The 71,664-nt window shown below is 48.1% G+C and overlaps 1 protein-coding gene and 1 long non-coding RNA gene across 2 annotated transcripts; one reads left to right on the plus strand and one right to left on the minus strand.

Annotated features, from left to right (window-relative positions):
- Positions 1-19,539: 19,539 nt before the first annotated feature.
- On the minus strand, positions 19,540-22,916 carry LOC100192955 (Phosphatidylinositol:ceramide inositolphosphotransferase 1). The gene is made up of 12 exons (NM_001138133.3): positions 22,460-22,916; positions 22,246-22,335; positions 21,976-22,062; positions 21,799-21,867; positions 21,280-21,360; positions 21,099-21,170; positions 20,956-21,016; positions 20,765-20,867; positions 20,561-20,656; positions 20,440-20,486; positions 20,232-20,356; positions 19,540-20,138 (listed from the first exon to the last, which is right to left on the minus strand). Exons 1-12 carry the CDS (start codon positions 22,493-22,495, stop codon positions 20,064-20,066), a joined length of 942 nt encoding a protein of 313 aa, NP_001131605.1. The 5' UTR covers positions 22,496-22,916; the 3' UTR covers positions 19,540-20,063.
- Positions 22,917-43,832: 20,916 nt separating this feature from the next.
- Positions 43,833-44,808, plus strand: LOC109943684 (uncharacterized). The gene is made up of 3 exons (XR_002749738.2): positions 43,833-44,269; positions 44,346-44,574; positions 44,693-44,808. It is a non-coding gene; the product is annotated as an uncharacterized lncRNA (long non-coding RNA).
- Positions 44,809-71,664: the final 26,856 nt, after the last annotated feature.

The following is a 71,664-nucleotide window of genomic DNA, read 5'->3' on the forward strand; positions in this document are numbered from 1 at the left end:
CTTGATGAACAGTGTATTCATGGACTATCTTGATAAGTTTGTGGTGGTATTTATTGACGATATTCTGATTTATTCTCAAAGCGAAGAAGAACATGCATATCATTTGAGGATGGTATTACAGAGATTGCGAGAGCACCAGTTGTATGCAAAGTTAAGCAAGTGTGAGTTCTGGATCAGTGAAGTCCTGTTCTTGGGTCACATAATCAACAAAGAAGGATTGGCTGTGGATCCGAAGAAAGTGGCAGACATTCTGAACTGGAAAGCGCCAACAGATGCCCGAGGAATCAAGAGCTTCATTGGAATGGACGGATATTATCGGCGATTCATTGAAGGATTTTCGAAGATTGCGAAACCAATGACAGCTTTGCTAGGCAACAAGATTGAGTTCAAGTGGACCCAGAAATGTCAAGAGGCCTTTGAAGCGCTAAAAGAGAAGTTGACTACAGCGTCTGTCTTAGTCTTGCCTGATGTGCACAAGCCCTTCTCAGTGTATTGCGATGCTTGTTACACGGGTTTGGGTGTGTGTTGATGCAAGAGGGAAGAGTTGTGGCTTACTCGTCCCGACAACTGAAGGTTCATGAGAAGAATTACCTAATCCATGACTTAGAGTTGGCAGCAATGGTTCACGCATTGAAGACATGGAGGCACTATCTGTATGGACAAAAATGTGATGTTTACACAGACCACAAGAGTCTGAAGTACATATTCACTCAGTCAGAGCTGAATATGAGGCAACGAAGATGGTTAGAGCTGATCAAAGACTATGAGTTGGAGATTCACTACCATCCAGGCAAAGCGAACGTAGTGGCTGATGCTCTGAGCAGGAAGAGTCAAGTCAATCTGATGGTTGCTCGTCCGATGTCTTATGAGTTGGCCAAAGAGTTTGACAGGTTGAGTCTCAGATTTCTGAATAATTCGCGAGGAGTCACAATTGAGTTGGAACCTACCCTGGAGCGGGAAATCAAAGAAGCGAAGAAGAATGATGAGAAGATCAGTGAGATCCGGCGACTGATTCTGGAAGGCAAAGGCAAAGATTTTCGGGAGGATGCAGAAGGTGTGATATGGTTCAAAGACCGCTTGTGTGTTCCCAATGTCCAGTCTATTCGAGAATTGATTCTCAAGGAAGCTCATGAGACAGCTTATTCGATTCACCCTGGCAGTGAGAAGATGTATCAGGATCTGAAGAAGAAATTCTGGTGGTACGGAATGAAGAGGGAAATCGTAGAGCATGTGGCGATGTGTGATAGTTGTCGGAGATCAAGGCAGAGCACCAGAGACCAGCTGGATTGTTGCAACCGTTGCAAATTCCTCAGTGGAAATGGGATGAAATCGGTATGGACTTCATAGTCGGATTGCCTCGCACTCGAGCTGGCTATGATTCCATTTGGGTAGTAGTGGACCGCTTAACCAAGTCAGCCCACTTCATACCTGTCAAGACCAACTACAGCAGTGCAGTATTGGTAGAGTTGTACATGTCTCAGATCGTTCGTCTTCATGGTGTGCCAAAGAAGATAGTGTCAGAAAGAGGAACGCAGTTCACCTCTCATTTCTGGCAGCAGTTACATGAAGCCTTGGGTACACATCTGAATTTCAGTTCAGCCTATCATCCGCAGACAGATGGCCAGACCGAAAGGACCAATCAAATCCTTGAAGACATGTTGAGAGCCTGTGCGTTGCAAGACCAGTCCGGATGGGACAAGAAGTTGCCTTATGTAGAGTTCTCCTATAACAACAGTTACCAGGCCAGCTTGAAGATGTCCCCATTTCAGGCGCTTTATGGAAGGAGTTGTAGAACTCCATTGCAATGGGATCAGCCTGGAGAAAAGCAAGTGTTCGGGCCAGACATTCTGCTTGAAGCTGAAGAGAACATTAAGATGGTCCGAGAGAATCTGAAGATAGCGCAATCAAGGCAGCGAAGCTATGCAGACACAAGAAGAAGAGATCTGAGTTTCGAGGTTGGAGATTTTGTCTATCTGAAAGTGTCGCCGATCAGGGGAGTCAGAAGATTCGGAGTCAAAGGCAAGCTAGCACCCCGCTACATTGGTCCGTATCAGATTCTCGCAAAGCGTGGAGAAGTGGCCTATCAGCTCAGCCTGCCAGAGAATTTGTCCGCAGTGCATAATGTCTTTCACGTGTCTCAGTTGAAGAAGTGTCTGCGTGTGCCAGAAGAGCAGTTGTCAGTTGAAGGTCTGGAGGTCCAGGAGGACTTGACCTACATAGAGAAACCAACGCAAATCCTTGAGACTGCAGACAGAGTCACCCGAAGGAAGACCATCAGAATGTGCAAAGTCAGATGGAATCACCACTCTGAGGAAGAAGCAACCTGGGAGCGTGAGGATGATCTGATGGCTAAGTACCCTGAGCTCTTTGCTAGTCAACCTTGAATCTCGAGGGCGAGATTCTTTTAAGGGGGATAGGTTTGTAACGCCCTGAATTTGGGGGTAGAATTTTTTCTTCTTTTCTCTCACCAAATTCGGGCGTTACTCTCTTTTCTCTTCCTGTTTCGCTCCTTCTTCCCAATTTCAAACCAGTATAGTGACAGGTGTCCGTGTCATGTATAAACCAAAACCTAAGTGTCATGGGTGTTGCATCATGCCGAAGCACGTTTCTTTGTCTGATGTCGCGTGTTCGTCTCGTTCCGTTTCGGATTTTGATTCATGATTTAATTTCGTTTGATGGCTGTGCGTGTCGTGGGTTTTGATCCGCAATGTGGCCCGACCCAGCCCAGCCCGGTCCGGTCCAGCCCGGACCGGCCCTGGCGCCCCTCCTCACCCACATGCGCCCCCTCCTCCTCTCCCTCTCTCATTTGGATTTCCCGCGCAGTAACCTCCCTCTCCTTCTTCCACCTCTCTCTCTCCCTCCACGTGGTGCCCTAGGGTTTGGAGTCGAGATCACCGGGATTTGGATCCCCGGAGGTGAGTTTTTCCCCTCCCCTTCCCTTCTCTCTCTCCCTCCCCCTCCCTTCTTCTTCCCCTGCGCCCGGCGCGGCCCCGCACCTCCCCTTCCACGGCGTGGCCCCGCCCTCCCCTGCCCGCCCCTGCGCGGCGGCACTGCCCCCTCCCCTTCCACGCGCGGCAGCGCGCCCCGTCTCGGCCCTCCCCGGCGCGGCGGCCCGTCCCCGCCCCTCCCCTCCCCTGTCCGCGCGGCGCGGCCCCGCCCCTCCCCTGCCCGGCGGCGCGGCGGCTCGCCCCTGCCCCTGCGCGGCGGCGCTCGCCCCGGCTCCGGCGCGGCCCGCCCCGCCCCTGCTCCCTCCCTCGCGGCGGCTCAGCCCCGGCGCGGCCCCCGGCGCGGTTCGGCCCCGGTGCGGCCCCCGGCGTGGCCTCGGCGTGGTCCTCTGCCCCGGCGTGGCGGCCCGGCCCCTGCGCGCGGCCCTCGACCCCCTGCGCGCGGCGTCCCAGCCCCGGCGCGACTCGTGTAGCCCCGTTTACCACATAACGTGTTCCCGCGTGCGCAAGCCCACGCACGCGGTGAATATTTTTGGTTGTAGTTAATTTCAAACTCCGTTATTTAGCGTGCTGCGTCGCGCGTTTCGTCGCGCGACGATCCTTTTTAATTTCAAGTTGTTTAATGTGTGACGTCGCGTGTCCAGCCGCGCAACGTTCCACTTTAAACTCAGCTCTGTTGACGTATGTCGTCGTGCGTTTCGTTGCGTGATGCTTAACATCTCTTTATAATTAATGCAAGTGTCTCGTTGTGCGCTCTGTTGCGCGGTGAGTCGTTTACTTCTTAATTCAATCTAAATGTCGTGTCGTACGTCTCAACGTGCGACCATTCCCTTTCATTCACCTTCAATTGTTTACAATAATTAAATGTGGAACCTAATTTTACTTTATGTTAAAACGTAGCATCCAAATTAATTCCCTTCCATTGAGCGAGTAATTTAATTTATAATCATGTGACGTGATCGTTTCTCGACTGTCTTTTTTCTCTTTGACTCTTAACCTTAATTGCGTGCCCGCGTGGAACGTCTGTTTATTTACCGTATTCTACAGTATGGTATACTATTCTTTTGTATTAAATGTGTGGATGTATGTATGTTTGCACTCGCATAGAGAACGATCCGGTTGAAGAGCCCGAAGAACTCGCAGGAGAAGCCCCTGAGCAGCAGTCGGTTGGTGGAGGCAAGTGTCCCTTGACCTATCTCTGTCCTATACATACTTTAATTCACCTCCTGCATTACACATTTATACCTAAGGATTGACTAGCTTTTGTTATCCATGTCCTTGTGTACCTATCTGGGTTGGATTATTATTGCTTAATCTTATGCTATTGCTCAACTCTAATCAATGAACATGATGAGAATTATCAATGATACGTTGTTTTCCCTTCTTTTATTATGATGTTATACTTGTGGTCTTCAAGGGGGCTCGAGTGGTTTCTCGAGTGCCTCTCCATAAGGACCTGTTCGTTGGATGACCGCCCGGGAAAACAGTGCAACCATGAGGGTGGAATGGGGTGCCCTTAGTTGAATAACTAGAGGATCTGGGGTGTAGTTTGCTTAGCCATCGTGCCGTCAATGGGGCTCGGTGTATGCGGCCCGCTCTGCCATGTTTGGTTCGCCCCTTGGGGAGGAGTGCGGTACATTTAGGAAACCTAACTGGCGGCTACAGCCCCGGGGAATCTTTGTAAAGGCTACATAGTGAGACCCTGCCTACTCACCTTGGGAGTGTTCAAGGGTCCGTACAACCCGAGGCAAAAAGGGAATCACGGCTTGTGGGTAAAGTGCACAACCTCTGCAGAGTGTTTGAAAACTGATATATCAGCCGTGCTCGCGGTTATGAGCGGCCAAGGGAGCTCCAGTGATTAGAGATACTTTGATCAGAGATGGTTGGTTTGCAGGTGGTGATGAGGATGATGGTTTTGGTTATGATTATGGTAATGGTAAGTGGTATTCTTTCCGTTTGGAAAGGGTACTTTGGGATAAGAACTTGGGTTAATGCTAAAACCTTGCTTTCTGTTGGGGACTTGTTCTTGAACGCTATGAATTAAGAACAAGGCAACATAGAAGGTTAAATGTTAACGTCCTTCGTCCATGAAGCATTATTCCCTTGAGGATAATGAACTTTTGGACGAAGGTTGACGAGAATACGATTACGAAGGTTGAGTCTTCGTAATCGAATTTCAATAAATTGTATAAGATAACATAAAATAAAGGGTATCAAAGGTAAATGAATCATAAACGAATCAACTTATATTTAATCGATGTATTGAATTATTGAATACAATTATACCTTTGCCTTGACAAAGATTGGTTCTCGAAAGATGTGATTACAATTGCCAGAATCCGTGAACAGTAAAGGAATACTGTTCACTATTTATAGACACAGGACACAGCCTGTGAAGAATTACAGTTATGCCCCTCATAAAAGTTTACAACATTGACTCAGACCTTTATAGACTAAAAGGTCATTCTATCTTTAAGTCGGTTCATAATTCCGAAGCTTTATGAAGAGCAAGCTTCGGTCATCGCACACGGGCAGCTTCAGCCGAAACTGCTTCTTCCTTCAAGACCTTCGGCGTGACGAAGCATAGTCCCAACAGTAGCCCCTTTCGCGGCGCTAGATCGTTTTTCGTAACGAGCTTGATCCGTGAAGAGAAAAAGTCTCTTAAGCTTCGGGAAGCCGAAGGTCCAAAAAACACCTTCCCTGAGCTCGTTGTCGAGAAACGATTCAATTTGCAAACGCGTAGCGGTCCCACCTTGCAGAGTTACTGTTTGGTCTCTGCGGTTCACCGCCCAGCGAGTGCAAGCGGCTGCCCGCCTGGTGTAAAAATCCTGGCGCTTCGCCTTCTTACCTGCAGTACTATATAAACAGGCGGGTAGGTGTGAAGTTACGACAGCATTCATTGCTATTTGCACTGTTTTGCTGCCAAAATTTTTAACCATAGCCGAAGCTTGACTCTTGGAATCAAACGAAGCTCCCGCTTGAAACCTGCTTCGTCAAAAGAAGAAACTTCGGAGGAAAAAGTTTTAATTCCCACAAATTCAGAATTAGATGGCCAGAGTGCGTTCTACTGCTAGGGTTGAACGTGAGGGAGGCGAAGCTGAAGGCTCGGAGACTGTTCCCATCTCCGAAGCAATGCAGCGGTCCGGACTGGTAACTTCGGAAAAGATCCCCAGTGATGATGCAGAACAGGCAGAACAAGCAATTGCCGAAGCAGAAGAAGAAGATATTGAGGAAACTGATCCCGAAGACGATTATCGGATTGCCATGCCAAGCAAGCCCAGCCACTTGGACTTCGGAAAGTCTACTGTTTCGAAGGCTGATCTCTCCAAGATGGTAAAGTCGGGTTTTTTCAGTGAAAATCAGAAGAAGTTACTTCGCTTCGGGGGGGAAGAAACTACCCCGAAGCTAGAGAAAGATGAAATAGTTATTTTTAAGAGCTTTCTAAAGGCTGGGTTGAGATTCCCCCTGAATGGAATTATTGCAGAAATATTGAATAGGTTTGGAATCTACTTTCATCAGCTGACTCCTAACGCCATCGTTAGGCTTAATGTTTATATCTGGGCCCTCCGAAGCCAAGCGGTGGAACCATTTGCGGATAGCTTTTGCCGAGTTCACGAGTTGCACTATCAGACGAAGGCTAGGAAAGATGGATTGCATGACAACTTTGGTTGCTATAATTTTGCTTATCGGAAAACCACGAAGTTTCCTGTAATCAGCTACCGAAGCAAATGGGCAGCAGGTTGGAAGTCGGAGTGGTTCTATGTCAAGGTTGATGATGACAAGGAGAAGCTCGTGCAAAGTCCACTTGAACTAATCTTCGGAGAAACCCGACCTCGTTGCAACATGACACCAGAAGGTCCAACCCAACAAGCGTTGAATGAATTCAGAATTATTGCAGAGCATATCAGTACAAGAGACCTGGTTCAGGAGTTTTTGGCCTTCAAGGTTTTTCCTAGTTTAAAAGAATGGGAAATGCCGAAGCTAAAGGAGGAGAAGAAAGAAGGCGAACTTGTGCGTTTACCTTACTATTTCAAGTTTAAGAAATACTTTAAAAAACCTTGCCAAGAGTGGCTGGATACAATTGAAGTAATGTGTAATGAAATACTCGGCAATTATTCCAAAAAAGAAGATCAGTTGATGACCGCGGCCTTCGGCACCCGTCCGAAGCGAAGACTGAATCGAGTGCTGGACGCCCTGGGTTTCGAATACCCTGACTATGAAAATCTGAACAAAGGTGCCGGGGGCCAAAAAAGGAAAAGGATAACTGAAAGCTTGAATGAAGATGAGAAAGAGCCATCAAAGAAGAAAATTCCGAAGAAGAGGAAAGCGTCTTCTCCGAAGCAAAAAATGTCCGACGAAGAAGAAACCCCCGCATCACCCTCTGCCGCTGACGTGGAGGAAATTCTGAAGGTAATGACTGAATCCTTGCCTGCGAAGCTAAGTCCATTGGGGCCTCAACTGACAAAGTTTTTTCAGAAGGAAAAGGAGCCCGAAAAAATGAAGAAAACGACTAAAGTAAAGAGACAGAGGATCATCGGTGTGACAGAGGTAATTGACAAGACACCGCCAAGAGATTTAGCTCAGAAGACACCAGCGGCTGAGGAAAGGACAGATATTGAAATCACACCTTCGGAGGTCGCGGCTGCCGAAGCTGCCTCAGTTGAAGATTTGAACCTGGAGAGCACAATCGAACACATTGACAAAATACTGCTAGACATGGCTGCAGAAGAAGCTACCACCGCCGCCGAAGAGGCCGCGGCCGCAGCGTCGGGGAAAAGGAAGGAAATTGCTGATGAAGCTTCAGAAAACGAAGCCTTCATGTTTCAAAATTTAGTTGGAGAAAAATTGTCAGAACCCGAAATAGAAGAGCTTAAAGAGTATGCCAAATCTTGCGGGTACAAACCAGGAGCACTCCTCTTCGGAGGTATTGATGATGAAAAGTTAGATTGTATTCGAGATCAAACTGGAGCCAAAGTTATCGGTACTCTGTCAAAGAGTATCGGTTTCCCGAAGCTAGAAACGGACATTAGCCGCTACCGACGACAACATATCGTTGGTAGTTTATTTTATTCCAATTTCAAGGTGAACTACTTTTCCCTTAACTTTTATTGTTTTTAATAATAAAAACATGTCTAACAAAGGTTGTTTTCGTGCAGAGTATGCTGTTGAGCAAAGCCTTGAAAATGCAGCAAGATTTTGAAGACAAGAAACACGAAGCTATAATTGAAAATTTAGAAAGCAAAATAAAGGAGCAATCAGATGCTATCGAGAAAAAGAACTTTGAGCTCCAGGCAACCGAAGGTTTATTGGCGGAAGCCGAAGCAAAAATAACAGAACTGAACACGAAGCTTCTCCGCCAATCTGAGCAGTTTGACCAAGAAAAGCAAGAACTTAATACAAAACTTGAAGCCGAAGCTCAACAAAATTCAGATTTGAAAAAACTATTGGCGGGCCTTCAAGAAAAATGTTTGGAATTTAGCAACAGATGCATTCAACGATTAAGAAAAGTTTTTCACTCAGTTGGAGCCAGCAGTGAGAAATTCACCCCCTTAGCTGAAGATTTATCGAAGACCTTCGAACATATTGAGGGTGAAATTGACGAGCTCGACGAAGTTATAGCCGGGCACGGCGACTTCTGTGCCTGGGTAGCTTCTCGGGGTACGGCTGCAGCTTTCCTAAAAGCTGGCTGCGATCACGGGAAGATTGTCAACAGGCCCAATTTTACTTTATCACCATCAATCCTAGATGACATCCCTGATCTCGCCCGAAGTATTTCCAATAGATTTGTAAAAATGATATGGACAAAAGGCGGGCGGGAAAAAGCTGGAGACGAAGCTCGGAGTCATCTTGAACCAGTAAGAAATCATACCTTGTGCTTACCTCTTCCTTCAAGCTCGATTTTGACTTACAACAACTTAATTCATGCAGGATGACGAAGCCGAAGTCGATAATTAAAAAGAATGACGCCGAAGCTAAAATCCCTCGAAGATTAAATAGGAGTAGACTGTAGACAGACTCAGGAAACTTTTGAGATAACCTTTGTAAATATAACTAAACTTAACTTTAATGAATTCTGTTCATACCTTGTATTATGCTCTTACCCTTCCATTAATGTATGCGATGTGCTTCGTTGTGAACGAAACTATCTTTTTTGAGCCGAAGGCGAAAAAACACCTTCCCTTCTTTTCGTACTCAGCGAAGCATAGAAAACAACATTTCCCTTTTTTCCGAAGCTCTCCTTTTTGTACGCGAAGAAGCTCTTCTTTTCTTTTTTTTTTCTTTTTGCCGAAGCAACCATTTATGCCATGGTGATGATTATCCTACACATGCCTGGATGAATGTTTATGAATGCAAATGCTATGATGTAATGTGATGTGCAAATGAATGTCCAAACACATATCCGAAGCCATACTCTCAGCCATTATTTCCTTAGAAACAAACATACATCAGCTCTGCATTCCCTTAGGAACGTCTTTGGAGCTTCTTCGCCTTTTACTTTCGGCGGAATCAGCGTTGACTTTTCGCTGTAAGCTCTGCATTCCCTTAGGAACGACTTTGGAGCTTCTTCGCCTTTTACTTTCGGCGGAATCAGCGTTGACTTTTCGCTGTAAGCTCTGCATTCCCTTAGGAACGACTTTGGAGCTTCTTCGCTTTTTTACTTTGGCACTCGATGGTGCGTTCTCAGCTTTTACATTTACATTCCTTAGGGGAATTTTGCTCTTATAGAACTAAAAAAGGAAATTACATATGATGGCCCCATTAAAAACCTTTCTCCCCCTTTAGAAAGGAAAAGGGTGCCATGAAAAAGAAAAAACATAAAAAGTTACATCAAGTTACACATAATATCGCCGAAGCTCATCCGCATTCCAAGATCTAGGAATGTCGTTGCCGTCCATATCCTTCAATCTGTATGAACCGGGTCTTGACGAAGATGCTACTAAAAAAGGTCCCTCCCATTTCAACTGCAACTTGCCCACTGTGTCTGGGTTGGCCACTCTCCGAAGCACCAAATGTCCTGGCTCAATATTCTTTAGCCGAACTTTTCTATCTCGCCATTTGATTGTTTCGGCTTGATATTTATTGATATTCTCCACAGCTTGAAGCCTGATCCCTTCTAAAGCATCTTTTTCCACAGAGTAAGCATCTTCAGAACCTGATTCTGCCGAAGCTACTACTCTTATTGATCCAGTTTTAGCTTCTTCCGGAGTTATTGCTTCGTCACCAAACAATAGTTTGAATGGAGTAAAGCCTGTTGACCTTGATATTGTTGTGTTGTGGCCCCATACCACTTTGATTAATTGATCTGGCCACTTTCCCCTAGGTTGATTGAAGATTAACTTCATTATTCCTGTCATTATAATGCCATTGGCTCTTTCAACGAGTCCATTTGACTCCGGATGCCTGACTGATGCAAAATGGATCTTCGTACCAATTTGATCACAGAAATCTCTGAAAGCTTCGGAATCGAACTGTGTTCCATTATCTACAGTGATGGCCTTTGGTACCCCGAAACGACAAACAATATTCTGCCAGAAAAACTTTTGGACGGTGACCGAAGTTATTGTGGCTAAAGGCTTTGCCTCAATCCATTTAGAAAAATATTCCACAGCCACTACAACGTATCTTAAGTTCCCTTGGGCCGGTGGTAATGGACCTAACAAGTCAAGACCCCATCTTTGCAATGGCCAGATGGGTTGTATGAGCTGTGTTAAGGACGAAGGTTGTTTTTGATCTCTTGCACATTTCTGACAACCTTCGCACTTTTGAACCAATTCCGCTGCATCCGAAGCTGCCTTCGGCCAATAAAACCCTTGGCGGAAAACTTTTCCAAGTAACGGCCTAGATCCAATGTGAGATCCACACAGGCCTGCATGTATTTCTTTCATCAACTCTATGCCCTCGGTTCTAGATAAACACTTGAGTAGCGGAGCACAAACTCCATGCTTGTACAACTCCCCCTCTATCATGACATATGGACGAGCTCTTGCCTCTATCCTCTTGTTATAAGTTTCGTCATCTGAAAGGAATTTACCCTGAAGGTAAGAGATAATCTCGGTTCTCCAATCTTCGCTATAAACAGGAGATATATTGAGGACTGCTCTTTCAAGAAGTTCCACCGAAGGTGCTTTTATTGTTTCGAAGAACACATCCGAAGGTAAGGGCAGCCCCTGTGCTGCTGACTTAGCTAGCAAATCAGCATGCTCATTTTGTCCTCGAGGGATATTTTTGACAGAAAATCCTTCGAAGGAAGCTTCAACTCTTCGAACCATGTCCAGATATTTTTCAAGCTTCGGATCTTTAGCCTTGCAACTCTTGTCAATATGACCCGAAACAACCTGGGAATCAGTTTTAAGAATGGCCCTTCTGATTCCCATTGCTTTTAGCTTCCGAAGACCCAAAAGCAGGGCTTCGTACTCGGTAATATTATTTGTACAACTAAAATCGAGTCTTGCCGCATAACAAGTTTTAACTTTGGATGGCGAGACCAACACAGCAGCTGCTCCTGCCCCGAAGGTTCCCCAAGACCCATCGCAGAACACTGTCCATACTTCGGCATCTTTATTTGTTTCTTCATCCTGAGCCCCTGGCGTCCAGTCAACAATGAAGTCTGCTAACGCCTGGGACTGGATCGAAGATCTATGCACATAATCAATGCAAAATTCATTGAGCTCTGCAGCCCATTTTCCAATCCGCCCAGTAGCTTCTCTATTTCTCATAATATCCTTAAACGGTTGTGAAGAAGGAACAACTATGTTGTATGCTTGAAAATAATGCCGAAGCTTCCTGGATGCCATCAAAACAGCATATAACACTTTCTCTAATTCTGTATAATTTTTCTTTGATATGCTAAGAACTTCAGATACAAAATACACTGGGACCTGCTTCTTGACTTGGCCATCAAGCTTCTCCTGGACAAGTGCTGCACTTACCGCTGAGTGCGAAGCTGCCACATATAATAACAAAGGAGCCCCTGGCGCTGGTGGAGTTAATGTTGTTAAATCTATCAGATATTGCTTCAGTTCCTCGAAGGCTTTTTGCTGGCTTGGTCCCCATTGAAAGACTTCGGCTGATTTCAGCACTTCGAAGAATGGTAAATTTCTTTCTGCTGATCTTGATATAAATCTATTAAGAGATGCCAACCTCCCTGTTAATCTTTGGGCCCCCTTTTTTGTAGTTGGTGGTTCCATTCGAAGTATAGCTTCAATTTTACTTGGATTAGCTTCAATTCCCTTTGTTGAAACCAAGCATCCAAGAAATTTCACCTTCTTTACTCCGAAGACACATTTTTCTGGATTCAACTTTAAGCCAGCTTGTCTGAAACTGGCAAAGGTCTCCTGCAAATCAGCAATATGATTTTCCTGTTTTGTGCTTTTTACAATGATGTCATCAACATAAGTTAGCACATTTCTGCCTATCTGAGACTGGAGAACCTTCGCAGTCATTCTGCTGAAACTTCCTCCAGCGTTTTTGAGCCCCTCAGGCATCCGAAGATAGCAATATGTGCCACTTGGGGTTATGAAGCTAGTCTTCGGCTCATCTTCCTTCTTCATCCAGATTTGGTGGTAGCCTGAGTAACAGTCTAGCAGACTCATGAGCTCTGAAGAAGCTGCTGCATCAACTAAAGAGTCTATCCTTGGCAATGGGAATTCGTCCTTCGGACAAGCCTTGTTGAGATCTGTAAAATCGATACACATTCGCCATTTGCCATTGGCCTTTTTTACCATAACAGTGTTAGCTAACCATTCTGGGTACTTTACTTCTCTGATAACTCCTGCACTAAGGAGTCTTTTGACTTCATTACGAGCACCTTCGGCCTTATCATCAGACATTTTCCGAAGCCTCTGCTTTCTGGGTCTGAAGGATGGGTCAACATTGAGCGAGTGTTCAATAACATCCCTATTAACTCCACAGAGATCATTAGCTGACCAAGCAAAAACATCTTTGTTGTTGAACAAAAACCTTATCAAGGTTTTCTCCTGTTCTTCAGATAATTGAGAGCCCAACAGCACCTTCTGCTCTGCTATGTCCTCACATAAGAGCATGGGCTTCGGCTGATCTGCTGAAGCTGCTTTCTCCCTTCTGAATTTGTACTGTTCACAAGCTTCAGCTCCATCTATGTTATGGATTGCTTTTGAGTCAGTCCAGTTTCCTTCGGCCCTTCTGGCAGCTTCCTGACTTCCATGAATAGCGATGGGTCCTTGATCCGAAGGTATCTTCATGCAAAGATAAGCAGGATGAAGAATTGCTTCGAAAGCATTGAGGGTGCCACGACCAATAATTGCATTGTAAGGGTATTCCATATCAACAATGTCAAATATAACTTGCTCAGTTCTAGTGTTGTTGATGAACCCGAAGGTCACTGACATGGTGATCTTGCCCAGCGCTACAATCTGTCTTCCTCCGAAGCCACAGAGAGGATGTGTAGCATCATGAATTTTATCTTCTGGCTCTTGCATTTGCCTGAAGGCCTTAGCAAATATGATATCAGCTGCACTGCCTGTATCAACCAAGACGTTGTGGACCAGAAACCCTTTGATAACGCAAGAAATAACCATAGCATCGTTATGAGGAAAATCCTTGAGCTGAAGGTCCTCCTGGGAGAAGGTGATTGGGATGTGGGACCACCTTGACTTGATAAAGGGCCCTTGCACTCCAACATGTTGTACTCTTCTCTGTGCCTCTTTCTTCTGCTTTTTATTGGCTGGTTCTGAGCACGAACCACCTGTAATCGGGAGCACCAGCTTCGGGTCCGAAGCAGCTTCAGCTTGATCGTTGAACGAAGCCATCAGCTCAAAAAAGTGGAAGTGAGTTCACCAGAGGTGGGCGCCAATGTTGGGGACTTGTTCTCGAACGCTATGAATTAAGAACAAGGCAACATAGAAGGTTAAATGTTAACGTCCTTCGTCCATGAAGCATTATTCCCTTGAGGATAATGAACTTTTGGACGAAGGTTGACGAGAATACGATTACGAAGGTTGAGTCTTCGTAATCGAATTTCAATAAATTGTATAAGATAACATAAAATAAAGGGTATCAAAGGTAAATGAATCATAAACAAATCAACTTATATTTAATCGATGTATTGAATTATTGAATACAATTATACCTTTGCCTTGACAAAGATTGGTTCTCGAAAGATGTGATTACAATTGCCAGAATCCGTGAACAGTAAAGGAATACTGTTCACTATTTATAGACACAGGACACAGCCTGTGAAGAATTACAGTTATGCCCCTCATAAAAGTTTACAACATTGACTCAGACCTTTATAGACTAAAAGGTCATTCTATCTTTAAGTCGGTTCATAATTCTGAAGCTTTATGAAGAGCAAGCTTCGGTCATCGCACACGGGCAGCTTCAGCCGAAACTGCTTCTTCCTTCAAGACCTTCGGCGTGACGAAGCATAGTCCCAACACTTTCTACTAGTAATAATAATCTGACCAACTAAAAGCAACTGCTTGACTTACCCCCCCCCCACATAAAGCTAATCCACTACAGCCAAACAGGATACTTGCTGAGTATGTTGATGTGTACTCACCCTTTCTCTACACACCAACCCCCCCCCCCCCCTCATCCCCAGGTTGTCAGCATTGCAACCACTGCTCAGGAGAAGATGAAGCCATGGAAGGAGACTTCCAGGAGTTCCAAGACTACGACGAGTTCTAGGCGTGGGTTAGCGGCAAACCCCTAGTCGGCTGCCTGTGAAGGCCGCGTTTATCTACGTTTCTTTTCTGCACTTTGATTTATTGTAAAGACTATGTGGATGTCTCAGACATATGATGTAATCGACTACTATTTCCCTTTTTAATACTATTTGAGCACTGTGTGATGATGTCCATGTTATGTAACTGTTGTGTACGTGAATTGCTGATCCTGGCATGTGCATGGTTCACATTCGGTTTGCCTTCTAAAACCGGGTGTGACAGGATAGCAGTAGTATGGGTAAATGAACCCAATAACATCAAATACTCTATTCAACCTCTTTTTGTCGCGAGCGCCGAAGGCAGCCGTCATAGCTTCGTCTTCTGCCCTCGAGTACGCTCCAAGTAGTTCATCACTTGTTGCCTCAATAGCGTCCAACCAGTCATCATTTGGCTCATCAAATTGGTTTCTGAACCGAAAAGTATACTTTAGATAAACTAGGCCACCCTGGCTGGAGCCAGCGGTGGCTTCCTTTAGCATTTCCCATTCTCTTGCAAGATGTCATACTTTATAAGCAATATGCTCTTGAACTAAGTCTCTTGTACCAATATAGGTGCATACGGTGTTGAAAGCAACTTGGCACGCTTGCACTTCATTTTCATGTGCGATGGATGGCCTTCTAATGCCGAAGTGTGACCATATAGGACGTTGGATAATTCCTTTCACATCTTCCCTCTGATTCAGGTCATTCTTCACGTAAAACCATTCCTTCATCCAAGAACCTGGCCACTTCTTCCGAAACATGGGCACAGGGTAATTCGCCTTAGACCGAGGCACGAAGCTGTAACAACCAAAATTGTTATGATATTGTTCCTTTCCGGTTGCCTTCGTCTAATACGACAACTCATGAATATTGCAGAAGCATCTTGCATCTGGCTCCAGTCCTTGGCTCCTCATGGCCCATATAAAAACTCCCACTCTAATAAGAGCTTCGGGGGTAATCTGATGAAGGTATATTTCAAACGTCTTCAAAACTTCGACCAACATCATGTGGAGCGGAAACCGAAGCCTAGCTTTCATGTAGCTCCTGAAGACTAGCACTTCATCACCTTCTGGCCGGGGAACAGTGTCTTCTTCTCCAGCCCTCACTATAGACACATCATGAAAGTATTTGCCTTTCATCGCTTCAATTTGAACTTGTCTGATTATGGATTTCCCAAAAACAACATGGCTTGGTCTCCATGGCCGATCTTCGGCATTTTCATTATCACTCTCAACATCGAAGCTTTCACTGTCGCTTGAATCACCAGATTGCCCAGCTAACATTTCGTTGGTGATCTTCTCTACATTGGTCCTTTCCATGGCTTCGTAGAAGCCAGCGAGTGTGGGGTCAGCGCTTTTCTTGTCCTTAGCCATTTCGGTGATGGTCACGGCAAAAAGTCGAAGCTCACAAACAATTGCACTCAGAGAACAGGAAAACTAAATAACAACTGCAGCATGAAAGCTAGATGGCACGAAAAATATTCGCGACACAGCCTTTTATATATACACTCAGAGCCCCACAGCTAGGTGGGTCCCACAGTTCAGAATGATTCAATATTCTAGCGAAGGGAAGGTGTTTTTTTGGACCTTCGACTAAAGGCATTCGTTCACGTCGCAATCTGAATTTGTTACATAAAAACAAATTAATACTGCGAGGGGCTATTGTTGGGGGCCTTCCTCTTCCGAAGGTCATCAAAAACATAATTAACCATTTGTTGTCATCATAAGCTATTACAGGGAGCTTCGTCTTCAGGATGCAAGTCTTTTCCTCATGATGAAGGCATACGAGATGAAGATATGATCTAAGGATGGTAAGAATAAACGTCGAAGCTATCGCCAGATTGACAGCTTCGGCTCGTAATAGAGATGAAGTATGATGATGATGATGACCGAAGGGGGAAAAGACTACTTAGTCCTTAATGACTTGTATTACGATCATAAGTGAATATTGGGGGCATAAATGTACTTTTACCCGGGTTGCATCCCGTGCCTATAAATAGATGAACAGTAGCACCGTACTGTCCACGCTGATATGTAATCTCCCTCGCATCAACACCTTCGAACAAGGTATCAATGTAATGTAAATTATGTTAATGTTCATGTTTGCATTATTAAATACATATGTGTACGAGCCGATGAATTACATTCATTATCTCTATATACTCTTATTCTCATGAATGATGAAGGCATGTCCTTTATGACCTTCGTTTGAAGATTATTATATTCAAGAGGAGATAATGCTTCGGAGGATGAAGGTCCTCGACCTTTAACAATTGTGTTGCCTTGTTCTTGATTTACAACATTTGAGAACAAGTAACCAACATTGGCGCCCACCTCTGGTGAACTCACCTCCACAAGCTTCGGCAAGCGTTCGCCTTCGTCATGCCGCCGAAGAAGACAACAGCGCAGGAGCTGCTCTGCAGCCCCTGGACACCAATCAGGAGGCTCTCACTGAGAGAAGCTAGGAGCCAGAAGAGACAGGCTACCAGTCCAACACCTCAGGAGGAGGAGTTGGACCAGGAAATCAGAGACTTGGAAGCTATACATCACCAAGTACAGAGGAAAACCAAAATGATCCAACCCACATAGGTAAACAAGGATAAGATAAACAAAGCTAGCTAATCCTTAGGTATAAATTGTGTAAATGTGGGGAGTGAATTATAAAATGTATAGGACATAGATGGGTCAAGGGACACTTGCCTTCACCAACCAGCTGTTGCTCAGGGTCTTCACCTCAACTCCTTCGGACTCCGCCAACGGACCGTTAGAGTTCAAACATACATTCCACAAACTTAATATAAAAAGAAACAATACACCACGCAATTGAATGCAACAAATAAGTAGACGTTTGGCGCAGGGCTCGCATCTACGACTATGCGAGAAAGAAAAATACAACGGTCGAGGCTACGGTCGAAAGGTGACTACGTTAAGCTGTCATGGATTAAAATACCGGTCTAAACATAACCATATTGATTTAACTAGGTGTGAAAATATATTGCATATGCATTAGACCTAGTGTTGAGATGGAGTTGGCTAGAGGGGATAGATAGTTGTTTCTAAAACTTAATCATGTTGTCTATCTAAAACAAACATAGAATTAATCTAATTGGAAATCGTTGCGGATAGTCTTAAGTAGTAGTTTTATTTCTGCAAAAATAAAAATCAAATTAACCAATATATTTTAATCCTTTCAGACAAAAATGAAATTCCAAAAATTTTAAAGATGGTTGTTCCCCGCATTGTTTTTTAAACAAACTGACCACTTCTAAAGCGTTAATAGATATTTCGAGATAAGCATATTTTTATCACCAATATAAATAAAAATGGTTACCAACTAAAATCAATTTTGTAATAGTGTATATGCATTAGTATCGACATATTAGTACTTGTACCTTGATGAAAAGATGAATCTCTACTATACTTAAAGCATCAGTTTCAACAGTCCTTCCGCAGTCTCGTGTCATCTTTTCACAAATAACTCCTCACGGCTATTTCAAATTAACCTGTTGCATGCCTATAGATGGCCAAACGGCGGCCCGGCACGGACCAGACGCCCGCGGGCCACAGCTCTAGCCCAGGCACGTCATGCCGACCTGCTGACTGTGTTGGGCCGACTTGTTAAAAACGGTGCAGGAGGTGGAGTTCGAACCTATGCCCTGATGGAAGAAGGGCGGGAGACACTAGGTGAAGCTGTTTAACTAGTAGAACATCATGCTCAGATATTTTTAATATTGAATATAATTGTATATATGTATATACGTTTTTTGTAAAATAAAAAAATATAATCGTGTCGGGTCAACACTACGGGCCGAGGCTACAGGCCAAGCACGGCACGATATTCTTGGCTCTTGCAAGTATTAGGTCGTTTCTGAGACCACATTGACGCAATGGACTCCATGGTATTTGAGGTTGCTGAATTGGATGGAGCAACAATGATTTGTCACACTAACAGTAAAATAAAAGTTTATTTGTTGGTTTTAAACGTTAGTAATTGCTACGAAGTAGCATATTTATATGGAGCGCATCTAGTTTTTATTGATGCCTGACTTTAGCAACCACTTCATATTTTGCTCTATCTTTTTTATAAGTTTGAGTTCATGTGACTTATTTTAGAAACTTGAGCTCACAAGCTCTCTTATTTGGTCTCTGTATGGTGGAATTATGTCATTCTATAATATCTCTTCGTTCAGTCAGTCGTTGTGAACTCTTTTCTAATCGCTCACTTCATTGGTCGTGTTGTACCAAGACATATTGGATGAAGTAAACAATAACATTAGTTAGCTAAATCAAAAAATATTACAAAGAGAGCGGAGACAATCAATAAAAAATATTGAGATTTTTTTATAGATAGTTTACGTGAGTATTGTTGTAAGCCGTCGCAACGCACGAGCAACCGACTAGTTATCCTATATTGGATCCACCTAAATTGCTCGAAAAAAATAGTTTACTTTCTCTGGCCAGAAAAGAATAAAGTTCTAGATGTATTTACGGTACTAAATAGGTATATATAAATATAGTATAAAATAAATCTAGGTATACTTATTTAATACTATAAATATTGATAAATTTTTATTTATAGTTGGTCAAACTCAACATAATTTTGCTTAGTCCTACTTTAAAATTACTCTTTTATGTAATAGAGTGAGTACTGTGAATAAATATAATCCGCCCAACTTAACTTCATGTTACAGTTTACAGTCGTGTAGTTATGTTCTGAGCAAAACAACTATAATTATTTCATATATATCAAAATCTTTTTTGTTTAAGCATTTTTATACACTTGCTGACGCACGTGCCTGTTCACTTGTTGCTAATTAAATTATAACCTTTTTTGGACAATTTATTTTAGAAAAGCCTAGAGGTGTTTGACTTGAATAATTAGTTGACTTGGAATAATAAAACCTTTTGCTTATAAGGACAATTTTATATTGACTATACGAATACTGTTCGCATGCAAAGAACCTCAGATGTGTACTATCTATTCACAGTTAATATAAAGAAAGAATCTGAACTCCAAGCTGGAAAATAAAGGAAAGAAACCAGAAAAAGAATGGGTTACAATGAGACAGCTGAGAAGGATATACAGTTTTGCAAAGTGCAAACAAAACTTCTGCTGCCTAGAACAGCGAGATGTAAAGCTATTTCCTTCGTAGCTATGTCATCAAGTCATCAAGGAGCTAGGCACCAAAGCGCGTGGCATCCCATATTTCTTCTTTGGGCCTTGTTCGTTTGTGTAGAATTACATCCAGAATCGTTCCCGTTGAGATTTATATAAACTAGAGAAGCAATCCCCGGAATCGTTCCAGCTGAGGTTTATATAAACTAAAGCAATCCGATTAGGAATCGTTCCGATCCATCAATCCGTAACAAACGAACAGGGCCTTAGCTGTCTGAACAGCTTTTAGCAAACAAAACCCCCTCCATCAGAGTATATCATGCTTTCACAGTTTCACTATCAACTTGGCTTTCATTATCAATTTGCTTTCCATTCATTTGTGTTCGTGGTCTCTGCACCGCAGCATAACAATGTTGCTCAGTTCAGGAAATAAGCAAAATAGCTCAACAAAATCATAGCCATCTCGCATCATGTTAATTTCATACCCGATCAGCTGAATCCATAGAGTTACCATTCAGCAATCTCGTATTTTCTTCTTTCAACTTGGTATCTTTATCCTTTGCACTCAGAGGAAGTATTGATGTGGACCCCACCGATCGATCAGGAAGTTCTACAGGACGAAATTAAGTGTTGGTGATATATGTAACTACATACCAAAACATTACTCCAATATTGGCGGACATTCTTTCCCACCTGTAAGCTTCTTATCCACAAAAAAGACCACCAAATTCACCGTATACCTACGCAAGGAAGATACATCAACAAAGGGGAAAAAACATAGCACAATCATCCAGTTAAATAAACATTTACTAACCATGCAACAACAACATCAACGCTGTAATGCTTGCGAGAAGATACAATAAGAAGACTCTGAACAATAGCCACGCACCAAGCAAGCATCTTACAAAACCTGACATGATTTTTTTTAAAAAAAAAAACAGGACTTAAACATCATTGAACATATATTTCACAAATACGCTGACACAAACAAGAAAACATATGGACAACAAATCTTTACCTCATGCTTCCATATTTCTGGTATGTAATGACAAAAACTAGGGTGAAAATCATGTGGGATGAAAATATCAAGTCACCACATCCATAAATCACTCCTCTTGGGACTGTAGTCAAATGACAGAACAAGCTCAGGATATTTGGACATAAAAAAAAGTAGCACAATATATCAACGCATAGGGAATCACCACTTACAATTAATCAGGAAGACCTCAGCTGCATTCTGGGGTGGTGGTAATCTAGCCAGATGTGAGCCCTGCGCAATACGAGATCAATAAAGTATTTCCATGTGATAATGACATTGCACATAGTAATTAACTTACAACAAAATCTTATACCTCTCGACAATGATAATTAGGTCCTGGAAGCTGTGTTGCATAGAATGTTATTATTCGAAGAAACTGAGAAACCTGAAGAAACCAAAAAAGTTATATATTCCCAGTAAGTTGTAGAGTAGAAATCAAGGTATCATCTGATCAGGAAATCACATAAAAAATCATGCAATAAAGAAACACTCACACATAAGAATGCAAGTACCCTGCGCCATATCAGAACAGTGTAGAAGCGTTTAGTCTGAAGGATGAAAGGATGAAATGTCCACTGCAAAGCAAAATTGACACTGACAATTGAGCAATGCAAAACTTGCAGTTAGGACAAAAGATTGGTCCATTGTGGGAAAAAACAACTGCAAATTGGAATCATCTTGTCACAATTGAGTTAGGTTACTTCTTTTGTAAGACGTGTTAGGTTTTATAAAAGCAGGGTTACCTCCGTAAAAAAAATGAGTTAGGCTAAACATGCAGATTAGAACAAAATAGATGCATTTCAGGAATAAGAAAATTTTGGTAGCAACAGGAGAATGCAAATGCGAGTGAAGAGTACATTGTGAATAAAGCATGACATAGTAATTCGTCAGGTATACACTGCACAGTTGTCAGTTGGTTTAAAACAAATAGCCAATTCCCAATGTGCAGTCATGGCCATCTACCCCCACCGAAGGGAAAAGAAAGACAACAACCAAACAAAAAAGATTAGTACCAACACAAAGGCGAGGAAGATGAACGTAAACAATGTCTCACTGATGTAACCCCTTTCTTTCCCAAGCTCCTACATCAAATTCAGCAAACAAAAAAAACAAATAAGATAACGTTACCAGTATTGAATTTAATAGTGTCGGATGTTGTGAATTGGTTCTCAATCAATCTGTAGACATACCGGAAGAATCATGAAGCCAAGATCTTGAAGGGTGGGCCCCGGCCGGTGCAAATAATGAACCCCATGAGCGGCCAAACCATGAATGTACTGTTTACACCATTAATAACATAAGTAAAGAAGAATTTTTACGCGGAGGAAAACTGCACATACCCAGCTGATCATCTATCAATTTAGTACTGTACACAACCAAAAAAATGTCTCTGGAAAGGCATATGAATCATCCCATGGGAGTGTGGTAGGGAAGGAATCTTGCAGTCGGGATATATTTACCTGAAAAATGACGCCAGCGAGGAGAAGCCGCCATTTTTCAGAGAGAATCTTGAGCTCGACTGATGTCTCCGAGGTAATCCTTCTCACTAGCTGCACGGCAAATAAACCCGATCCTCAAAATCCAAGTCAAGCCTTTTGAACCAGGATCGGGTGAGGCCTCGATCGAAAACATGAACGAAATCCAAGCGCCAAAACACGGACGGGACGTACGGACCTTGGAAGCACCGCGAGCGAGGTAGAAGGGCGACATGGGTGCCGGTGGCCGGCCGCCGGCAGAGGTCGTGTTATGGCACCCCGAATTGGAGCCAAGGCCAAGGAGGAGGCTTGAGGACTCCCGCGTGCAAGAGGAAGCGTTGTGTGCCTCCCCTCCTGGTCCTCCTTCCCGGCGCGCCCTTCGTCTCTTTCCTCTCCTCCTCCCCGGAAGCAGAGGAAGGGAAGGGAGGGAGAGGGAGAGAAATCGGATGTCGGGATGCGAGGATTCCTGGGCTCCTGGCCGATGTGGGGAACTATATATTGGTACTCTAATCTAACAACAACGAGGGTGCAAGAAGGGAAGAGGGTGTTGTCCGGAGAGAGGGAGAGGAAGGGGGGAAGGAGAGAACCCGCATGCGCTGCCGCCGCACGCCCTGCAAGAAATCAGGCCTCGTTTTTCTTGCTCTGTCTGAATCTATAAAGAGACGACGAGCCAGACAGGAATTCAAATGGCCTCTACAAGGTCTGTTTGAAAGGAATATGTGAGGTACACATAAAGGGCCCTTTGAAATACGGGATTTTTTCCCTGTTTTCTTTCTATGTTTTTTCTAGTGAAAATAAAATTATTTATGTAAAATTCTTGTATGATTTCTCTGAAATTCATGCATTCCAAATGAGCCAAGGCTTTGGTACACATAGTCCCCATTTTGGGTCCAACATTACTTGTTGCTCTATATATTTTGTAAAACAAACACCCACCACTATTACTCTCGACCATTATTATCCTCTTATATACATGAAAAGTATAGATGTAGGAGACCTTTGGATTCGGATGGATGAACATGATTTTAATATGTACACCATGTACATCAAAGGCTTATGTGCACTTCATATGTTCTCATATTTGAAATGGGAACGTAATTTGTACTCATATTAGACTATTCATATGAGCAATTAAAATCTAGTAGGTATGTGAGTAATTCGAGGTAATTTTTCACTTACCACCTTTCCTTCTCAGTTTTGATAGTAAACTTTTATTTACCCCCTCCAACATTAATGTTGAATTGCTCACGAATGCACCAGATTTAAAGTGCAAATATGAACACGGGGTTCGATGAGCATAAAATATGTTTACATTTGAAATAGCTCTATTAATAAAAAATAGATCTAAGATAATCGGCTTTACTGTTGAATTTGAGATTTGTCATAAAACTATTTTGTAATGGCTCTTGGCCACCGGCGAGGGAGCTCGCCGCAACGTGAGCACGCGTTCGCCGCAATGGATTGGCAACACGACGATATGTCGCGAGTTCTCTATTATTTTCTTAACCCCTTTCTTAAGTCGGTTACAAGCATATATATCACCCTTACTAGGCTGGCCCAAACTCCTCAACACACACACACACGCCACTTACAGCCCAACTGGGTCCATGACACCGAACAAATGCTCATGTTCACTGTTCAACACCACTCGACTTTAGGCTTTAGCTCCGCTAGCTTCTGAACCCGCTCTCATCTCCTCTACATCCTCTTCTATGGCACCATTAGGTGTGACATCGCCCCCCTCAGAGCTTGCTTGTCCCTAAGCAAGGGCATCCGAGTAGCTTTGATGAAGGACATGATAATCTTCCCAGGTTGTCGCATATGCTGGAATATGACTCCACCTGATCAACACCTGTGGAACTGCTTGGTTGCCCTTATTCACCAACCTACGATCCATTATCTCCAAAGGTGTGACATTGTGACTGCTCAAATCTAAGTAGCTAGGAAGATTGGAAAAGATAGGGGAGTAATCTGGAGTATACGGCTTCAGTTGTGACGCATGAAATATGGGGTGCACCTGAGAAGTGAAAGGGAAATAGGCTCACACCTTTTCCTAATTGATTTTGGTGGTTGAATTGCCCAACACAAATAATTGGACTAACTAGTTTGCTCTAGATTATAAGTTTTACAGGTGCCAAAGCTTCACAACAAACCAATAAAAAGACCAAGAAAGGGTTCAAACAAAGAGAGCAAAAGACAACCCAAAGGCAGCCCTGGTCTGGCGCACCGGACTGTCCGGTGCACCAGGGAACCCAACTCCGAACTTGCCACCTTCGGGAATTCTGGGAGCCACTCCGCTATAATTCACTGGACTGTCTGGTGTGCCAGCGGAGTAACGGCTATACAGCACCAACGGTCGTCTGCAGAGGAACAGTGAAACGCTACAGTGCGCGACTGCGCGCGCAGAAGTCAGAGCAGGCGCAGAAGGCGCACCGGACAGTGAATAGTGACAGTCCAGTGGCCCAGTTGTCAGAAGCTCCAACGGTCGGAACCCAACGGCCTGGTGACGTGGCTGGCGCACCGGACAGTGTCCGGTGGCGCACCGGACTGTCCGGTGCGCCATACGACAGAAGCCTTCACCAATGGTCAACTTGGTGGTTGGGGCTATAAATACCCCCAACCACCACACTTCAATGCATCCAAGTTTTCAGCCTTCAAACCTCATACAAGAGCTCTAGACTTCACTCCAAGACACAAACAAAGAGATCAAATCCTCTCCCAAGTCCAAAGATCATTCCAATCAAATAGTGACTAGTGAGAGAGACAATTGTGTTCATTTGAGTTCTTGCGCTTGGATTGCTTTTCTTCTTCCTTCTTTCTTGTTTCCAACTCAATTGTAATCAAGGCAAGAGACACCAATTGTGTGGTGGTCCTTGTGGGGACTTAGTGTCCCGATTGATTGAGAAGAGAAGCTCACTCGGTCTAGGTGACCGTTTGAGAGAGGGAAAGGGTTGAAAGAGACCCGGTCTTTGTGACCACCTCAACGGGGAGTAGGTTTGCAAGAACCGAACCTCGGTAAAACAAATCACCGTGTCATCCGCCTTATTTGCTTGTGATTTGTTTTCGCCCTCTCTTTCGGACTCGATTATATTTCTAACGCTAACCCCGGCTTGTAGTTGTGCTTAAACTTTATAAATTTCAGATTTGCCTATTCACCCCCCCCCTCTAGGCGACTTTCAATTGGTATCGGAGCACGGTACTTCATTAGAGCCTAACCGCTCGAAGTGATGTCGGGAGCATCCGCCATGAGGGAGATCGGGACCGGCGACAAGTCCGCAAGCTCGGGAAGAACACACTCAAGAGAGTCCGCCCACAAGCACAAGGAGGAATCCTCTTCCTCCATCAAGTCCCAACGGAAGGGTGACAAAAAGAAAAAGATGAAGAAGGTGGTCTACTGCGAGACCGACTCTTCGTCACCCTCCACCTCCGGCTCGGAATCGGCATCCGCCACTTCTAAGCGCCATGAGCGCAAGAAGTATAGTAAGATGCCCGTTCGCTACCCTCGTATTTCAAAACGCACTCCATTACTTTCTGTCCCATTAGGCAAACCACCTATGTTTGATGGTGAAGATTATTCTATGTGGAGTGATAAAATGAGGCATCACCTAACCTCACTCCACAAAAGCATATGGGATATTGTTGAGTATGGAGCGCAGGTACCAAAGGAAGGGGACAAGGATTATGATTCGGAGGAGGTCGAACAAATCCAACACTTCAACTCCCAAGCCACTACTATACTCCTTGCCTCTCTAAGTCGAGAGGAGTATAATAAGGTGCAAGGGTTGAAGAGTGCAAAGGATATTTGGGACGTGCTCAAGACCGCGCACGAAGGAGACGAGGTAACCAAGATCACCAAGAGGGAGACGGTCGAGGGGGAGCTCGGTCGATTCATGCTTCACCAAGGGGAGGAGCCACAAGCGATGTACAACCGGCTCAAGACCTTGGTGAACCAAGTGCGCAACCTCGGGAGCACCAAATGGGATGACCATGAGATGGTCAAGGTTATTCTTAGATCACTCGTTTTTCTTAACCCTACACAAGTTCAATTAATTCGTGGTGATCCAAGGTATAAACTAATGTCTCCCAAGGAAGTGATAGGAAAATTTGTGAGCTTTGAATTGATGATCAAAGGCTCCAAGAAAATCATCGAGCAAGGCGCCACCTCAACACTCGAGGTGCAATCCGTCGCATTCAAGGCGACGGAAGAAGAAAAGAAGGATTCTACACTAAGTAGGATTCCCATCGACGCCTCTAAGCTCGACAACGAGGAAATGGCGCTCATCATCAAGAGCTTCCGCCAAATCCTCAAGCAAAGGAGGGGGAAGGATTACAAACCCTGCTCCAAGAAGGTTTGCTACAAATGTGGTAAGCCTGGTCATTTTATCGCTAAATGTCCTTTGTCTAGTGATAGTGACAGGGGCGACGACAAGAAGGGAAAGAGAAGAGAAAAGAAGAGGTACTACAAGAAGAAGGGTAGTGATGCCCATGTTTGCCGGGAGTGGGACTCCGACGAGAGATCCACCGACTCCTCCTCCGACGAGGACGCCGCAAACATCGTCGTCACCAAAGGCCTTCTCTTCCCCAACGTCGGCCACAAGTGTCTCATGGCAAAGGATGGCAAGAAGAAGAAGGTAAAATCAAGATCCTCCACTAAGTATGCAACCTCTAGTGATGAGGATAATTCTAGTGATGATGAGGATAACTTGCTCACTCTTTTTGCCAATCTTAACATGCAACAAAAAGAGAAACTGAATGAATTGATTAGTGCTATTCATGAGAAGGATGAACTCTTGGATAGCCAAGAGGACTTCATTATTAAGGAAAACAAAAGGCATGTTAAGGTTAAAAATGCTTATGCTCTAGAGGTAGAAAAATGTGAAAAAATAACTAGTGAGCTAAGCACTTGCCATGACACTATTTCTAGCCTTAGAAATGAAAATGTCAAATTAATTGCTAAGGTTGAGAAATCAAATGTTTGTGATGATTCAATTGTTAATCTTAGAAATAATAATGCTAGTTTAATTGCTAAGATTGACAAATTGAATGCATCTCTCTCTAGCCTTAAAAATGAGAATGAAAAATTAATTGCTAAGGCTAAAGATTTAAATGTTTGCAATGCTTCTATTTCCAATCTTAGAGATGAAAATGATATTTTACATGCTAAGATTGTTTAATTAAATACTTGCAAACCCTCTACATCTAATGTTGAGCATGTTACTATTTGCACTAGATGTAGAGACATTAATGTTGATGCTATTCATGATCACCTAGCTTTAATTAAACAACAAAATGATCACATAGCTCAACTTAGTGCCAAAATTAATGAGCATGACTTAGAAAATGAAAAAATTAAATTTGCTACAAGCATGCTTTATAGTGGGAGACGCCCTGGGATTAAGGATGGCATTGGCTTCCAAAAGGGAGACAATGTCAAGCTTAATGCCCCTAAGAAATTGTCTAACTTTGTTAAGGGCAAGGCTCCCATGGCCCAGGATAACGAGGGTTATATTTTATACCCCGCCAGTTATCCCGAGCACAAAATTAGGAGAATTCACTCTAGGAAGTCTCACTCTGGCTCTCATCATGCTTATATGTATAAGAGTGAGGCATCTAGCTCTAGGCAATCAACCCATGCTAAATTGCCTAAGAAAAAAACTCCAATTGCATCAAATGAACCTAACATTTCATTTAAGACTTTTGATGCATCATATGTTTTAACTAACAAATCAGGCAAAATAGTTGCCAAATATGTTGGGGGCAAACACAAGGGCTCCAAGACTTGTGTTTGGGTACCCAAGGTGCTTGTTTCTAATGTGAAAGGACCCAAGACCGTTTGGGTACCTAAGAACAAGGCCTAAATTTGTTTTGTAGGTTTATGCATCCGGGGGCTCAAGTTGGATAATCGACAGCGGGTGCACAAACCACATGACTGGGGAGAAAAGGATGTTCTCCTCCTACGAGAAAAATCATGATCCCCAAAGAGCTATCACATTCGGGGATGGAAATCAAGGTTTGGTCAAAGGACTTGGTAAAATTGCTATATCTCCTGACCATTCTATTTCCAATGTTTTTCTTGTAGATTCTTTAGATTACAATTTGCTTTCAGTTTCTCAATTATGTAAAATGGGTTACAACTGTCTTTTTACGGATATAGGTGTTACTGTCTTTAGAAGAAGTGATGATTCAATAGCCTTTAAGGGAGTGTTAGAGGGTCATCTATACTTAGTTGATTTTAATAGAGCTGAACTCGACACTTGCTTAATTGCTAAGACTAACATGGGTTGGCTCTGGCACCGCCGACTAGCCCACGTTGGAATGAAGAATCTTCACAAGCTTCTAAAGGGAGAACACATTTTAGGACTAACAAATGTTCATTTTGAGAAAGACAGGATTTGTAGCGCATGTCAAGCAGGGAAGCAAGTTGGTGTTTATCATCCACACAAGAACATCATAACGACTGACAGGCCACTGGAGCTACTTCACATGGATCTATTTGGCCCGATAGCTTACATAAGCATCGGGGGGAGTAAGTACTGTCTAGTCATTGTGGATGATTATTCTCGCTTCACTTGGGTATTCTTTTTGCAGGATAAATCTCAAACCCAAGATACCTTAAAGGGATTCTTGAGATGAGCTCAAAATGAGTTCGGCTTAAGGATCAAAAAGATTAGAAGCGACAACGGAACGGAGTTCAAGAACTCACAAATTAAAGGCTTTCTTGAGGAAGAGGGCATCAAGCATGAGTTCTCTTCTCCCTACACACCACAACAAAATGGTGTAGTGGAGAGGAAGAATAGAACTCTTCTCGACATGGCAAGAACCATGCTTGATGAGTACAAGACTTCGGATTGGTTTTGGGCCGAGGCGGTCAACACCGCTTGCTACGCCATCAACCGGTTATATCTTCACCGAATCCTCAAGAAGACATCATACGAACTCCTAACCGGTAAAAAGCCCAATGTTTCATATTTTAGAGTCTTTGGTAGCAAATGTTTTATTCTTGTTAAAAGAGGTAGAAAATCTAAATTTGCTCCTAAGGCTGTAGAAGGCTTTTTACTAGGATATGATTCAAACACAAGGGCATATAGAGTCTTTAACAAGTCCACTAGACTAGTTGAAGTTTCTTGTGACATTGTGTTTGATGAGACTAACGGCTCTCAAGTAGAGCAAGTTGATCTTGATGAACTAGATGATGAAGAGGCTCCGTGCGTCGCGCTAAGGAACATGTCCATTGGGGATGTGTGTCCTAAGGAATCCGAAGAGCCTCCACAAGCACAAGATCAACCATCTTCCTCCATGCAAGCATCTCCACCAACTCAAGATGAGGATCAAGCTCAAGATGATGAAAATGAAGATCAAGAGGAGCCACCTCAAGAGGAGGACAATGATCAAGGGGGAGATGCTAATGACCAAGACAAGGAAAATGATGAGGGTCCAAGATCGCCACACCCAAGAGTCCACCAAGCAATCTAACGAGATCACCCCGTGAACACCATCCTCGGTGATATTCATAAGGGGATAACCACTCGATCTCGTGTTGCTCATTTTTTGTGAACATTACTCTTTTGTTTCCTCTATTGAGCCACACAGGGTAGAGGAAGCACTTCAAGATTCGAATTGGGTGCTGGCGATGCAAGAGGAGCTCAACAACTTCACGAGGAATGAGGTATGGCATTTAGTTCCACGTCCTAACCAAAATGTTGTAGGAACCAAGTGGATCTTCCGCAACAAACAAGATGAGCATGGTGTGGTGACAAGGAACAAAGCACGACTTGTGGCCAAAGGGTATTCACAAGTCGAAGGTTTGGATTTTGGTGAAACCTATGCACCCGTAGCTAGGCTTGAGTCAATTCGCATTTTACTTGCCTATGCTACTTACCATGGCTTCAAGCTTTATCAAATGGACGTGAAGAGTGCCTTCCTCAATGGATTAATCAAGGAGGAGGTCTATATTAAGCAACCTCCCGGCTTTGAAGATAGTGAGTACCCTAACCATGTCTATAAACTCTCTAAGGCGCTTTATGGGCTCAAGCAAGCCCCAAGAGCATGGTATGAATGCCTAAGAGATTTTCTTATCGCTAATGGCTTCAAAGTCGGAAAAGCCGATCCTACTCTATTCACTAAAACTATTGCAAATGATTTGTTTGTATGCCAAATTTATGTTGATGGTATCATATTTGGGTCTACTAACAAATCTACTTGTAAATAATTTAGTAGAATCATGATTCAAAAATTCGAGATGTCAATGATGGGGGAGTTGAAGTATTTTCTAGGCTTTTAAGTCAAGCAACTCCAAGAGGGCACCTTCATTAGCCAAACGAAGTACATTCAAGACATTCTTTCAAAGTTTGGGATGAAGGATGCCAAGCCCATCAAGACACCCATGGGAACCAATGGGCATCTCGACCTCGACACGGGAGGTAAATCCGTAGATCAAAAGGTATACCGGTCGATGATAGGATCTTTACTCTATTTATGTGCATCTCGACCGGATATTATGCTTTTAGTATGCATGTGTGCAAGATTCCAAGCCGATCCTAAGGAAGTTCACCTTAGGGCCGTGAAACGAATCTTGAGATATTTAGTTTATACTCCTAAGTTTGGCCTTTTGTACCCCAGGGGATCCACTTTTGATTTAATTGGATATTCAGATGCTGATTGGGCAGGGTGTAAGATTGATAGAAAGAGCACATCAAGGACTTGCCAGTTCTTGGGAAGATCTCTGGTGTCTTGGGCTTCCAAGAAACAAAATTCTGTAGCTCTTTCTACCGTCGAAGCCGAGTATATTGCCATAGGCCATTGTTGTGCGCAATTACTTTGGATGAGGCAAACCCTTAGGGACTATGGTTACAAATTAACCAAAGTTCCTCTCCTATGTGATAATGAGAGTGCAATCCGCATGGCGGATAATCCCGTTGAGCACAGCCGCACTAAGCACATAGTCATTCGGTATCACTTTTTGAGGGATCACCAACAACGGGGGGATATCGAGATTGCTTATATTAACACCAAAGAACAATTAGCCGATATCTTTACCAAACCACTAGATGAGAAAACTTTTACCAAACTTAGGCATTAGCTAAATATTCTTGATTCTAAGAATTTTGATTGATATTTTGCACACATAGCTCATTTATATACCTTTGATCATCTCTCTTTCATGTGCTATGACTAATGTGATTTTCAAGTGTATTACATGCTAAGTCATAGATTGAAAGGGAATTGGAGTCTTCGGCGAAGACAAGGCTTCCACTCCACTCCATCGAATTATTCATCCTTCGCCATCGCTCCACACCGTTCTCCAAGTTGGTATAATCTTCACTCCTATATTATTTACCAAAGGGGGAGAAAGTTTGAAAAAGGGCTTATATTTCACTAACAAGTATCCATTTTTGGCGATTCATGACAAAGGGGGAGAAAGTATTAGCCCAAAGCAAAAGGACCGCACCACCACCAATTTCAAAAAATTGTAGTCTTTCAGTTTGTACTAAAGATGTGTTTTTTAAAGATTTCAAAATGGTATCTTATTATTGATATAATTTCAAATTGGTATACCCTCTTCAAAATTAATATCTAAAACCCTCTTGAACACTAAGAGGAGGATTTCATTAAGGGGGAGTTTTGTTTAGTCAAAGGAAAAGCATTTGAAACAGGGGGAGGAAATTTCATATCTTGAAAACGCTTCTCAAAATCTTATTCATATACCTTTGACTATTTGCAAAAGACTTTGAAAAGAATTTCCAAAACATTGCAAAACAAAACAAGTGGTGCAAGTGTGGTCCAAAATTTTAAATAAGAAGAAAGCCATCCATGCATATCTAGTAGAAATAATTATTGGTTTCATTCCAAGCAACCTTTGCACTTACCTCATGCAAACTAGTTCAATTCTGCACTTTTATATTTGCTTTGGTTTGTGTTGGCATCAATCACCAAAAAGGGAGAGATTGAAAGGGAAATAGGCTCTCACCTTTTCCTAATTGATTTTGGTGGTTGAATTGCCCAACACAAATAATTGGACTAACTAGTTTGCTCTAGATTATAAGTTTTACAGGTGCCAAAGGTTCATAACAAACCAATAAAAAGACTAAGAAAGGGTTCAAACAAAGAGAGCAAAAGACAACCCAAAGGCAGCCTTGGTCTGGCGCACCGGACTGTCCGGTGCACCACCGGACAGTGTCCGGTGCACCAGGGAACCCAACTCCGAACTTGCCACCTTCGGGAGTTCTGGGAGCCACTCCGCTATAATTCACCGGACTGTCCGGTGTAGCACCAGACTGTCCGGTGTGCTAGCGGAGTGTTGGGGCGAAGGCGAAGACGCCACCCTTCGCTCGATGCCTTCGCCAACCTCGCTGCACCAACGGAGACAAGACGACTGGCAGACGTACCCTTCGTCCCACGCGTCGTCGGACGAAGGCCTGTGATGAGGTCGTCCCATCTCGCGGCCTCGTCCAACATGGAGGCCCACGTGTGATCCGTCCCATGTAACAGGCCCTGCGTGGCCGCTACGCATTACTGGCCTAATTTGTAAAGGTCTCCCTGTAATTACTGTCTGTAACCCTGCTTTATGGGAATATTCCGGGGATAACCTAGGCGCCTGAGGGCACATGCGTCCTTAACCCAGGACGCTGGGCACTCGGATACCTATAAATACCCCCGCACAGTGCCCTTGAGAGGCTAGATTAACAGAGCTTTTGCCATCTCGAATTGAAACCTTGTTTACGTTGCTCTCACTCCCCCATTGGATCAACTTGCTCGGGAGAGCAAGTCCCAACATGGAGTAATGGCTATACAGCGCCAATGGTCGTCTGCAGAGGAACAGTGAAACGCTAAAGTGCGCGACTGCGCGCGCAGAAGTCAGAGCAGGCATAGAAGGCGCACCGGAAAGTGAATAGTGACTGTCCGGTGCACCACCGGACTGTCTGGTGGCCCAGTTGTCTGAAGCTCCAACGGTCGGAACCCAACGGCCTGGTGATGTGGCTGGCGCACCGGACTGTCCGGTGCGCCATACGACAGAAGCCTTCACCAAAGGTCAACTTGGTGGTTGGGGCTATAAATACCCCCAACTACCACACTTCAATGCATCCAAGTATTCAGCCTTCAAACCTCATACAAGAGCTCTAGACTTCACTCCAAGACACAAACAAAGAGATCAAATCCTCTCCCAAGTCCAAAGATCATTCCAATTAAATAGTGACTAGTGAGAGAGACAATTGTGTTCATTTGAGTTCTTGCGCTTGGATTGCTTTTCTTCTTCCTTCTTTCTTGTTTCCAACTCAATTGTAATCAAGGCAAGAGACACCAATTGTGTGGTGGTCCTTGTGGGGACTTAGTGTCCCGATTGATTGAGAAGAGAAGCTCACTCGGTCTAGGTGACTGTTTGAGAGAGGGAAAGGGTTGAAAGAGACCCGGTCTTTGTGACCACCTCAATGGGGAGTAGGTTTGCAAGAACTGAACCTCGGTAAAACAAATCACCGTGTCATCCGCCTTATTTGCTTGTGATTTGTTTTCGCCCTCTCTTTCGGACTCAATTATATTTCTAACGCTAACCCCGGCTTGTAGTTGTGCTTAAACTTTATAAATTTCAGATTTGCCTATTCACCCCCCCTCTAGGTGACTTTCAAGAAGTCACTGGCAACTCCAAACGATAAGCCACTTCACCCACACGCTCCAACTTGGAATTGGCGTTCAGTTCTAAAACGGTCTGCCTTCAACTTCATCTGGTTCTGAGCTACTGCTAACTGCTCCCTCAACATCTCATTAAACTAAGCCCATTCAGCTAGAAGTTGTGCCACATTAACTTCAACATCATATGGAATATGTCATGTAGCTACAAAAGGAGGGTCATACACGTATAACACCTTAAAAGTAGAGCAAGCCAAAGAGGAGTGGTAAGAAGTATTATACCAAAATTCGGCAAGAGACAGCTAAGCTTTCCACTTTGTAGGTTGAGCGTGCACCAGACACCTCAGGTACATCTCCACACATTGGTTAACATGCTCACTTTGGTCGTCGGTTTGTGGATGGTGTGCCATATTGAGATTCAATTTAGTCCCCAAGAGTTTGAACAATTGAGTCCATAAAGTGCTGGTAAAGACCTTATCCCTGTCATTGAGTATAGATTTTAGAAGAACATGCAATCGGACCACCTGATCCAAGAGAACATGGCCCACATGTGCAACAGTGAAGGGGTGTTTCAGTGCTATAAAATGGGCATACTTTGAGAAACGATCAACCACAATGAGAATTGTATCGAAGCCTTCGAACTTGGACAACTTCTCGATGAAATCCATTGCAATGTCTTGCCATGCACCTTGGGGAACTGGAAGTGGCTACAATAACTCAGTCGGATGCACTCTTTCCCCTTTTGATCTTTGACAGGTTTGGCACTGCTTGACAAAATCCTCCACATCAGTTTTCATACCCTTCCGAAAGAACAATTTCTTCAGCCGATGATAAGTAGCGTGCACCCCCGAATGACCTCCAACTGCATTATCATGCAGTGTTGCCACCAATTTGGTTTGGAGAGCAAAATTTTGGCCCACCAAAATCATAATTATCTTTCTTGATGACCCCTTGAGACAGTGAATAGCCATGTTCATTAGGGTTGTGTATACATAACCGAACCGATAGGGATTGAGCAACGGTATCAGTCACATAAGAGTTCATGACTTCCTGAATCTAGATCGGTTGAACCTCACTGATCACTGCAATGTCATTGCATAACCCACACGAGGGAGTGCATCTGCCATTTTGTTTTCTCTACCTTGTTTATAAACCACCTTACATTACACACCCATTAACTTTGCCATAGCTTTACGTTGTAACTCTGAGTGGAGATCTTGACTGTCCAAGAAACTAAGAGCTTTATGATTTGTCCGAATTTCAAACTCACCCCCATTGAAGATAATGGAGCCAACAATCCATAGCCATGATCAGTGCAATAAAGTCTTTTTTGTATATAGACAACTTCTGATTTTGGCTCCCAATGCTTTACTCAAGTAAGCTATAGGTTGATCTTGTAGAATCAACACGGTCCCCACTCCATCGTCACATGCATCAGTTTCGATAGCAAAGAACAGGTGAAAATCTGGTAAGGTGAGTACTAGGGTAGTTACCATAGCCTGCTTCAGATGTTGAAAAGCAGCTTCAGCCTCGTCTGTCCAATGGAAAGCCCCTTTCCATAATAGCTTTGTCAGTGGCCAAGAAATAACTCCATAACCCTGCACAAAACGCCTGTAGTATCCTATCAGACCTAGGAACCCCCTGAGGTCAGTGACATTTCCTGGTCTCGGTCGATTGACCATTGCCATCGTTTTTTGTGGGTCAGTAGCAACACCTTTCCCTGAGATGATATGACCTAAGTAAGTTAGCTCCTTGTTGCCAAACACACATTTCCTCTCCTTGTGATAGAATTTGTGATCTCTTAAGGTAGTAAACACCAGCCTCAAGTGCTCCAAATGAGACTACCAGGTTGGAATATAGACCAGAATGTCGTCTATAAATACCATAACAAACTTCTGAACAAAAGGAGCTAACACCAAGTTCATCACACACTGAAAGGTGGCCAGAGCGTTGGTAAGCCCAAAGGAATGACCCTGAACTGGTAATGACCCTAGTGGGTCTTAAACTTAGTTTTGAACTCTTCTGAGGCTCCCATCCGCACTTGATGATACCCTGATGTCATATCCAGACTGGAAAAATGTGTGCCCACGAGCTCATCTAAATTCTCCTCGACCACCGGCATAGGGAATCGATTCTCGATGGTCATGTCGTTCAATTTCCTGTAATCGACACAGAACCGCCAGGTACCATCCTTCTTTTGCATTAAGAGGACCAGGGAAGCAAAAGGCTCACTCTTGGAGTGATCAAGCATGTCCTCAATAGTTCAGACACCTGCTTCTTGATCTTAGTCTTATGATGGGGAGAATATTTATAGGGTCTAGAATTGACTGGTATGGATCCTGGGAGCAAAGGGATGTGATGGTCAAACGGTCGAGATGGAGGCAATTCAGTTGGTGTAGCAAAAATGTCTCTAAACTCCCCCAATAGCCCTTGCAGTTCCCTATTGACCTCCTTTGTGTTATCTTCAGTAACTTCCTCCAACAAGGCAAAAATTCAGATATCTTTTCCTCGTAACCTGTAATACTCAAAATTGTATACAAGGAATATATATAGTGAATTCCTTATTTTATGTGCCATATTTGCATCATAAAAAGAACACACATATAATTGAGAGTGATTAATTAAAACCAATGATACCAAAATACAATAAAATGCACCATGTGGAGTTTATATGTTTGTGCATTAAATAAAATAATAAGGATGATGATAATAAAATAATAATTCTAAAGGATGGAGGTAACCCTGAATTAAAATTTGGGTTTTGAAAATAAGAGGTAGAGGAATGATATAAAATATAAACAATATAATTATATTCCAAAGTTGGTATTCCTAATTTCACAATATGATTGAGAACAAATTTGGAACAAATTTGAATTCAAAATTCGGACTCAAATTAAACTTAGAAATAGAGAAGAAAAGAAATAGAAAGGAAAAAAACAAAAACGACCCCGCTGGGCTCACTAGACGGTTTTCGGCCCACATAGCGCGCTCGCTGCGCACGCGACCGCAGCACAGGCTCCACTCCACGCCCGCGACCTGACTGCCATGTGGGACCGGTTTGTCGGACGCATCGTTACCGCGATAAGCATGGGCGCTTCTGCCGAACTCCGTCCGCAACGGCCTCCCCGCATCCGCCGCTCACGCACCGTGGACCCAGCCTCTTCTCTCCTTCCCCTTAAGAACCGTAGGCGCGGCACCCTTGCCCGAGCCGATTCCTCAGCAAATCACCCCTTATCCAACCTACTCATCGAGAGGGGCAAGTCCAGAAAGCGTACTAGGTGCGCCGCCGCAACCCAAACTCGCGGTGTGCGCTGTCGTTGCTCGATGTGTGAGGTCTGCGAGGTCCGCCTGGACAAGCGCTTGCGACGAGTGAACCTTCGAGAAGAATTCAGGCGAGGGTCGACGTCCAATTTCTCGCTGGAGTCCAAGAACCACGGCGGAGCTGCGGTGCGCCGTGGGCCTGGGTCCCTACCTCGCCCCTATAGGTAATTCGTCTTCCAGGATGTTCTCCATTCATCCCTCATCTCGTAGCACCAGTTTAATTTCAGATTAGTGCTCGGTGGTGGTGGAATTTCAGCTCGCGGGTGAGCTCCACAGTGGGGAGGGCCAGCCAACGCGACTGGGTGTTCGGATGGGGAAGAAGGGCCGCTGGCCGTTGATCTGATGGTGGGCGGCCTAGATTAGAAGGTAGCTTACCCCCTTCGTTCAATGGAACTGTGACCGTAGATCTGTGCTTCGACGGGTGAGAGTGTGCCTGGGTATTTTAAATCCGGACCGTAGACAAGGATCCAATGGCTGCGATCTAGTTTCTGTTTGATCCGCGCTTGATAGAACCGTTCGATGGTAATCTGGCGGCCCAAACTTCGCCATACCCCTTCGCCCTGTCGTTCTTGCTAAAGAGACCCTAAGAAATAAGGAAATCAACCCGCGGTACTGTGACTGAGTGGAATGAGTCTGGGACATTCTTGCGCAGGGGTCCCTGCTCTTCCCTGTATTAGTGCGCTCAGTCCAAAGGTTAAGAAAATCAGATAAATGAAATTAGAAATTGATTTTTAATGTGAAAATAAATGCTAGAAGTGTTTAATTCATAGAAAATTCATACAAAGTCCAAATTGAACCATTCCAATTTCTAAAATTTTGTAATATTAATGTCTATCACCTAGATTCTCTGTTTTAACATGAAAACAGTAAAAAAATTAATTTCTAATTTAATCCTATCTCAAGCACATTAAACCTTAGGAAATTCATAACTTGCAATCCATAACTCCAAAATTAATTATTCCTGTTCCTATGATCTTATTTTAATGTCTAGATTATTACTGTGTATTTTATTTACATGTTTGGTGCAATGTTAATTTTTGCTATACTATGTATGTATTGTGTTGATGCGAGTAGACAAGCAAGCCACTGTGGATTCTGAGGTTCAACAAGTAGAAGTAGCTGCGCAGGAGCTCATTGAAGGCAAGTTGTGCCCTTGATCACTTACTTTTTCCCAGTCATGTTCTTGTTAATTATAATGATCTGCATAGGTTAATTTTGATGGGATCCAATAGGTTACCCCAGTTTTGGTTATCTTTATACCTTGTTTACCACTGAAATATTTTTTGGTAGTACCTGCTATTGCTTTATGTGGATTTGGGTATGGAGATACACTATTCATAATTACACTTTTATTATCTTTTTATTATTACTGCTCATGTTAAGATCATTATGTTAATGGGAACATGGAGCGACCACCCGGGAAAACAGTGCTACCACAAGGGTATAATGGGACGCCCTTGGCTGATTAACTAGGAAAGCTAGTGGATGACTTCCTTACCTGAAAGGGGCAAGGGCAGTAGGGGAGTGGTCAGTGTAGGGAGGTCCTTGGGTTGATTTTGCTGCGATGGCGGTCAGGCGAGGGATTCCTGCACTGGAGCTTCCTATAAACTGTAGCGGGATTTCTGAAGCTAGTGGAACTTTGTAAAGGCCTCGTAGTGTTACCCTGCCTCGCCTCCTCGATAGAGGTGTATGGGATTGGCCATCTCTTGGCAGATGGGTAACATGACTTGTGGGTAAAGATGCGCAACCTCTGCAGAGTGTAAGACTGGTATACTAGCCGTGCTCACGGTCATGAGCAGCTCGGACCCTCAATTAATTTATGGAACTTAAATTTAATTTGACATTTGCATCGCATTTGGGATTATTTTACTATTACTTTTCTTTATTATTATTAAGGTTTGATATTTACTTACACTTAGTAATTGCTAATAAAATTCTGACCAACTTATAAAAGCAATGCTCAGCTTCAGCCTTTACTTCATTGATCAGCCTTACACTTCATGAACTCCCACCTTTGGTGAGTTCATGCCACATTATTCCCCACGACTTGTTGAGCTATGAACATATGTGAGCTCACTCTTGCTGTCTCACACCCCCCCCCCCACAGGAGAAGAACAGGTGGTTCAGGAGGAGCCGCAAGGCGAGGAGTATGATCTGATCTAGGTGGCGTTTCTCAGTTGACATTGGCGCCGACGATCCTTAGTTTGTTTTATGTTTATTCTTTTATTTTGTATTAAGTCTTCCGCTATGTAATAAATACTCTGATGTTTTATAACATTTATCTCTATACACTCTGTTATTATATATGTTGTCTTCTTTGGCGCATGTATGAGATGCACCCGGCTTTGTTCCTTAAAGCCCGGGTGTGACATAACCTCTTCTCCACTTGTAAAGTAGAAACCTCCGCTACTGCCTTCTATTGTTCAGTGTTCCCCACCAGCTGAACCTTCATCCCTCTATCCACAAAACTCATGATATTGCCTTCTTAGTCACAATTCATGGACTATGATGCCTTAACCAGTCGTACCCCAAAATGGCATCATAGGATCCCAACCTCAGCACCCTCATATCACTCTGGTATGTGTGACCATTTGCCCACCATTCCAGGGATTTCACCATGGGGTCACTAATCAGGATCTCCCCATTTGCCACCTTCACCTTAGCAGGAACACATGATTGCACCTTCAGTCCCATCCTATCCACCAACTGTTTATTAACAAAACTAGTGGAAGTTCCCGAGTCTACCAACACTAGCATCACCTGATTCTTAAGCAAAGCTTGGACTGCCATACACTCCTCATTTGTGGTACCACTAATAGCATTCAATGACAACAAATGACTCTCCTCCTCCCCTTTTTCCTCCTACTCAATCTGTGTCAACACTTGTTCTAACAGTGTCATTCCTAGGTCGTCTGTAATTAAGGCATTTAACTGCATTTGCACTTTCTTAGGGCATCGAGCTTGGTGGCCTAGTTCAAACTTATCACCACATGTGTAACACAACCCATTTTATCAACTATATTCCTTCACCAATATCTCCTTGGAGATATCAGGCATAGAGGAAGATCCCCTATTGTCAGGTTTGGACACAACATTACCAAACCGACCCTAGCTTATTGTCTTTAATGTATTATGTCTCTGTTTGTCCAAGATACCCTACTGAATTCATGCCAACAACGCAACACGCTCTACTGATGCAGGTAAATGAGACCGCACTGGTCCCTGCAACTCTTGCTTCAGCCCTTAATGAAGTGAGCCACATAGAGTGTTTCATCCAGATCATGGTTGTGTAATGATGTAGCAAACCTTGCTTCCTCAAATGCCTTCTTATACTCCTCAACAGATCCCGACTGCCTCACTTCCATCAAGGTTTGCATAGCCTGAGAGTACTCCTCGGCCCCGAACTTCAACATCACTGCCTCACAAAACTCCTCCCACGATCTGAGGTCATATTAAATCTTAAAAATCTGAAACCACTATGATGCATTCCCTCCATATTCAATGAGGCCGACACAACCCACACTGACTCTGGAACTTGGTAGAGTGTGAAATAATCAACACACTTGTCAATCAAAATCCTGGCCCCCCTTCAAATTTTGGAAATGACATCCATGGTATGGGTAAATTATACCTCCATCTCCTCTATACTACGCCCCAACCTCCTGATTACGATTCAGATTTTGTCCTCCATACCTTCGGTTGGGTTCCCGTGGCGCAGGTAGCGGCGCTCCACTGCAAATCCTTACGCCTAGCACTGACTCCTATGATTCCATATCCCTCGCCATCTACTCCAGCCTCAGTTCCGCCACCTCCTTCCTAGTTTGCTCCAACTGCTGCGCGAGCCGCACCCTTTCATCCATCGCCTTCTGCGCCACGCTCGCCGCCAATCCCACCTGCGCAAGCAGTTGTTGTTGAAATTCGTCCATCCCCATGACCTTTTCAGTTAGTCGATCCATCTTCGCCATCATCACCGATCTGCATCCTCCCTCTCATTGGTGGTCTTGGCTTCCAGAATGAACTTTGCCTGTGCCGAGGGTTTCGATACGGGCGTCGTTGCTGCGATGATGGAGCCGCCGTGGTGGGGATCAACCCACGCCGAGGAAGCCAAGCTTTGATACCAGATGTAATGGCCCTTTGCCGCCGGCGAGGGAGCTTGCCGCGATGTGAGTGCAAGTTCGCCGTAGGGACTGGCAAAACGACGATATGTGGCGAGTTTTCTCTATTGTTTTTTAACCCCTTTTTCAAGTCTATTACAAGCATATATATATATATATATATATATATATATATATATATATATATGGGCTGGCCCAAACTCATCAACACACCCACACACGCCACTTACAGCCCAACTGGGTCCACGACACCGAACCCACACTCATGTTCATTGTGTGACATCACCTGACTTTAGGCTTCAGCTCCGCGAGGTTCTAAACCCGCTCTCATCTCCTCTCATCCTCTTCTATGGCACCATCAGGCATGACATATTTAGCTTACGCAGCAACTTCGGATTCATGTAAAAGTACTTTGTTAGAACTTTTTTCTTTTAGGATATGCCTCATATGTAAATAATTGATTCATTCTCTTTCTAAAAAAAAGCCAAGATGTAGTATGGGGCACGATCAGCCGACGCGGGAGGAGCATGGCCGGTCGAGGGCAGGGTATGGTCGATCGGAGAAGGGACGTGGTTGCGAACTATAGCTACCTATGTTTGGAAAGAAAGAAGCGACGAGAAATAAAAGAATGGATCATTTTTTATTTTTTATGTAAGCAGTGACCGTGATGAGTAATTTTGGGTAGTTTTTAACAATTCCATCAAACTAATATAATGGAGTACGTCTCGAGGAGCTTTACTAAAATGATGCATATCAATTTGGTAAATCTAAATTTCATGCTGAACTACTTGGTCAACTTTTTGTAAAATAGAGGTGCTTTTTCAAAAATATTGACGAAACTATCCTAAGCAAGCTCTAGAGTATAGATTGATCATTGATTCCCTCGTCTCGTCGTGTACAAGAAATTATGCGGAGGCCAGGTTCTTCCCCAGAGCGAGAGGCAAGGGAGAGACGAGAGAAAGAAGCTTCTACAATGGAATTTTTTATATAAAAAAAACTAGAATGGAATTCGAATAGCCACTACACGACGGTTGATCTTTAGCGACCCTTATTAGGTACCAACTGTTGGTTGCTAAAGGTTAGGGACCGACGGTCAGTCGCTAAATCTTTTTGTAGCAACGGTCGGTTGGTCACTAAAAGTCTAAAAATTTAACAACTTATGGTTGGTCGCTATAGATGTCGTCGGGGACTAGCGGTGGGTCGCTAAAGAGCAAGGATCACTATCGAATCTTATAGCCTGAACGTACCTGTAGATGTTAGTGACTAAAAATTAATTAAAACAAGTAAACATTGATCGCTAAATTGCGTGGTGAATCATGGTAACAATGATGATGAGTTTAGCGAGCATCCTACAGAAAATGATGCAATATCTGAGTTGTTGTAACACTATAAAAGATATCAACTAAAAATAATGAATTTAGTTATTACGATAAATAGGGTAATAAATTTTATTCAAATGTTTATTATTTATTTGCATTCGTAATAATTTATTCAAATATTTATTATTTATTTGGTAAATTTTTTATGAACTTTTGAGTAATTTAAAAATGCATTTCGAAATAAATAAAAAAAGAAAACCATCCCTAACCCTAAAGCCCACTAGAGGCCCATCTACCTAAACCTAGCAGCCGCGCGCAGGCTTCTCTCCCAGCCGCCGCCGCCTCTATCTCTCCCTTCCCCTCTCCCCTCACCTCTCTCCTCCCTTCCCTCGCCTCGCTCCTCTCGCTCCCAGAACGCCGTCCACTGGTCTCGCCTCCCGGCGACCGCTCCACGCCTCCACTGCTCCCGGCGGCTGCTCCATTGCTCCCGGCGGCTGCTCCATTGCTCCCGGCGTCCGGCGTTCTGCTCCTGCGTCGTCCTCGTCCTCGGCGCCGCCGCCGACGCGGGCAGTGGTGCCGCCGTCCCCCGCGCACGAGGCCGGCACGTGGTTCCTGCTCCGGGCGGCCCCAAACCAGTGAGTAGGACGGACGTGTCGGCGTCCCGACTTTGTTGTTCTGTTCTGTCTGCCTGGGCAATGTGGGTAGGTAGCTCACGCTGTTGTTGCCGTGCGCTCTCGATCATCTTCGTCCGTGCAGGAGGAGGGAGCCGCCGTTGCCGCACATCCCCAAGAGCTACTTGATGGTTAGGTCAGTACCTGCCTGGCTCCCTCCCCATCCACGTACTACCATTAATTTCTCTGAAACCCTCATCTCTTCAATCTCTGAAACCCTCCTCGGCGGCGTAGTTGACAACGAAGCAATTGTGTTGAATAGTCTTATTTTCCTTCCTTGGTTGCTCTTCATTTTGTATGAATTACTAATTACAGATGGATGTGTACTGACTGCATGGTCTCTGTTTTCTCGAGGCAGTACACCCACCGTCCATGCCGTTGTGGAGCTAGTGGCCAGTCCCTCCATTATATTCATGGATGAGCCAACCACCGGCTTGGATGCTCGTGTTGCAGCTATTGTCATGATAACAGTACAAAAGACGGTTGACACTGGACGAACTGTTGTCTGCACAATTCATCAACCAAGCATTGAGATTTTTTTAATCTTTTGATGAGGTATGAACAAGTTTAGATGGTATAGCCATATAAGTGGACAAAACATAGACACAACAAGCAATTGAGAAACATGATAGTCCAATGCTGGAGTGGTGTCAAGGTAATTACACAACTAAAACAAACATGATTCTCGACAAACTTAAACAGCAGTCAAATTGGACAAATGTACAGAAGTATGAATGAAGTTGTAAAATGCAGTTGTAAGTTAAAGTAGAAGACAATCAAAGAACTACATGATAAACTGGTCTTTCTTTTATACAAGTACGTATAGGCACTACGGAATTACCATCCTAAGTTTTAAATTAAATTTGTTCCATTTCAGCTTCTGCTTATGAAAAGAGGTGGCCAGCTCATATACAGTGGTTCGGTAGGTCCACTCTCTAGCAACATGATAAAGTATTTTGAGGTAAGATTGCCTAAGATAGACGTTTATATTTGAAAGATGCATAGAGAAGAAAATACTGAAAATTACTTTGTAACAGGCCATACCAGGCGTTCCTAAAATAAACAAGGGACAAAACCCAGCAACATGGATGTTAGACATCAGTTCACACATAACAGAATATGAAATTGGAGTGGACTATGCAGAAATTTATTGCAATTCCTCCCTGTACAGGTAACCCCCCATCTGGACTATGCAGAAATTTATGGCTATCGTTCCTCATCTTCATCTTTTGGAACGTCTTCTCTGGCTTCATAATCGTGAGAGAGGTAACCCCCCCATCTGAATCGGCTGAGAAATGAATTGGATCCATTAGCGAGCTGGTGAAATCACCAAATCAAACCAAACCAATCCGTATACCTGATGAGTTGAGTAAATTTGCTGCAGATGATGCCTGTGTGGTGGCGGTGGGTGTACTGGGCGGATCCGGCGGCATGGATAGTTCATGGCAGAGCGCCCCTCGTTTGTGGAGTTCCTCGAGGCATATTTATAATAATATTATATATTTATATCATGGTGATATTTTGTATTTGTCGTTATGTATCTATATTCCATACTAATTTTTTATTTTGTAGCTTTGGTGCTTTTGTGTAAATGATCTAGTTGTGAATGATATTATAATTGTGATGCTTTTGTGAATATATAATTGTGGTGCTTTTGTGTTGGATCTATGACTGTGGTATACTGATTAACTGTGTATGTTTTTATGATTTGTGTATAAAAATCTGTGATTTGTGGTGCTTAATTAAATGTATATTATTATTAATAGCAACTGTAAAAAGGGCGACTTTCTGTTGGTTGCTAAATATATAGAATGACGACTTACGGTTGGTCGCTAAATCTATAGTATAGCAACCCACGGTTGGTCGCTAAATATAAAATATTAGCAATTGACGGTCGGTCGCTAAAAAGATGTCGGTCGCTAAAGCCTTTAGCGACGGCACTTACAACGACCATCCTTATGGGTCGCTAAAAGTTTTTAGCGACCAACCGTAGGTCGCTGAAGGCCGTTTTAGCAACCAACCGTAGGTCGCTGTAAGTGAACCGTCGTGTAGTGAGCCGTGTGCGTATAACGTGTGCTTCTAACGGAAGAACCATGGCAATTGACGTGTTGAACGCGGCCAGTGGAGTTTGACGCGGCTCTTCGGTCCAACGCGGCGGCCGGCAGATATGTGCTTGACTGCTCGGAAAAAGGATAATGTACAGTCTTTTTCAAACAGCAGCAGTCCGGAAAGGTAGGGTTAAAGATAGCAACGGGCCTGTTAACAGTTACACGACAGGTAATTACTCCATTAATCACTTGTCATTCCCCTCGTTCTCCTCTGATCCTAGAGAGGATTTGAGTTTCCAAACACTCAAAAGGACAATATCGGAGAGTAGATCTCCGGCCGGGTGGCGGAGTGCACCCGCATTAAATCCTGAGATGAGGAGGGGCTTAGGCGTTTTGCTTAATCGTTGGGATGAACTCAAGAACACATAAGAATTTAGAGTGGTTCGAGCCGCCGGAGCGTAATACCCTACTCCACTGTGGGATGTATTGCTTGTGAGCTTGTATGAGCTTGCGAGTCTAAGGTGTGTCCTAAGATTGCGTGTGTGTAACGTCGCATGCCTCCCATTTTATAGCTGAAGTGGGGCATGCACAAAGGCACTCGGCCCCGACATGTGGGCCCAGAGACATAAAGAATATAGTGCTTGGAGCCTACTAATGTCTGTTGCTGAGACAATCTTCTTGTGCCCTGACGCCCGAGATCTGTGTATCCTCGACATACAGGGGAAGTTTCTTGTAGAAGGGATGATGAGTACAGTGTGCTGCCTGGCACAGTCGTACTGTTCGCCAGCAGACCCAGCAGGCGCGCCGCCTGCCGGATGACCTTGACACTGCCTGCCAGCGGATGGGACAGGACGCATTAAATGCTGAGAGGGCACGTCACCCGTCAGCGCAGTGGCAGGCGGCGCGTCCTTTCCTCAATAAATGCAGGGGCTGCACGACTTCACGTCAGGTTCGGCCCGGTAGCTTATGTCATGGGCCACAAGCAGCGGGTCTCCGCCTGAGCGGGAAGTGGAGGGCAAGGCCCGGACACGTGTCAGCACCGGACCCCTGCTCATACCAGGGTCCTCCTCGTTCCGAGACCCTGCTGAGGTTCGGACCTACCCGGGGGCTCCGGACTTATATGTATAGGGGTCCGGTGTCCTTCTGTGGGAGTCCGGACTTACTGGGATGTGTTGTCTTTTCTTGTCACGTGGCACCCTTTGGCCTGCCCACCCGGTGGGGTCATGTGTCGCCCCCTGCGTGGCTAGGAGACGTCGTATGGGTGCGGCGTCTTCATGCAGAAGAGGGTACCCATGATTTAGGGTACTGACAGTGGCCCCCGGGCCCGCCTCAGGGGAGGATGCGAGCCTGCAGGTGGGACTAGAGTCTGATTGGCGGTTGGACCGCTGCTCCTGCGCGCCTGTTGCTGCAATTACTGTCGGCCCGCCTATGGCCTTGCCAACTGTTGCGCCTATTCCCACGGCTGACTGGCCCGTGACCATCGTACTTAATGGCACTGTTGGGCCATGCGCGGGGCTGCCTCGAGTCGCTGCACTGGTTCTGAAAATTTTACCTTTTCAGACTCCCGTGACGGCCCCGAGAAGACATGGCATTGGCGCGAGCGGCGGTGCGGTTTCTTCGCACACGGTAACCGACGCACCGGTTGCATGACATGTGGGCCTGGGCCCCCGAGTTGGACCGCCAGTTGCAGCGGAGCTGAGGGGGCGCACAGCCGTGGGACGGTTGTACGCTTTTTGCGCGGTGGTTCACCTCTTTGACCGCTGGATACGGCGAAGATGAAGGGGCGCATAACCGTGGGGCGGTTGCATGCCCCTTGCACGGCGGTTCGCCTTCCTGACCGCTGGTTGCCCCGAAAATGAAGGGGCGCGTAACCGCAAGGCAGTTGCACGCTCCTTCTTAGGGTTAGTCTGTATGACATGCGGGGCCTAGCCCCCGTGTCATAAGGTGGGATCCTTGGTGCACGCCGGGGGAGACTTCACCAGTGACGCTTCAGGGGCGCGAGTGGGGGATCTGCCTTTTAAAAAGGGGTCGATCTCCCGGGCAATAGACATGCCTCGCTCCTCTTGCGACCATCGCGCCCTTTCGTCTTCTGGGCCTCCAGATGGGGTGCGCCGGTGTTCTCTGGAGGGATCCGCGTCAAGGCCGTCTTTTCCGACGACTTCACCGCCGGAGAGCGCGCGCTCGTGGTGGTGCTGCCGGTCTTGTTTTCTTCTTGCTGCTGTTGGAGGGGTGCAACCCCATGGGAGTTGTCATCCTTCCACCATCATTCGGCTTCAAGGATTTTCATCACGCAGCCCGACTGCAGTCCCCCGCCGGTGGTCATCCAGAAGGATGACTACCAGCCTTGTGGTGGGGAGAAGCAAGCCGGGCTGCGGCTTCCCTCCTGCCCTCAGCTTTAAGGATGTTCATCATCCATGCTGGGGAGGAGGGTGTGCCGAGTTGGTGCCCCACCTCCGCGTGGGTAGCGGCCCGCTTCTTCCCTTAGTATTCGGGGGAGAAGGGCGTTCGCTATTCATGCGGAGGAGGCAAACTTCGGGTACGCGGGGCTGGCCGACTGCGGGTGTCGCCAGCCACCGCGTGCCCGATGCCTTGGCATGGATGGCTTCGGCGCTGCCTCCGACGCTGCCTTCTGCTGCTAGGTCGGGGCGTGGCTGCCCGTTCACCGCACGGGCGACGATCGCGCCGTGTGCAGGTCCGCCACACCCACGGCTTCTCTCGCATCGCCGGTCGTACTGGTGGGTCGTACATGGCGTTGTGCGTTGCGGGAGCGGCGACCGTGTTCTTGGATGTCCTCACTCCCTTAGCAAAGACGGGAGCGAGGACCTACAAGCGCGCTGAGGCAGCCGTTGCCCACCGGTGCAGGGGTGGTTGTCGTCGCTGGTGAGACCATCAGTGCTGCCTATCGCCGAGCCTCCAACTCTTTGGCTTTAATGGCCTATTGTCGCCCCCCGTAGGAAGACAGGGGCGAGGACCTACCCGTAGTGGTGTACATGCTGAGATGATCGTCGCTGCTGGTGAGTCGTCGGTGCAGAGGTGGCCGTCGCCGTCAGTGCTGATGCGGTCGCCTCTGTTGGCGAGCCACTCGGGGCTTGTTATCCCGTGGCCCTTACTGGTGTGGAGGTAGTTCATTCCTGCAGAAATGGAGCTAGGGTCCCGCTTGTAAGGGCATGTAATGACATTTGCTTGAGAGCAAAATGTAATAACATATGTACGTAGGATTTTAGCCTGGGAAGCCAAGTTGTGTGTCCGAACAACCCCCTAGATGGTGGCTTCAAGTACTAAGACACCTGCCGCAGGGTGGTGGAGTATGCAGGCTCACGGTATGGGACCAGACTGAGCGGCTACATGGTTTCCAGACCCTCCCAGGAGACAAGTGCTCGTTCTTCAGAGCCGGACCTCCAGGTTGTTGGACGCACGGGACTTTAGTTTTAAGTACTAGGACACCCGCCACGGAGTGGTGGAGTGTGCAGGATTTTGGGTACGGAACCAGACTAACCAGCCACACAGGCTTCGGACCACCCTATGGAATGGGCATCCGTTCTTTAGAACCGGCCCCCAGGCCTTTCCCTGTTTTTGTAAAGAAATAAATATTGTCTTTTAAGCAGCATTTAACACTTATCTGTGTAACACCTGTTCCTGCTGTGTGCGATGTTGTTGACTCCTCCCTAGTACCTGGCCCCCCGCCTGGGATGCAGGCTTGATGTGTTGAGGTTGGATACCAGCGTTTCTGAAAAGGTTGTCAACAATCCTCGGGAGGCAAACTCGCTGGGATCTGGATCTGTATACAACTTTTAGCTAGGAAGCATTAGTAGTTGTCGGCGTTTCGAGACCGGGGGGGTCCCTAAGCCGATGAGTGAATGTCGCCGCGTGCCCCAGCCCAGATGGGTCGACGCGAGGCCGAGCGCGAAGGGGGGAAGTGAGGTGGCCGGAGACAGGCGTGAGAGAGGTGGAAATCCCGCGGCCTTCGTGTTCGTCCCGCGCCCAGGTCGGGTGCGCTTGCAGTAGGGGGTTACAAGCGTCCACGCGGGAGAGGGAGCGAGCGGCTTCAAGCGAGCGCCCGTCTCGTCCTCGTCCCCGCGCGGCCAACCCTCTCTAAGAGGGCCCTGGTCCTTCCTTTTATAGGCGTAAGGAGAGGATCCAGGTGTACAATGGGGGGTATAGCAGAGTGCTACGTGTCTAGCGAAGGAGACCTAGCGCCCTAAGTACATGCCGTCGTTGCAGCCGGAGAGATTTTGGCACCCAGCTGGTGTGATGTCGTGGCCATCGGAGGAGTGCTGGAGCCTGGCGGAGGGACAGCTGTCGGAGCTGTTGAGTCCTTGCTGACGTCCTCTTGCTTCCGTAAGGGGGCTGAGAGCAGCCGTCGTCACAGAGTATGCGGGGCGCCATCATTGCCTATCTAGCGGAGCGAGCCAGATGGGACGCCGTTCTTGTTCCCCATGGCCCGAGTCAGCTCGGGGTAGGGTGATGATGGCGCCTCCTGTTGACGTGGCTGGTCTGCGCCCTAGGTTGGGCGATGTGGAAGCTCCTCCGAAGCCGAGGTCGAGTCTGTCTTCCGTGGCCGAGGTCGAGTCCGAGCCCCTGGTTCGGGCGAGGCAGAGACCGTCGGCTGAGGCCAGGGCGGAGTCCAAGCCCTGGGGTCGGGCGAAGCGGAGTTCGTCGTCTTCTGGGGCTGAGCCTGAGTCCGAGCCCTGGGTCGGGCGGAGCGGAGTTCGTCGTCTTCCGGGACTTAGCCCGAGTCCGAGCCCTGGGTCGGGCGGAGCGGAGTTCGTCGTCTTCCGGGGCTTAGCCCGAGTCCGAGCCCTGGGTCGGGCGGAGCGGAGTTTGTCGTCTTTCGGGGCTTAGCCCAAGTCCGAGCCCTGGGTCGGGCGGAGCGGAGTTCGTCGTCTTCCGGGACTTAGCCCGAGTCCGAGCCCTGGGTCGGGCGGAGCGGAGTTCGCCGTCTTCCGGGGCTTAGCCCGAGTCTGAGCCCTGGGTCGGGCGGAGCCGAGTTCGCCGTCTTCCGGGGCTTAGCCCGAGTCCGAGCCCTGGGTCGGGCGAAGCGGAGCTTCCTATGGTTCCTGCGGCCGAGCCTGACTGCCTGTCAGCCTCACTCTGTCAAGTGGCACCGCAGTCGGTTGCGACGCAGGTGGCGCTGTCTTTCTGTCAGGCCGGTCAGTGGAGCAACGAAGTGACGGCGGTCACTTCGGCTCTGTCGGCTGGGGGGCGCGTGTCAGGATAAAGGTGTCAGGCCGCCTTTGCATTAAATCCTCCTGCGATTTGGTCGGTCGGTGCGGCGATTTGGTCAGGGTTGCTTCTTGGCGAAGACAGGGCCTCGGGCGAGCCGGAAATATGTTCGCCGCTGGAGGGGGGGCCTCGGGCGAGACGGAAATCCTCCGGGGTTGGCTGCCCTTGTCCGAGGCTAGGCTCGGGCGAGGCGTGATCGAGTCCCTCGAATGGACTGATCCCTGACTTAATCGCACCCATCAGGCCTTTGCAGCTTTATGCTGATGGGGGTTACCAGCTGAGAATTAGGAGCCTTGAGGGTACCCCTAATTATGGTCCTCGACAATAGCCCCCGAGCCTCGAAGGGAGTGTTAGCACTCGCTTGGAGGCTTTCGTCGCACTTTTTTGCAAGGGGACCAGCCTTTCTCGGTTGCGTTTTGTTCCGGTGGGTGCGCGCGAGCGCACCCGCCGGGTGTAGCCCCCGAGGCCACGGAGGAGTGGTTTCACTCCTCCAAGGTCTTAATGCCTCGCGTAATGCTTCGGCTGGTCTGGTCGTCCCTCATGCGAGCTGGCCGTAGCCCGGGTGTACGGTCGGGTCCCAAGTTCTCGGGCTGGTATGTTGACGCTGTCAACGGTTCGGCCGGAGCCGGTTTTGCGAGAGCAGCCCCCGAGCCTCTGCACAGGGCAAGAGGGCGATCAGGGACAGACTCGACTTTTTTATATACGCCCCTGCGTCGCCTTTCCGCAAGGAGGAGGGGGGAAAGCGCCATGTTGCCCTCGATGGGCGCCGAACATGGTGTCTCCGGTGAGCTGCAAGCGGGTAATCCGAGTGGACGTCCGTGCCCCGTTCGTTAGGGGTTGGCTAGGGGCCCAGAGGCGCGCCCAAAAGTACCTGCGGGTGATCTGCCGGACCCGGTCCCCTGGCGACGGGGTCCGAGGGCTCGATGCCTCCCTCTGATGGGATTCCGTTACAAGATCGCTCCCGCTGGTCTCGGAAATGTCCTAGGGTACCTCGGGAGCGCAGCCCGAGCCTTGGTTATGTATCGAACGTACCCATGGTCATCCCTCGCTCTGTGTCTGAGGTGGCTGTGAACCCTTCGGGGATGTAACACCCGGTTTTAAGAGGACAAAGCCGGGTGCATCTCATACATGCGCCAAGAAGACAACATATATAATAACAGAGTGTATAGAGATAAATGTCACAATAATCAGAGTACTTAATACATAGCGGAAGACTTACAAAAATAAAAGATAAATATAACAGGATCTAAAATCCATCCTTGGCGCCAGAAAGTCAACTGGGAGACGCCACCTAGATCGAATCGAACTCCTCGATATGCGGCTCCTCTTGAACCACCTGTTCTTCTCGTGTGGGGGGGGGTGTGAGACAGCAAGGGTGAGCTCACGCATGTTAATCGCTCAACAAGTTGTGGGGAATAATGTGGCATGAACTCACCAAAGGTGGGAGATCATGTAAAGTGTAAGGCTTATCAAAGAGAATGGTTAAAGCTGAGCATTGCTTTTAATGTTGGTCAAACTTTTATTAGCAATTACTAGATGTAAGTAAATACCAAACCATAATAAATAATAGAACAAAATTAATAACAAATCCCATGCAAATGCAAATGCAAAATTGAATTTAGGTTCCATAAATTAATCATGTGAGGGTCCGAGCCGCTCATGACCGTGAGCACGGCTAGTATACTAGTTTTACACTCTGCAGAGGTTGCACATCTTTACCCACATGCCGTGTTACCCATCTGCCAAGGGGTCATGAATCCCATACACCTCTACCAAGGAAGCGAGGCAGGGTAACACTACGAGGCCTTTACAAAGTTCCACTAGCTTCAGAAATTCCGCTACAGTTTATAGGAAGCTCCAGTGCAGGAATCCCTCGCCTGACCTCCATCGCAGCAAAGTCAACCCAAGGACCTCCCTACACTGACCACTCCCCTACTGCCCTTGCCCCTTTCGGGTAAGGAAGACCTCCACTAGCTTTCCTAGTTAATCAGCCAAGGGCGTCCCATTAAACCCTTGTGGTAGCACTTTTTTCCCGGGTGGTCACTCCATGTTCCAATTAACATAATGTTCTTATCATGAACATAAATAACATAACAAAATAATTGGAACATGGATATAATGAAATATTAATCCCAAAACCAATAAAGCAATAGCATAACTACCCAAGTGAATCAGGGGTAAACAAGGTAAATAGGATAATCAGTCTAGGGTGACCTAGTGGGTCCCATCAAAATTAAACCTATGCATTGAATAATGATAATAAAGAACATTATTAGGTAAATGAAAGTGATCAAGGGCACAACTTGCCTGGCACTTGAGATTCCAATTACCAGGATGATTCTTCAAATCCTCGTGACCGCAGTGCTAGTCGTAGCAATACAAACATACATGGTATAGACAAAATTAACATCACACCAAACATAAGTACAAACTGAATAATAATGATCTACGCGAAGCTATGAGATCGCGGGATAGAGAACTACTAAGATCGGAGTCATGGCTAAGGAGTTATGATTTTATAAAAGATCTGTGTGATTAAAACGTTAAACTATATTATAATTTGGTTAATATCAATTATATGAGAGATCATTCTATAAATAATTATCTCAATCTTAATATAAGTTATGAATTGTCCATAGATCATTTTCTAGTAGATTATAATGATAAGTAGATTAACAAGGCTAACCAACATCAGTTAAGTACAAATCTAATTATAAAATAATGAGACATGGTATAATAAATATTGTTACTGCGTAGTAAATATTTGTATGAGACTAACGCAACTTGAACGGATCAAATCGGAGTTATAGATTTTAAGTTATGAATTTCTAAGTATTTTATGTGTTTTGTACAAGATTAAATAGGATATGAATTTTATTGTGACATTCATGTCAAAACAGTGGTACTAGTTGATAAACATTAATATCACAAAATTATAGAAATTGGAATGGATCAATTTGGACTTAATATGGATTTTCTAGGAATTTTACAAATTTCTGCAATTACTTTTGTACAAAAATCATTCTCTAAATTGATTTCTTTGCTTTATTAATTGTTTGAACTGCGCGCGCAATAAACAGAATCCCGGGGGTCTCTGCGCAAAACCTTCTAGACTCAGCACACAGTTACTAGGGATGACGGGTTGAATATATGAAAACCTAGGGTCTCTTTTAGAAAGTGCACGCGGCGAACGGGTATCGTTAAACCTGAGCCATCCGATCAATACTGGACGCCTTGGATTAGATCCATATTTCATCGAACCGGTATCAGATACGGACCGTCAGATCACCATCCAAGGGTCGGGATCTATCGACACTAGCGCTCACGCTCACCCACACATCCGCAGATCTACGGCACCAATTCTCCTCCCTTCCCACTCGTCTTCCTCGGCCGGCAGAGCGGCGACTGGGCAGTATACGGCGGCGCGCCCATGGCCGGCAACCCCGCGCTAGCACCGCAAACATTAATCCGACGAGCGCTACACTTAGCAGGGGCCAAGGCGAGCATGATAGGACTAGCTTACCGACTATTTGGACCATGGGGAGCTCCGACCACGGCACGGCGCGGTTCCGCGGCCGGGTGATACTCCGGTGAAGAATTCCCGGCTACCTGCCAATCCATCCGCCCTCTCTATCGGTGACATATGTTCCTATGGGTGTAACGGAAAGGCTAGACCACTTACCCGAGATCGGGATGGGGATTGGTGAGCTTGGTTGCAATGCGGTCGATGGCCCACCGCGACGGCTTCTCGCCCTCGGTCTCCCCCGATCCCCGGCGACAATTTCCCACCGCACACAGGAACAGGTAAAGGTGGCGGCGATGGTCTAAGGTTTAGGAGAAGGAGGCACGCGGCCGCCTTAAATCCACCTGGGGTCGATTACATGGGGGAAACAAATGGCGCCCGATTCCTGCGGAGCTCGCGTCGCACGGCAGTTGAAGGTGAGTCAGCTCTGTGCGTGTGGGTCCACAACCAGAGATGGCGCACGACGCAGAGAAGGCGATAGGGCCGCATCGACGTGCGCACCCCATGGATTTTGTTGAACTGGTGAGATTCGTCGCGGCGATAAACTCGGTCAACGCGCGTTTGTTGCGCGGAGGTGGGGAAGAAGGATAGGAACGAGGTCCACCCGCAGAGCGCCTGCGTCCAGTGGCCGACCCGTGGGTCCCACGCTAGTGCCACAAATCGCGGACATCGGCGCGGAGGTGGAGCTAGGGAGCGGATGCACGAATCACGCGAAGCTTGTTACGATGAGGTTGGGGAAGAACCCGACGGGCGGGCCCTCGATGCCAGTGGAAGGAGGAATCAGTGCGCGTGGTGCAGTCAGGTTTACTGAGGACCAGACGGTGGGGCCCAAGGGCAGTGAGCGCGGAAGTGCAGGTGACGGCTGGGCCTAGTGGTGGGAGAAGGTGCGGGATGGGCCGAGAAGGTGGGAAAGCCAGCCCAAGAGCAGGTTACTCTTATCAATTTTTCTATATTTTCTATTTTATTTCCATTTCTATTCATTTTGAACCTTTCCAAATTCAATTTTTTTGTTTTGAATTTCAGATTTACAATATCCAACATAATCCTAATTAATACAAATACTACTATTTGCAATATTTTTATTTGTTTTCCTTCGCATTATTCAATTATGGGAGAAATAATGAATTTATTATCATTTCCTTTCCTTTTTACTCATTTTCTATATATTTTTTTTCATTTATATTTTGAGGTCAAATTTATGTGCTCAATAAAGTACCTCACAACAACATAGATGCATTTTTTTTATTGGTTGCTTAATTAATTTCGTATCATTAATCGATTATGAGAAGAAAAGATCCAACTCAATTTTCCAAAGAATTCAACTATTCTCAAAACACTATCATAAATATATTTGTTTATTTATTTTATTTATTTATTTATTTATTTATTTATACCTATTTTAGGCCTTACAGGGGGCCAGCCTTCGAACCCGTGATCAGTAGTGGGCGCGGAGCCCGAGTAGCCTGAGGCGGCCGTGGAACCCTTCCGAGGGGCCGGCCTTCGAACCTCTGACCAGTAGTGGGTGTAGAGCCCACGCGATCTGAGGCGGCTGTCGAACCCTTCCGAGGGGCCAGCCTTCGAACCTCTGATCAGTAGGGAGGCTCAGAGCCTGGTTCCTTCATGGGGAAGGATCCTTTTCGGGGTATCCCCCTTTCCCGGTCCCTGTTGCAAGAGAGAGAAAGAGGAAAAAAGGAAAAGGATACGAAATCGAACGACGCGGCGTACCTTTTTTGACGCGGTCATTATGGCGAAGGCGAAGCGTCGCCCGCTTCTCCTGCCTGAGGCGCCGCCTGTCCCGCCGCGGAGTTAATGCGACGGGGCGAGTGGTTCGTGAGGCGGTCGTTGCGCGTGCGCGAGCCGTTCGAGGAATGGCTGTTTTGCTTCGTGTTTTTGAATCCCGCGGCCGGTCCGGGCGGAACGGTGAACGGGTCTCACTTTGGCCTTTATATACTCGAGGGAGGGCCTGGCGGTGGTTCTTTGCTCCGCTTCCTGCCTCCCTCTTAGGTTTTCGTAACCTGAGAGATTTAGCCAGAAAAAGAAACTGCCCACCCTGTCCTTCGCGCCGCCACCCCTTCTGCTAGGTGATGGCCGACCGGGTGACCATCATCCCGCCGCGCGACCCATGGCCTTTCTCCACAGTGACGGCGGGCGATCTGGAGGATCTTGTTGCTGAGGGTTTACTTCGCCCTCTCTCCGTTGAGAGGCGGCCGGAATGGATTCCTCCCGTGAGCGGAGCCGCTCCGTCCCCACCGCCGGGGTACGTCGTGAGCTTCGTCTCCTTCCACGAGCGGGGATTTGGTGTGCCGGCGAGCTGCTTTATGCGGGCGATCCTACACCATTACGGGGTGGAGTTGCACAACCTCAGCCCCAACTCCATCTCGCAGGCCGCCATCTTCGTAGCGGTGTGCGAGGGGTACTTGGGGATCGCCCCCCATTGGGATTTGTGGACCCATCTCTTTTTCGCGGAGCTTTTCGCTTCGCCGACGGGGGAGAGAAAGGTCCGCGCGGCAGTGCGGGCCGGCGGCTGCACCCTCCTGCTGAGGCAGTCACGGGCGTCGCTGTATATTCCCGCCATCCTCGCGTCCTCGAACAAGGGGTGGCAGCGCCGGTGGTTCTACCTCCGGAATGACGGCGAGTTGCTCCCGCCGTTCTCCCAGCGAGTAGTCACCATCGCCGCTGATGCTTGGCGCCACGGGACCCCGCACGAAAGACAGAAGAACCTCGAACCCCTTCTCAAGGCCTTGGAGGCGTTGCGGAAGGGGGGACTCACCGCCGCGGGAGTGATTGCCGCCATCCATCGCCGGAGGCTGCTTCCCTTGGCGGAGCGACGGTTACCGCTTTGGGAGATGACACCGGAGGCTGACTTGGAGGGCTCGCGGATGTCCTCGGATCCTCTTCCCTTCGATGTCCTCCACGGGCGGGTGGCCGTTGCGTTGGGGAAGCCGGACCCCAGCGCCTTCTCCCAGCCTTTGATGCGCCCTGACCAAGGGTGCGTGACTCTGGTGGGTGCCCACTCCTTCTTTCCTCTTGCGTCGGATTGCCCCTGGTTTTTACGGTCGGGATTTCCATCCGTCTTCAGGAGGTAGGGTGGCACAAGCCTTCCCTGCCACGGGTCCCGCAGGATGCGGTGGACCGAGCAGCGCGGCGGGTTGCCGCGGAGGAGAAGAAGAAAAAGAAGGATGCGGAGAAGGCCCGGGCCCGCGAGCGGATGCGGGCTCGAGACGCCTTGGAAAAGCTCCGTCGTCGGCAGGAGAGGGAGGGGCTCCCGAGGGAGCCGTCGCCGGAAACGCCTGACGACGACGACGATGAAGATGACGACGAGGAAGACGACATGGCTGCTCGCCTTGGTCTCAGCCCTGGCTTAGGGTTAGGCCGGGAGCTGTCAAGCCAGCCCCCGAGTGGGCTGATGCCGTCAGTCCCCGGAGCCGGGATGCCGGGGTCCCGGCCCGAAGAGCGGGGGCAGTCTGAGAGGGTACCTGACCCCTCGGCTGGGGGAGTTGAGGCGACCCCGGAGAGCCAGGCTGAGGCGTCTGTTCCCCGAGAGCCGTCGCCCACGCCGGCAGCGCAGGAGAGCGACCCTCAGGTCGCCGTGGCAGTGCCTGAGCAGTCCGTCCCTCGGGTGTCCAAAGCGCCCAAAGCAAGGGCGGTGCCGAAGCTGCCGGCGAAGCGGACCTCAGCGGCGCCTTCGGGGGTCGAGACCCGAGAGATCTCCCCTCAGGCACGGTTGATCATGGCCCGGAGCGGGTAAGTATCTTGGAACGTCTTCGTCCTGGCTTTTCATTCGTATGTCCCAACCGTGATTTTTCTTTCCCCCTTAGCAAGCGAAGCCATGGCCTGACCGACCTGGCTCCCCGAAAGGCCCTTAAGACGGCGTCGGCTTGCGCAGCCGGTGCCGCTCCGGGCCTTGCTGTTCAGCTAACCTTCTCGCAAGGCGCTCCACAGCAGGGGGCTCAGGCGGCACCAGTCGCCGTGGAGCAAGTTCCCGAGGCCGGCTCTTCTGCCGAGGCGGCCATCGTGCTAGGGGAGGCGGCTGACGCGGATGTGGCCCCGGCCCCACCGGACGTGCCGGCGGTGCTGGCACCTGTGGATACCGAAGCCGCCGCCGTCCCGGTCGGGGAGCGACCGGTCGCTGCCGACGCTGAGACGGCCGAGGCATCGACGCTTGGTGCCTCGGAGGAGGGGGCGTGGAGACGCGATCCGTCCCGCCGGGCGGCAGCCTTGTCGCTGTGCGGCGGGGCTCCGAAGGTCGGCGCCAGTTGCTCCGATTCCGGACCCGTGAGGCCTCGGATCCCGTCTTCGTTCTCGACGATGAACGGGAGGAACAGTCCTGGGACGAGCTTCGCGAGTGTGCCGAAGCAACGGTGGGGTCGCTCCGGTCGTCGCTGGAGGTTTTCTACAGGGACGTCCCCAAAATCCTCCAGGTAGCGGTTTCAGGCATACCTTTTCTCCTTTGTGACCAGGGCGTCTTCTCGTGACGTCCCGCTTCCTTCCCTCAGGATCTGACGGATCTAAGCGCCGCCAAGTCGTCGTTCATCCGCCGCGAGGTCGACGTCTGGGGCTCGCTGCGATCCCTGAGGACCTCGCTCGCCGGGGCTACTGCGCGCCTCTCTCAGCAGGGCGCCAAGGCGGCGGACCTTCGGTTGCTCTGCACCGATCTGAGAGCTGAGGCAGCAGCGGCACGCGCGGAGGCGGCCGCGGCGCGCGCAGAAGTGCAACGACTGCAGTCGGAGTTCGACCGGATCGTCAATGAGCGGGACCAATCTCGGGGCCGGGCTGCCGAGGCCGAAAGCCAGGCTGGAGCCCTTGCAGCCGAACTAGCCGTAGCCCAGGTCGCAGCTTCGGAGCAGTGTCCGAGCCGGAGGTACGCCTTGGCCATCTTCGGTTTTCGTTTCTGCTTGTTTCCTCCGCTTGTGTTTGAGATCTTTCCTCTGGCTGTTCGCAGAGCTCGAGTCCGCCCTTGATGAGTCCGCCAAGGCGCTTGCCGAGGCGCTTGCCGGGGCGGCCGAGCAGAGGGAGGCCGACCACGCGGCCATGTCCGAGGCCGTCTCGGACTTCTGTCGGGTCCTTGGCTCCGGCGACGTCCCCTCAAGAAGCTCCCCTCAAAGTCGCCTGCAGGTCTTGGGCGATCATGTGCGCAGTAGACTTCGCGAGGCGCTACACCACGGCGTCAGGCGGGCCTTCGCCGTGCTCGCTTCCCACTACGTTGTGGACCTGGAGCGGGTCAGCGAGGGGTACTGCCTTCCTGACGAAGATGAAGCCGCCCTGGTAGAAGTCCAGAGGCTCGATGCGGCCGCCGCGGGTCCGAGCGCAGTGCTGGCGACCACCTTCGAGGCAGAGATCCTCCCACCTGCGCCGTCATCCGAAGCCGGGATGGACTTTGCCGAGGCCGGGGACGAAGCCGAAGGCGCGGGTCCTTCCCGGGGCGACGCCTAACTCCGTCGGAGCAGTTTCTGTTGGATGCACATGTGTCTTTCTGCGGCCGCTGAGGCCTGAACACTTTATTACCGTTGCATGAAGTCGTGCTCTTTTCCCTTTTATTTTGCGTGTCCGGCCCCGTCTGTCAGTAGCAGGGTGGTTTCCCCAAGTAGGGGTCACTTTTCGCGGCGGGTGACGAGTGAGGTGTCCATAACCCGGAGGCGTAGTAGTCCCTCAGCTCAGTCGGCCTTGCCACTTACGTGCACCCGCGTTCGCTCCTTGGGGTCTTGCTTCCGACATAGCCGGGGGAACGCAAAAGCCCTTTCGATTGAAAATTTTGACGCAGAGGGGTTCCCCCTTTTTAGCCCCCGAGGGAGGGTCGGGTTCTGCCGAGGCAAGGCCGACCCTTCCTTGACGACTAAAACCTCGCCTTGACTGTCGGCCAGTTCGTTTGTTCCGGGCTTCAGAACTTTGGCGATAACAAGCGGCCCTTCCCAGGGGTGCGTGTAGCCCCCGGGTGTCTTCAACAAGGGCTCGGGGTGCTGCGCGATGGCCGCGATCTTCTCCGGGTCGGCTTCGATGCCTCGCTTGGAGACGATGAACCCCAAGAGCATGCCTCGGGGCACCCCGAAGACACACTTTTCAGGATTGAGCTTGACGCCTTTCGCCTCTTTGATGAACCCTGCCGCCATTAGCTTGCGGATCTCCTCGCCTATGGCTCTGCGCTTCTCCTCGTCGAATCGGCGCAGAGGCTGCTTGACGGGTCGGGCTCCGGCTCGGATGTCCAGCGAGTGCTCGGCGGCATCCCTCGGTATGCCGGGAATGTCCGAGGGACTCCGCGCGAAGACGTCGGCGTTCGCGCGGAGAAAGTCAACGAGCACTGCTTCCTATTTGGGATCGAGCCCGAAGCCGATCCGGATCTGCTTGGAGGCGTCGCTGCTGGGGTCGAGGGGGACGGCCTTAACCGTCTCCACTGGCTCAAAGTTGTCGGCATGACGCTTCACATCTGGCACCTCCTTAGAGAGGCTCTCCAGGTCGGCGATGAGGGCCTCGGACTCGGCGAGGGCCTCGGCGTACTCCACGCACTCCACGTCGCATTCGAACGCGTGTTTGTACGTGGGGCCGACGGTGATGACCCCGTTGGGGCCCGGCATCTTGAGCTTCAGGTAGGTGTAGTTGGGGACGGCCATGAACTTCGCGTAGCATGGCCTCCCCAGTACCGCGTGGTAGGTTCCTCGGAACCCGACCACCTCAAACGTCAGGGTCTCCCATCGGAAGTTGGAGGGTGTTCCGAAGCAGACGGGAAGGTCGAGTTGTCCGAGGGGCTGGACGCGCTTCCCGGGAATGATCCCATGGAAGGGCGCAGCGCCTGCCCGGACAGAGGATAGATCGACACGCAGGAGCCCGAGGGTCTCGGCGTAGATGATGTTGAGGCTGCTGCCTCCGTCCATGAGGACCTTGGTGAGCCTGACGTCGCCGATGATGGGGTCGACAACGAGCGGGTATTTCCCCGGGCTCGGCGCATGGTCGGGGTGGTCGGCTTGGTCGAAAGTGATGGGCTTGTCGGACCAGTCTAGGTAGACTTGCGCCGCCACCTTCACCGAACAGACCTCCCGGCGCTCTTGCTTGCGGTGCCGAGCCGAGGCATCCGCCGCTTGCCCACCGTAGATCATGAAGCAGTCGCGGACCTCGGGGAACTCTCCTGCTTGGTGATCTTCCTTCTTGTCGTCATCGCGGGCCTTGCCACCCTCCGCGGGTGGCCCGGCCCTGTGGAAGTGGCGCCGAAGCATGACGCACTCCTCAAGGGTGTGCGTGACGGGCCCCTGGTGATAGGGGCACGGCTCCTTGAGCATATTGTCGAAGAGGTTGGCACCTCCGGGGGGTTTCCGAGGTTCTTGTACTCGGCGGCGGCGACAAGGTCCGCGTCGGCGGCGTCGCGTTTCGCTTGCGACTTCTTCTTGCCCTTCTTCTTGGCGCCGCGCTGAGTTGACGCCTCGGGGGCATCTTCCGATGGGCGATCCTGGCGCTGCTTGTCCTTCTGGAAGATAGCCTCGACCGCCTCCTGGCCGGAGGCGAACTTGGTGGCGATGTCCATCAGCTCGCTCGCTCTGGTGGGGGTCTTGCGACCCAGCTTGCTCACCAGGTCGCGGCAGGTGGTGCCAGCGAGGAACGCGCCGATGACATCCGAGTCGGTGATGTTGGGCAGCTCGGTGCGCTGCTTCGAGAATCGCCGGATGTAGTCCCGGAGAGACTCTCCAGGCTGTTGTCGGCAGCTTCGGAGGTCCCAGGAATTCCCGGGGCGCACGTACGTGCCCTGGAAATTGCCGACGAAAGCTTGGACTAGGTCGTCCCAGTTGGAGATTTGCCCCGGAGGCAGGTGCTCCAACCAGGCGCGGGCGGTGTCGGAGAGAAACAGGGGGAGGTTATGGATGATGAGGTTGTCATCGTCCGTTCCACCCAGTTGGCAGGCCAGACGGTAGTCCGCGAGCCACAGTTCCGGTCTCGTCTCCCCCGAGTACTTTGTGATAGTAGTCGGGGGTCGGAACCGGGTCGGGAACGGCGCCCGTCGTATGGCCCGGCTGAAGGCCTGCAGACCGGGTGGTTCGGGCGAAGGACTCCGATCCTCCCCGCTGTCGTAGCGTCCCCCACGCCTGGGGTGGTAGCCTCGGCGCACCCTCTCGTCGAGGTGGGCTCGACGGTCGCGGTGATGGTGCTCGTTGCCGAGGCGACCCGGGGCCGCAGGCGCTGTGTTGCGCGTGCGCCCGGTGTAGACCGAGGCTTCCCGCATGAATCGGGAAGTCGCGGCATGAGGTTCCGAGGGGTACCCCTGCCTTCGGGAGGCGGAGCTCTCGGCCCGTCGGACCGCGGCGCCTTCCAGGAGATTCTTGAGCTCTCCCTGGATTCGCCGCCCCTCGGTGGTTGATGGCTCCGGCATCGCGCGGAGGAGCATTGCTGCTGCAGCCAGGTTCTGGCCAACCCCACTGGATGCGGGTGGCGGCCTGACCCTGACATCGTCGGCGATGCGGTGCTGGAAGCCCTGGGGTAGATGACGTATTTCTCCGGCCGGAGGTTGAGCCGCCCATGCCTGCCCGACGTCCCGGCGGATCGGCTCAGGCATTCCTGCTCCCTCGTCGAGCCTGGCCTGCACCCCGCGGATTTGCTCGAGCTGTGGGTCATGGCCCCCTGCCTGAACGGGGACCACCGCTAGCTCCCGTGGGATGTCAACGCGAGGCACCGGCCTAGGGAGATCACCGTCCTCCGGCATGCCGAGATGGTTGCCTTCGGAGGGACCCCCTAGATCGACGTGGAAACATTCGCGGCTTGGGCCGCAGCCCTCGTCGCCGAGGCTACGGCTACCGTTGGAACAGTCGGAAAGGCAGTAGTCGCATGCGGTCATGAAGTCCCGCATGGCACTGGGGTTGCCAAGTCCAGAGAAATCCCAACAGAAGTTGGGCTCGTCGTCTTCCTCGAACCCAGAGGGCCCGTAGGTCGAGACGTCCGTCAGCCGGTCCCAAGGCGACCGCATACGAAACCCCAGAGGGTTTGGACTCGCCTCTACGAGAGCGCCCGCCAAAGCGAAGCCGCTAGGCGGGTTGAGGCTGAATCCAAATGACGTGGGATGGGAATCGGTCGGTACCTCTTGGTCGACGGGCGGTGATGAAGTCACGTCGGGGACTGACTGCACCGTCGTCTCAGGTACAAGGGTGACACCCAGCAAGCCTTCCGCGAGCGTGCTGGCGTCGTCCGTTTGCTCGGGATTGGCGTGTTGCGGGGAGACGGCGCTCATCTTCGTCTCAAGCGCGAGGTCGATGCCCGGTGCGCCCCCCATTGGGGTGATGGCGCTATCGGCTCACTCGCCAGCCGACGAGGCGCTGCCTCCTGCTTGGCCTTGGTTGCCCTGCCTTCCCCTCCATCGGCGGGGAAGAGGGCGGGATGAGCTCGAAGGTTGTTCTTCCACCACGCGGGGAAGACGTCGTCGATTCCGCCGTCAGCGGGTGGGCTGTCGGTCGCCATTGCCGCTGTCGCCCGGCGGTGGAATGAGTATCATGTCGTAGCTGCCGTCGAGGGTCATGAACTCAAGACTCCCGAAATGGAGCACCGTCCCGGGCTGGAGAGGTTGCTGAATACTGCCCATCTGGAGCTTGACGTGAAGCTGTTCGTCAACACGCAGCAGTCCCCTACCTGGCGCGCCAACTGTCGGCGTTTCGAGACCGGGGGGTCCCTAAGCCGACGAGTGAATGTCGCCGCGTGCCCCAGCCCAGATGGGTCGACGCGAGGCCGAGCGCGAAGGGGGGAAGTGAGGTGGCCGGAGACAGGCGTGAGAGAGGTGGAAATCCCGCGGCCTTCGTGTTCGTCCTGCGCCCAGGTCGGGTGCGCTTGCAGTAGGGGGTTACAAGCGTCCACGCGGGAGAGGGAGCGAGCGGCTTCAAGCGAGCGCCTGTCTCGTCCTCGTCCCCGCGCGGCCAACCCTCTCTAAGAGGGCCCTGGTCCTTCCTTTTATAGGCGTAAGGAGAGGATCCAGGTGTACAATGGGGGGTATAGCAGAGTGCTACGTGTCTAGCAGAGGAGAGCTAGCGCCCTAAGTACATGCCGTTGTGGCAGCCGGAGAGATTTTGGCACCCAGCTGGTGTGATGTCATGGCCGTCGGAGGAGTGCTGGAGCCTGGCGGAGGGACAGCTGTCGGAGCTGTTGAGTCCTTGCTGACGTCCTCTTGCTTCCGTAAGGGGGCTGAGAGCAGCCGTCGTCACAGAGTATGCGGGGCGCCATCATTGCCTATCTGGCGGAGCGAGCCAGATGGGACGTCAGTCTTGTTCCCCGTGGCCCGAGTCAGCTCGGGGTAGGGTGATGATGGCGCCTCCTCTTGACGTGGCTGGTCTGCACCCTAGGTTGGGCAATGTGGAAGCTCCTTCGAAGCCGAGGTCGAGTCTGTCTTCTGTGGCCGAGGTCGAGTCAGAGCCCCTGGTTCGGGCGAGGCGGAGACCGTCGGCTGAGGCCAGGGCGGAGTCCGAGCCCTGGGGTCGGGCGAAGCGGAGTTCGTCGTCTTCTGGGGCTGAGCCCGAGTCCGAGCCCTAGGTCGGGCGGAGCGGAGTTCGTCGTCTTTCGGGACTTAGCCCGAGTCCGAGCCCTGGGTCGGGCGGAGCGGAGTTCGTCGTCTTCTGGGGCTTAGCCCGAGTCCAAGCCCTGGGTCGGGCGGAGCAGAGTTCGTCGTCTTCCGGGGCTTAGCCCGAGTCCGAGCCCTGGGTCGGGCGGAGCGGAGTTCGTCGTCTTCCGGGACTTAGCCCGAGTCCGAGCCCTGGGTTGGGCGGAGCGGAGTTCGCCGTCTTCCGGGGCTTAGCCCGAGTCCGAGCCCTGGGTCGGGCGGAGCGGAGTTCGCCATCTTCCGGGGCTTAGCCCGAGTCCGAGCCCTGGGTCGGGCGAAGCGGAGCTTCCTATGGTGCCTGCGGCCGGGCCTGACTGCTTGTCAGCCTCACTCTGTCAAGTGGCACCGCAGTCGGAGCGGCGCAGGTGGCGCTGTCTTTCTGTCAGGTCGGTCAGTGGAGCGGCGAAGTGACGGCGGTCACTTCGGCTCTGTCGGCTGGGGGGCGCGCGTCAGGATAAAGGTGTTAGGCTGCCTTTGCATTAAATGCTCCTGCGATTTGGTCGGTTGGTGCGGCGATTTGGTCAGGGTTGCTTCTTGGCGAAGACAGGGCCTCGGGCGAGCCGGAAATATGTTCGCCGCTGGAGGGGGGCCTCGGGCGAGACGGAAATCCTCCGGGGTCGGCTGCCCTTGTCCGAGGCTAGGCTCGGGCGAGGCGTGATCGAGTCCCTCGAATGGACTGATCCCTGACTTAATCGCACCCATCAGGCCTTTGCAGCTTTATGCTGATGGGGGTTACCAGCTGAGAATTAGGAGCCTTGAGGGTACCCCTAATTATGGTCCCCGACAGTAGTACACCTCATTGGGTTCTCTGTGTGACATTAGTCGCCCTTTGATACATGCTCGGGACCTGCAAGTTTTAGTCCGGGTGGCCAAGTTACGTGTCCGGACCCCCTTGGGTCGCGGTTCTAGATACTACGACACTTGTCGCAGGGCGGTGGAGCGTGCAGGCCCACGATACGGGACCAGGCTGAGCGGTTGCACGGGCTCTGGACCACCCCAGGAGACTAATGTCCGTTCTCTAGCTCTGGTTTCGAGGTTGTCGGGCTCGCAGGACTTATAGCTCCAGATACTAAGTTCCTGTCACGGGGTGGCGGAGCATGCAGGCCCACGGTACAGGACCTGGCTGAGCGGCTACACGGGCTCCAGACCACCCTATGGAACAGGGTCCCGTTCTCTAGAGCCGGCCCCCAGGCTGTCGGACCTCCCTACTTTTCATATCAGGGGCCCTAAACTACAAGCCTGGCTGTTCAATTCGGATGTCGCCATGTCAGACAGATGGAAACCGTACGGGTGGGTTAGCTAAAAAGTATTATCTGAAAGACTGCAAGGTAGGACCATGGAGCAGCAAGGTGGAACTGTCATAAGAGCGCAGCTGAGGGGGGGGGGGTAGTTCCTCTTTATAACTTGTCGTGCATGTGTGCAGACCAATAGGCCGGGTTCATGGGGGCAGACCCCACCGGGTTGTCATACACGTATGCGTCACCTAGTTACAAAAAAGGGAAACAGACTCGACCCTTTAGTCTTGCTCTATGGATAGAACTTACAGAGATGTTTGGCATCAAGGTAAGGTGCTCCTCCAGTCGTAGCTAGATGGTTGCCCCTGGGTCGGTGCACTCCCGTTACTTTGAAGGGTCCTTCCCAGCTGGGGGAGAGTTGCGGAGCCTTCCTTGGTATGGTACTTGCCGTGGGGCTAGGTCCCGACCCAGGGTTCCCGCCTGCATTTGACACGGGAGCCCTCGTCTCTGGCTGTGGTCACTTCAGCATGTATCTGTCTGCAGCCCGGACCCGTGGGGGATCCGGAAGGGCCTCCGGAGGAAGGCGTGCTTCAGCTTTGTAGGCCGGGGAACACGGGGTCCCTCCGGGGTCCGTCTAGTTGTCTTCGCCGGGGTAGGAGCCTCCGGCGAAGATATCCTTCAGGTCCCCCTCGAGCGACTGATACCCGAGGTCCCGCTCAGCCGCGGCCACCCCGCCGTCGTCCACCTTTTCCTTGCCGGGGCGGCGGCGAGGCGGGGAGCCGTCTTTGGAAGACTGCTCGTGCCGCTCGCTGACGCGTTTTGCGAGGTCAATGATCTCACAGCACTCCTCGGCGCTGTGGCGACCGTTCGGGTGCACAGGGCATGAACCGCTGCTACCCCTCTACGGCCGCGGGCGTTTGTCGCGGTCGCCCTGGCCTCCGGTCGCAGCTGCGACCACCAGAGCGGTGGACCGCGGTTTCTGGTAGTCGCGGTCCTTCTGTTGCCATCTTTAGTTAGGGTACCTTTTGAAAGACGCCTAGAGGGGGGTGAATAGGGCGAATCTGAAATTTATAAACTTAAGCACAACTACAAGTCGGGTTAGCGTTAGAAATATAAACGAGTCCGAGAGAGAGGGCGCAAAACAAATCACAAGCAAATAAAGAGCGAGACACGATGATTTGTTTTACCGAGGTTCGGTTCTTGCAAACCTACTCCCCGTTGAGGTGGTCACGAAGACCGGGTCTCTTTCAACCCTTTCCCTCTCTCAAACGGTCACTTAGACCGAGTGAGCTTCTCTTCTCAATCAAACGGAATAGAAAGTTTTCGCAAGGACCACCACACAATTGGTGTATCTAGCCTTGGTTATAATTGAGTTTGATCACAAGAAGAATGAGAAAGAAAAGAAGCGATCCAAGCGCAAGAGCTCAAAAGAACACAAATGTCGCTCTCTCTAGTCACTATTTGATTTGGAGTGATTCCGGACTTGGGAGAGGATTTTATCTCTTTGGAGTGTCTAGAATTGAATGCTATAGCTCTTGTAATGTGTTGAAGGTGGAAAACTTGGATGCCATTGAATGTAGGGTGGTTGGGGTATTTATTGCCCCAACCACCAAAATATGGCCTTTGGAAGGCTGCTGTCGCATGGCGCACCGGACAGTCTGGTGCGCCATCGGACACTGTCCGGTGCGCCAGCCACGTCAGCCAGCCGTTGGGGTTCGACCGTTGGAGCTCTGACTTGTGGGGCCTCTAGGCTGTCCGGTGCGCCAACTGCGCGTGCTCTGACCTCTGCGCGCGCAGGCGCGCATTAAATGCGTTGCAGTCGACCGTTGCGCGCGAAGTAGTCGTTGCTCCGCTGGCACACCGGACAGTCCGGTGTGACACCGGACACTGTCCGGTGCTTCACCGGATAGTCCGGTGAATTATAGCGGAGCGGCCTCCCATTTTCCCGAAGGTAGCGAGTTCAGCGTCGAGTGCCCTGGTGCACCGGACACTGTCCGGTGGCACACCGGACAGTCCGGTGCGCCAGACCAGGGTGCCTTTGGGATGTCTTTTGCTCTCTTTGTTTGAACCCTTTCTTGGTCTTTTTATTGGCTTATTGTGAACCTTTGGCACCTGTAAAACTTATAGACTAGAGCAAACTAGTTAGTCCAATTATTTGTGTTGGGCAATTCAACCACCAAAATCAATTAGAAAAAAGGTGTAAGCCTAATTCCCTTTCACCTTTCCACTTTCGAAGCTTACAAATGGAGTCTGTTTGTTTGTAGATCAATTTTTGTCATCCTAATTTTATGACAAACTAAAACAAGTTATAATAAGACTGTTTGAATATCACTTGGATCGCACTCTATCAAATTATTATTTTTTAGATATATTATTTTTATTATGCATCTAGACGTAATATATATCACAGTACATAACAAAAGTTATGTATTAAAAAATCAAAACATCTTATAATCTAAAATCTTATAATCTAAAATCGGGGAAGGAGAAGCTTGCTTTTGAAAGCTGGATTTCTATAAGCTAGATTGAAATGCTATTTAGATTCATAACTCGTAAAAGTCGATATATATAGTATTTTATGCAGTAAATTACCAGAAAATAGTTATTATTGGCTTTAGCAAAGAGGTGGCATGGGTTATTACACTTTTGTAGTCCAAACCTTAATAAAAATAAATTGTGCGCTTCTCGGGTGCAAGGTAAATAGGAAGAGCACATCAGGGACATGTCAGTTTTTAGAAAGGTCCCTGGTGTCTTGGAGCTCAAAGAAACAAAATTTTGTTGCTCTATAAACCGTCGAGGCCGAGTATATTGTCATAGGCCAGTGTTGCGTGCAATTACTTTGGATGAGGCAAACCCTCAAGGACTTTGGCTACAATCTGAGCAAAGTCCCACTCCTATATGACAATGAGAGTGCAATACGTTTGGTGGATAATCCCGTTGAACACAGCCGCACTAAGCACATAGACAACCGGCATCACTTTCTAAGAGACCACCAGCAAAGGGGAGATATCGATATATGCTATGTTAGCACCGATCACCAGCTAGCCGATATCTTTACCAAGGCTTTAGATGAAAGGAGGTTTTGTGAGTTACGTAGTGAGCTAAATGTCTTAGATTCATGAAACCTGGATTGATCTATAACATACATGTGTTTATATGCCTTTGATCATGGTCTCTTAAGCTTTATCGTATTTTATTGCTTTTTGGTGCTCAAGTTGTAGAATGTCATCCCCGGACCTCACAAGTCCTTATGCATTGATGCATATGTTTAGGGATAGGATATGCTACAACTTGACTCTTTGAGACTAATGTGTTTTCTTGAGATGTGTTGATGTAGTCTCAAAGGAGAATTGAAAGGGAAAAGGTGGATTTGGACAAAGGAAAAGGCTTCCACTACATAGCAGTATCAATGTACTTTGTTCCAAATTATCTTGGTTTTTCATTGCCTTTGATCTTTATTTGCTATTTTTGGTGAGGCAATGAGGTTTAAGACCACTAATTTCTTCGTTTTGGTGCTTAATGCCAAAAGGGGGGAGTAAAGGCCAAAGCAACTAGATCAACCACCACTTAGAATTTTAAAAGTTTTTGAGTTTCTAACTTGTCTTTTTTATCAAAACCCTATTGATAGCAAATAGGTGCCCTCTTATTACAAAAATAGCTCTCTTATGTGGGGATAGTTATCTTATAAGGAAAAGGGGGGGTCGAGGAGTTTGGTCAAAACAAGAATTTTAAATGGGTTGGTTTGCAAAATCTAAGTGGTTTGACTTATAAAGTTAGAAAAATGAGTTTGATTGCAAAATTCAAAACAAGTTGTGGATAAATGATATGACAAATCCTTTCAATATTTGAATTGGTTTTAGTTTGGACTTCAATTTGCAAATATTGGCTCATATTTGGTTAAGTTAGTGTTTTGAGTTGCTTTAGGTGTGTGGCATAAATCACCAAAAAGGGGAAGATTGAAAAGGAAATGTGTCATTGGGCCATTTCTATCTATTTTGGTGATTAAGTTCTCAACACACCACTTTGGACTAACTCTCTTGATATGAGCATGAGCACAGGTTCTAGCAAAAGCAAATTGGAGCAAAAGTCCAAATGAGTGGAAATGAAGGCCAAAAGTGCAACTTTGGGTAAAGCTATAAAAACATGAGGTTTAAGTACTTAAATAAGTTGCACTTACTTTATACTATGTTTCTTGCACCTCTGTTTGGATACTAACTCCTATATGCAAGAAAAGTGACATTTGGACTTAGTTTTGTGCATATTGCAAATCCTAGAGAAAATGAGTGAAAAAGGTATGGTTCCAACACTTAGTCAATTATTTTACGAGCTAATTATATTTTTCTAAGTCGTAGGAGACCCCTCAAGGAAAGTCAAAAGAAGTTGGAGGCGTTTGGCTTAAAAGAGCCAAACTTTTGTTAAACTAGACAGCACCGGACGACCCGATGCCCATCACCGGATAGCCCGGTGGCGCACCAGACAGTCCGGTGGTTGTACGTCTGAAGTCCCTAGCGTCAAGAAATTTTTTGTTAGAAATCACCGGATGGTCCGGGTGTCCTCACCGGATAGTCTGGTGGGCCCTCCAACGGCTATTTCGGTTTCTCGCCCGACGCCCAACGGTCAACTTGAGTCACTGGACAATCTGATGCCGACACTAGACGGTCCGGTGCCCCCAGTAAAGGAAACAACGCCAATCAAGCGATCTGGTGACCATTACTATGCATTGTCCGGTGGCGCACCGGACAGTCTGGTGTACCAACAGACATGACAGTTTTGGAGCTTTTAAATGAAGACTCAAACGACTCCTTGGCCCCCCTAGGGCTATAAAAAGGACACTTAGGTGCCTCAACCAGCACCAAAGCATACCAAGAGCACACCAACACTCTGATTCATCGCATCCACGCATTTCTTTGATTCTAGTGAAATCCGAGCACTAGTTTGAGCTGTAATAGTGATATTGTGTTCTTGTGCTAGTTTCTTTGGCTTACTTGCGTGTGTTGTTGCATTGTGATTTTGTATGTGTGTTCTTTCTCCCTCCTTACTCTAGTTTTGATTGTTGTCATTGTGTACGGCTGTGAGAGACTCCAAATTTGTGGAGATTCCTCACAAATAGGATACTGATATAAGAAAGACTCTGTAGCACTCAAGTTTGATCTTTGGATCACTTGAGGGGTTGATTGCAACCCTTGTCCAAAGGAGGACACCACAACGTGGAGATAGGCTTTGCTGAACCACGAGATAAATCATTGCGTCTCTTGTCTCATTTACTTTAGTGTGATCTTTCATTCTTCCAAAGTTCTCTATTCTCACTTGTGATATTGCTCTAAGTTTAATTCATATCTTGACAGAGCAATCAAGTAAAGGGAACCCATCTCTCTTTCTCTCCTCTCAAACTTGGTCTAATTTGCACTAACTCTAACTTTTAGACCAAGTTTGTGTTGTTGCAAGCTATTTTTGTAGGATTACCTATTCACCTCCTCTAGGTGCTCTCAAGTAGGCAAGCATATTACGCTTGACCGAACCATGGGATAAAAAATCACCATGTCTCTTGTCTCATTTATTTTATTGTGATCTATCCTTCTTCCTAAGTTCTCCTTTCTCACTTGTGATATTGCTCTTAGAATCTTTCATATCTTCTCCTTTCTCACTTGTGATATTGCTCTTAGAATCTTTTATATCTTAAAAGAGCAATCAAGTGAAGGGAACTTTTCTCTCTTCACCCTCTCTCAAACTTGGTTTTAGTTTACACTAACTTTATTTTTAGACCAGGTTTGG

The sequence above is a fragment of the Zea mays genome, chromosome 1, assembly GCF_902167145.1.
Source record: "Zea mays cultivar B73 chromosome 1, Zm-B73-REFERENCE-NAM-5.0, whole genome shotgun sequence".
Lineage (NCBI taxonomy): Eukaryota > Viridiplantae > Streptophyta > Magnoliopsida > Poales > Poaceae > Zea > Zea mays.

What these genes read in the sequence shown, in the direction of transcription:
- LOC100192955 (NM_001138133.3), bottom strand. Translation starts at nt 22,495, where the DNA reads ATGTCGCCCTTCTACCTCGCTCGCGGTGCTTCCAAG. An exon ending in CTAATTATCATTGTCGAGAG is followed by an intron (nt 21,017 to 21,098) that starts GTATAAGATTTT and finishes CGTATTGCGCAG; the next exon opens with GGCTCACATCTGGCTAGATT. An exon ending in TGTGGATAAGAAGCTTACAG is followed by an intron (nt 20,357 to 20,439) that starts GTGGGAAAGAAT and finishes TTCGTCCTGTAG; the next exon opens with AACTTCCTGATCGATCGGTG.